Source organism: Periplaneta americana, chromosome 12 (genome assembly GCF_040183065.1).
Source record: "Periplaneta americana isolate PAMFEO1 chromosome 12, P.americana_PAMFEO1_priV1, whole genome shotgun sequence".
Classification (NCBI taxonomy): Eukaryota; Metazoa; Arthropoda; class Insecta; order Blattodea; family Blattidae; genus Periplaneta; species Periplaneta americana.
In genome coordinates, this window is record NC_091128.1 from 37,120,712 (window position 1) to 37,181,659 (window position 60,948).

Below are 60,948 nucleotides of genomic sequence, written 5' to 3' on the forward strand. Positions count from 1 at the left end.
CTTCTTCCTTCTGGTCTGTAAGGCATTAGTCTTTTAGGGACTCTACAGTAGCGTCAAATTAATCCGAACACGACATATTTTTACATTTTCTGTCATTTTTGGCCTCACAGCTGCTCATACTGCTTTAATTGACATCTGTAGTACGTGTAATTCCATTGTTGAAGGTCTGTCATTATTTTTTTTTATAATATGTGACATTTTGCCTGTCGTTTTGTACTTATAAGCATTTCAGTTGTATTGAAGACTTAATGCTGCAATCCTGTGTAAAATTCTGTCGTCTTCACAAATGGATAAAACTCAATGAAAACGGTCTAAAATTATAACATTAGCAGAGCATTCTTCTATGACACAGAGGCAAATTGCTGCAGAATGTCACATCGGTTTGGCTACTGTTAATTCGATCATAAAACGATACAGGGAGACTGGATCCATCACACCCCAGAAAAAAGGAAACTGTGGCCGGAAAAGGAAGACTTCACCTGCAGATGATCGTTTAATTGTCAGGAAAAGTAAATTAAATCCTAGACTAACTGCTGTCGACTTAACTCGCGAGTTAATGGTTACCACTGGGGCGAATATTCACGTCACAACAGTGCAGCGTAGGCTTTTGGAAGCTGGACAAACGGCTCGTAAGCCTATTAAGAAGCAACTGCTAACCCCTGTTATGTGGAAAAAAACGCTTAATGTGGGCAAAATTACAACAACACAGTGGATGACTGGAAGAATGTACTTTTTCCGATGAGTCTCATTTCGAGGTCCACGGCCACTGTGTTTCTTATGTACGGAAAGGATCTGAAAAAGTAACAGCAGCTCATCTCCAACAAGCACCCAAATACCCCCCTAAAGTAATGCTTTGAGGTTCTTTTACACATGAAGGGCCTGGAGCATTAATACCTATCAAGGGAATGATGAATTCTGACAAATATATTCACTTATTGGAAACCAGAATCATACCCCAGCTGCAAAAATCATTTCCGGATGGCAGAGGTGTGTTCCAACAAGACCTGGCACCATGCCATACGTCTCGAAAAACTACAGAATTCTTCAACAAGAAGAATATTCAGGTACTCCCCTGGCCAGGCAACTCACCCGACATCAACCCCATTGAGAACTTGTGCTCAATTTGCAAAAGAAGAATGCAAAAAATGGATTGTTCTACAAAGGAGAAGATGATTTCTGCCCTCATTGGTATATGGTTTCGCGTTGAAGAAATGAAGAATATTTGTGGGAAATTAGTGGAATCCATGCCAAATCGTCTCAGAGCTGTTATTAGGAACAAGGGAGGCCACATAGATTACTGAGGTATGTCTTAGATCCTCTTTTTTATCCCGTTTGAGTGTTTTTGCATAAGTAATTACGTTGTTTGGATTAATTTGCACGTTACTGTATTTTCATTCATTTGTTCCACATTCAGCTACCTGTATTCATCAGCTGTGTCATTTTTAGGCTGTTAATATTTAATTCTTTCCCATTGTCAGTGTTCCTTCTTCCATCTCATTATGTATAACCCCATCAGAATTAGGCTTTCGGGTATTGCACCTCGTCCTGGAACTTGACATTTTCAATGTTTCGAATCTACTTGCAGTCTCCACAACCAGGGCAGACAGATCAGACCAGAGGGTTTGTCTACTCATTTGGTCTCATTGCACCAGGTTAATCTGGACGACTGAGCAACGGTCTTAATTGGCTATTGCCGAAGTGGAATGAGACACTGGGGAAAAAACCTGAACATTTATTGCAATAGCCTACAGGTGTACATGACACGGAACTATACATAATTATTTCTGGAGTTATAAATCTCATATAATATATGTTAAAAATCTCACGTCTTCATGATAAATCTTTCTATTATTCTATCTGTATCCACTTCTGCATGATATCATAACGATGGAGTTACTCAGTTGATTTGTTCTTTATTATTATTTTAGATGTTATTGTTTCAACAACTCTGAAGAAGATTATTTACTTTTTGCAGTTGAAACAATATTAAAGTTAGTTTTAATCTGTTGCTTTCTCTCTGTTTTCTAATCAAGTCCGGACATGTACTTTAAAAATAAATTCCTGTAAATACAAGTGTAAATATATATTCCCAAATTACAGCAGTGGCAATAATACATTATGTTAAAGAATTGGTATCTACAGTTGAACTTTGTTATATAGATCGCATTTGAGCAACAGTTTAGCTACATCACTCACATAAGCCCGCGATCAGTCCCTATCCTGAGCAAGATTAATCCAGTCCATACTGTCATATCCCACCTCCCTCAAATCCATTTGAATATTATCCTTCTATATACGTCTCGGCCTCCAAGTAACACTCTATACTCATTCAACAACAGTATTCCACATAGTACATTAAAAATAACGTAATCTGTTCGTGAGAGTAATTCACAGGTGACCAGAAATGTCATTACTGTAGTGACCAATAGCATTTTTATTTACTGTGACAAATGCTTTTTTGGGCCAAGAATTACAGTTCTAAGAAAGCATGCTTCTCGTAGATTAAACAGAGACGGTCTTTGATTATTCTAAGCAAATAATGTCATTGTTCACCAATAGCGTTTTCAGTTACTGTGACAAAGACATTTTACGGGCCAAGAACTTCATATCTAAGGAAAGGGTGTGGAGTGGGCTAAACTTTTTCCTCTGTCATGCCAACAACCCTTCAGAAACAGTAGTATTGTAATTCACACATTCAGTTTGCAAATATGTTTTACAATGGAGCAAGTTACAAGAAAGGAATGTGTTTACTTGTCAAAGATGAAGTTAATGTTAAAAACAAATCGAGAGTGATAAAATGAATGCTCGTGTTTGCCTTGACTTTGGTTTGCTTAAGGAAGAAATTGAGAAAGATTTACAAATGCAGTGTTTTGCAAAATGGAAGCAGAAAAAATGTTACAGATTTCAACTCACATTCTTGATTGTAAGTATGTATATATTTCAATTACTGTAAAGTATGGTATTTTACTACATATTTCGCTGTTTTCTACAATCCAATATGTACAGTATTTTTATTTTAAAAAATAATGAAAATACAAAAATTTCGTAGTACTTTAGACGTATGTAAGATTAGAAATTAAATTGTACTGTGGTACAAAGTAATAATATTGTAAATATATTTCTTCTTTGAATTTATATAAGCTTAACACATTTATTTTACTTTTCTTTATTGTGATATCATCATTTCTTTAGTCCCTTCCAATGTGATATAATCAAGTTCAACTGTATATGTTTAGCAGCCTGCTTCTGTTCTTTAAATATTGCTGACAATAAGCATTACCATGTCTATGCCTTGTCATCTAAATGAAAGAGGAGGGATTAGATTTGCAGTACAAGAATAAAACACAACTATCCAAGGCTATTTCATGAGTCACAGCAGTGTTATGGTTTTTTTTTTTTTAATATATCCTTTCCTTGAAGGAGAGAGATCGTCAGTGGTTGTTTATGTCAGCCACTGTCATATTCTTCTGATATCCACGTTATTCTTCAAACAAATGCACAGCATACTAAGCATTAGGTTTATCGTCCTCGACATCAGCTTTTGGTAATACATCCAGCAGTTGAAATCTTCTATAGTATTGCTAGTGCATGGGTAACAAACTATATTCTTCTTCATAAATCTAGTACAAGGAATTACAGTGGCATGAGATCAAAAGATCTTGAAGTTCATTTTTAGGACTATTGTGTCTGATCCAATGCTACTGTAAACACTCGGCAAAGTAAGATCTCACGTCATTATAAAAATGCAAAATCCAGTCGTGTACTTCATTAATTTGCTTTTGAGCTAATGCTGACTACCAAAATAAAATATCAAAATTGCATGAGAAAACATTACAGTCACTCTATAGAAAATCTTTTATCTTATATATGTGTAATGTGAATAGGACTCTAATACAGATTTGGCTGTATTTTATTCACGCTCATAAGAGAAGTATTACATTTTCTCTGACGTATGCTGCTTTTACAAACCTGTTATCCATTTTTCCTTCAATTACTTTCATAATTTTTAGTCTGTACTGCAAGTAGTATTAAAGCCTGGCATGCAACCTGCAACACTTGTGTTTAGCTTCTGTCACATTGTAATGTATTAATAATTCATTATGCCTCTTTGTTTTGCAGAAAGGGATATTATTGGATATGGATGTGACTAGGATAAAGGAGGAATTCGTGGACGACAGCTACAATCACACATCAGAGATAAAATTTGAAGAAATTATATTGCCAAGTAATTTTCCATTGGTGAAGTTTGAAGCTGAGGTGAGTGGAACTCATTGGGTGTGCTCACTCTATTTTCCAATGTTGAACTTGTATTCTGTTCGTCACAGAAACCTTTCATGTACAGTTATGGTGAGAGCAAATTCTCTTTTTTCCATTGTTTGAATTGTATTCTGTTCATCACAGAAACGTTTTCTGTACAGTTACGAAGACAGCGAATTTTGGTTTGCAAAGGGGACAGTTACCTCTGATTACGATTCTCGCTGATACATACAGTTTCCCTGGAAAAGAATGAGACAATTGAATATTCCTAAGTCTCAGATGGTAAAACACTGCACATGATCCGAGACCAGAGCACTGATACACAAGATAACGAATATTCAGTTACTTAGATTCAGGCTATTTGGTTTGTTACTAGCATCGTTCCGAAATTCACTTCAAAAACTGCAAAAAAATATGATAATATTACGTAAATAAAGATAAATATATTCATAAATCGTGTAGTTAAATTGACAATGGCCCATCATGACTGGATCGACACTCCGCACAGAAAGGAAAGCTTTCGTGTCATTGCAATAGCTCAGATGCTAAGAGCTAAGACTTCTGTGTATTGTGTAGAAGAGAGCGAGTTCGATTCTTAGTCTACATCAACGATTTTTTTTTTTGTCTAAATAACATTGAAATAGCCAAGTAACGTTGAAATTGAGTTTTACAAAGTCCTCAGATTAAGTGTTAATGATTATGGACAATAAAAATTACAAGTTATAATATTATAAACGTTAATCTAATGAATGCATATATATCTATATATGTATACACACACACACACACACACACACACACACACACACACACATACAATGTAAATGCATATATATTAAAAACTAACAATTAAAATGAAATTAAAAAATATTCCTAAGCCACACAGACAAACTTTTACAAAGGTTTAGAGTCCTTAGGCTATGTCATTTGTTGAGTAAATATTACAATATTTTATTAGTAGCTTTTCCATATGTGTAATAAATACACTTGCACAAAACACTTTTTGTTAAAAGTGTGGCTTTGGATTATTTCATTCTCACCCCTTCAGTTGATTTTAACTATTTTATCTACGTGTTTGCAATAGTGTTTAATTTAATGTGCATTCAACTTTATTTATGTTATGATTGAATGAAAAAGCACTGTTGCAATTATTGACTAATATATTAATACTAATTATTAACTGCATCTGTTAAGTAGCTAATTGCAGTATCTTTTGCAAAATCTTGAATGTTTAAGTTGTCAATAATATTTCTATACTATATACTATAAGGTGTTAAAAGAATTTGCAATAGATTTCGGATTCTCTACTTTATAATCACTGGTTTTGATGAAAAAATATTTTCTTTCTTAGGATATCTACAAGTTTAACTTTACTAATATGTCGAATAGCTTTAATTGCATTATCTGAATTTTGTACTTTTCTATTCAGATGTATTCTATTTCCCCTCTTTCATAATTTTTTATAAATTACACTGTACTTCTTGTAGTATTTAAGAACATGAGGATCATTACATTGCAACTCCTTACATATAGATTCTTCTTTTTAAAACACGAGATTTTTAAGTCCCTGCATTATCTACATGTTTTAACTTTTGAATTTTTTTCACAACATTGAGTGAAGAACATCCACTGAAGTGATTCTGAAATTAAGTGAACAATACAATACATTTACTCTTAATATCAGTAGTAACAGTAACATATACGTTTTTCCAAGATTCATTTTGTACACATAAATGTAAATAATCGCTAGATACAGCTTTTACGACCATTTTTTAGTTTCTAAATTAATATTTTGAAATTGTTCAGTAACATTGGAAACAGGATTTGTTTATCATGTTCATACAAGCCATTGATTATAGGTTCTGTTGAATAGGAATTCAGCCTAATTCTGTGTACAAAACTTTTATCAATGGCTGTGCTACTTCAGCTTGTAATCTGGTGGGAAAATTACTCTACGACTAAGGTTTTCAGTTCCAAGGAGTGAATTTAAGTTACTTTTACGGAAAAGTTCCGAGAGATAATCTATGTTTATGTCACTACATATCACAAATTCCATATGAGATTTTTTAAAGTCTTTTTCCTTACAAATTCAATGTTGGTTATAAATATTAAGAAATATGAATGATTGTAGTTAGAAGTCTGATTTACATTATAAAAAGCAAGAAGTTACATTCCTCGGCAAGATTCGAACTTTCGATGTTTGGTTTTGTCGTCCAACGCATAAGCACGGACCTATTCAATGCTTATGTTAATAACCTACAATTTAACTGTAGCAATGGGGTGTCATAACTTGGGGTTTGTTTACTTAATGTAATTAGATTTAATTTGATTAGTTTCGCAACAATTGGACTTCCTGTTATATCCTGTTATTTAAATATTTAATTTAGGGTTGATTTATTAACTCTTACTGTGCAAGATGTCCTTATTTCAATAATTCTATATCACGTTAAATAGTCATTGTTTACACTAAAGTATTATCGTCATCCCTCATTTCTCATCGTAATGGCGAACCGACGTGACATGAGACAGCGAGTTATAGCTCTGGATATGAGGCTGGATATTGGGCTAGATCTGCTGGCTGTTTGGTCGGTGTTCCTGGAAGTACAGCCGCGAGGTGGGTTCATCGTTACCAAAATTCAGGGGAGGTCGAAAATCGCCCTATTACTGGGCGTCCGCGGATTTCTTCATCGGAAGAGGATGCTCTCTTATTCGAGACAGTTCGACAGGGCCCCATTCGGACTGCTAACGAAATAAGAGCAGCATCTAACTTTCCCATTCTTCACAGACTGTGATCAGCAGGTTGAAGAACCGCGGTATTAGGGGCTGGAGGGTTGCGCAAATGGAAATATTGGGGGAAGCACAAGCTGTCGACTGTCTTGCCTTCGCTACCAATTGAGTGGATTTCGATTGGAGAAATGTAATTTTCTCCGACGAAACAAACATCTCGAGTGATTACGAAGGTTCTATCCGTGTCTATCGTGAGGATGGTCTTTGACATGATCAGCGCTATGTGCACCGACATGAAAGATCGAGGTGCTTTAGCATATTGTGTTGGGGGTGGATGCCTTACGATGGACCTGGCGTTATAGAACTTATCGATGGCCGGTTTAATGCAGGAACTTACGAGCACATTCTGGGAAATATATTTCTTCCTTCCACCCGAGAACGTTTTCCTGAAGGAACATTGCTGTTCCAGCAGGATAACCATCCCATGCACTTTGCCGCAGGCATTCAAAGATGGTTTCAAAGGAGACCCGAGATCGAAATCGTTAATTGGCCTCCGAAGTCACCTGATTTGAATGTCATCGAAAATTTATGAGCGGAATTGAAAAAGAGAAGAATAGCCACCTATGCCCACCGACGCCCTTGAAATCGAGACGAATAGTGGAATCAAATTGTTGACACCTGGGAAGATCTCGCCAGGCGGTCTGTATCATTGACACAATTTTATTCTGGTGGGCATTAAGACAAAATATGTGCCTACTCAGTGGCGTAACTTTTTATAGCTGGGCCCCCGCCAGCAAAAAATCATATCTGGGTCCATTTCCTTATTGCAATTTTTTTATTGTTTTCATAATTTTATTCCTTACATCTAATTTGAATAAAACAATTTAGCATAGCAAAACACTGCATTTTTAAACAAAATTGAATGAACAGAACTGTAAAAAACTTAAATGATATAACTTCTATTTTATTAAGGCTATAATTACACAATAATAGGTCTACCCAAGATAAAAGAATGTCAAGCTTAGTTCAACAAGTGCTTTTCACTTCTGGCCTTTTGAGAAGCAAATGACTCGGTGAAATCATGTAGATCAAGTCTTAGGGTCATGGTATTGGAACACTGGCATTCGTTCCACCACAGGTAGTTTGTGTTTGACTACGAGATCGAAATACTGAGTCTATGTTAGTCAATTTCGAAACATATTTTTCAAGTTTTTTCCTTTTGCGATTTCCAGCACCATTCAAATGTTCATAATTATTTTCAAAAGGTTTCATTGTTACAAAACACGAAAAAAATGATGAATTAAATCTAGTAACAAGCAGACGTGTTACTATACAAAATTTCTTTATTTCAAAATGTGTTTACTGTTTATATGCTGCGACTATGGCTGGCAACCTGATGACATGAAAATACACCACGAAAAACAACGAATTAGAAATAAGAATATAGAGTGGTGATCGTGCCGCCGTCTTTGAAACTTTTGTACCTATGTCCGCCAAGTTTTAACTGGTCAACAAGTGGGCGTGGTTCCTATAGGACAATACGGAAAGTGACTGTATAGAACATGTTGCATCTTATGAATATTATTTTATATTGCAGTGACTCATATATCAAATATTTACCAGTGGGAAGGAAACCCACGCAACATTTTATTCCATACACCTTACATTGACATTGAAGCTTTAAGATGTGAAATAAATACAGAAGTGGGCCGGTCGAGGTGGGTTCCTCCAAGTGGTGACCGGGGGGTGCAATGGTGGCTCTCGTGCTCTTCTTTTCGGCCATTTTTCGTCCCATCACCAACCACTCCTCTTCGTTCTCTCTTCTTTTTCATCACTATTTCTCTCTGCCAGCCGCCATTGCATGCGGAACGCCCACCACATCATCATAGCCATTTTCACCTCTCCATCCCCGGTGTTTTTGTTCTTGCCACGTCCGCCACCATGACGGGATTTGTTAACAATGCCTGATGAGGCTTTATTCTTCTTCCCCTTCTAATTGTTATATCTATTATTAGGTTAAGTTTCTTAGGTTTATAACTCCCGTCTCACCAGCGGGGATCTTTCCTATCTCCGTGGTCCTGTCCCACGGTTTCGAGCGCGACTTCCAACTTGTGTGGCCCGACAGGGCGCCCAGCAACGAAGCAATAGTGGACCCTTCATACTGCCCCTATATGCAAGTCTAGGTGCGGAGCCCGGACCAGTAGTCATGTACACTCACGTGGAGCCCCAATGGGGGCCCGGAGCGACTTAAACGTCCCGGTGACCGATTCTGCTCGCCGGGGCGGATATATCGCTCCGACGTGTTACCGCTGACGTATGGGTGTCGCAGTGTAATCAACCACAAGTCCCCTGAAGCTGCGTGTGGTCTCGGATTGCTCCGGCTTTGGGAGGGTCGGTCGGAGTTAGCCGCAGTAGTCTGGCACTTGTATTCAGTGTAGAGTGGGGAGCCATGGGCGGTTATTCCCGTGGTAGGGGCATAAAACTGCGACACGCCTCTGGTGTAAGACTTGCCATTAGGTGTGTAATGACCAGTTTGAAGGGTAACTTGCGTGAAGTGGGTTGCTTGGGATCGGGCTGTGGGGGGGTCCCCACGGCCGGCACAGACCGAGAAGACTTTTTTGGTGTCTTTTTCTTCCGCCCCCCCGGTGGCAGGCTGACGCCGACGGTTCCGTAGGGGGGGCCAGTTTCAAAATGGCTTCTACGCGCTCTTCTTCTCCTTCTTCAGAAAAAAGTAATAAGAAACATAAGACAGGAGAAAGTACGACTGGTGGTCATATGACGAAAATTGCTATGGAATTGGACCCTGAGAAAGTTACTGTAAAAGTGCCGCCTCCAAAGTTTATCAGTATCACATTGGACGGAACGGAAAAAACTATGAAAGACATTAGTCCATTCTACGTTAGACGTGCGCTTGATGGACTCGTTGGAAAGGTCAGAAATGCAACTCGACTCCGCAGCAGTAGTCTTCTCGTTGAGACTGCATCTGCTAAACAGAGTGAGACGCTGTTGAAAGCAAAGTTGCTGGGGTCATACCCCATCAGAGTTGAACGACACTCTTCGCTTAACACCACGCGAGGAGTTGTGCATACAGATTCTCTAGATGGTCTATCAGATGAAGAGATCCAATTAGAGCTGGCGGAACAGTCCGTGTCCAAGGCTTACCGTTTAATACGGAAGCGGAACGGACGGACTGAACCCCTGAGCACAGTCTTTCTGACCTTTGAAACGTCTCTCTTGCCAGAATATATCTTTGTTGGGTATGAGCGTGTCCCTGTGCGTGCGTATGTGCCGAACCCAATGCGGTGCTTTAGGTGCCAACGGTTCGGACATACGCAAAATCGTTGCACAAACAATATCATCTGTGCAAAGTGCGGCAGTGCAGACCATGGGGATTCCCCATGTACTGGCGCCGAGCACTGTGTGAATTGTTCTGGGGACCATGCTTCAAATTCTAAACACTGCCCAAAGTATATGCTGGAAAAGACGATTCAAGAGCTTCGAGTCCGGGAAAATATTAGCTTCTTTGAGGCACGTAAGCGTATTTTAGATAAAGAAAAGAAGGCAACTGAAAAGTCCTATGCGTCTGTACTGCAGAGAGCAACAGAGGGAATCGATGCCACCACACAAACGCCACCTCTTACGAACATACCTGGGAAGCGAATTGAGATCGCAACCCAGACATATGTAGACGCCGCTACTCAGACTGCTGAGTCAGACGACACTTGTGGACTTGACATCAGGCCTTACGTCCCTAAGAAAATTATTGCTATGACAGCAGAGAAGGAATGTAGGCCTAGTAGAACACCAGAACGTCGCACTCCTAGTTCGGGTGGCAGGTCGAGATCACGTTCTCGATCACGTCCTCGATCAAGATCGCGATCAGGAGTGCGACGAACTGCAAGTGAGTCGCCGGAGTCGAAGACAAAGCAGACGCAGGCAAAAGCATCTTCCCATAGAAAGGAAAAGAAGAGAAGATCCCCTGTTAAGCCACCAACATGATATAGCTCCTCTTGATGACTGATATTGTACAGTGGAATGTGAACGGTGTACGCAGCAGATATACAGAACTACAGCAATTGATCTATCATGAAAACCCTGCTATTTTATGTCTCCAGGAGACACACCTTTGGCCCGAAAACTCCCTAAGTATCTCGGGATACTACGTTCACCGGTACGATCACCTTGCCGGTATTCGTGCCAACGGAGGTTGTGCTCTCCTATTCCGCCAAAGTATCTTTTCCTCTGTTATCAACATCAACAGCCCTCATCAATGCATAGCCGCTCGAGTCACTCTACCTTCCATCCAGTTCTCAATAGTCTCTGTATATATACCCCCAGACACACCTTTCACAGTGCATGACATTGAAGACATTTTCTCGCAGGTACCTGCTCCATATCTGGTAGTGGGGGATTTTAATGCATCCCACCACTCATGGGGCTCAAATTCCGATGATGACAGAGGAAATAAAATAGCAGAGGTATGTACCCGTCTAAATCTTGTTACCCTGAATTCAGGGGAAGCAACACATCTCTCCTTAGCTTACGGTACATACTCCATGATAGATATCTCCATTTGTAGCCCAGTTTTGTCCACGCATTTCGAGTGGTCTGTGATTCACGACCTACATGGTAGTGACCACTATCCCATTCGAATGCGTATGTCCGCTTTACGTCCGGCGGAATCTCGATCTGCAAACTGGGTTCTTAAAAAGGCGGACTGGGTCGGATTTTCGGAGTCCATATCATTCGATGATAACGGACATGAAAATGTTGACTCCGTAGTAGACCATTTCTCAAATGTGGTTATAAAGTCAGCGGAATTATCTACCCCCCCGTCGTCCTGCAGGCCAAAACGCTTCTCTGTCCCCTGGTGGACGGATGCCTGCAGAGATGCAATCCGTGACCGCAAACGTGCTTTACGCCAATTTGAGCGCCATCCGACCCAAGAATATTTTGTCCAGTTTAAACGTCTTCGAGCCAAAGCTCGTCGCATTGTGTGCGATGCTAAGAAGACGTCCTGGACAAATTACGTCAGTTCATTGAAACACAACGTCCCAGCTAACACCATATGGGACAAAGTCCGTCGAATAATGGGGAAACGTAGTTCTGTAATTCCGGGCCTTCTAAACAATGGAGTAACGACCACCAGTCCAATAGACATTGCTGAAATATTTGCTACCACATTTTCACAAATAAGCAGCTCAAATAATTACGACCCGGAATTTCTGAAAATCAAAGATACTGCAGAAAAACGAAACCTAAATTTTCAATCTGACAACACTGAAGACTACAATGCACCGTTCACATCCGAGGAGCTGGAGGCGGCACTAGACACATCCCCTGACACCTCCCCTGGCCCTGATAACATCCATAACCGCATGCTTCGTCATCTTCCACCAGCTGGAAAATCCTTTCTTCTGTCTATGTACAATAGAATCTGGACTGAGGGTGTATTTCCATCTGCTTGGCGTTCTGCCATTGTAATTCCAGTCCAGAAACCGGGAAAGGACCCTTCCTTACCTGGCAATTACAGGCCAATCTGTCTCACCAGCTGTGTGTGCAAGGTTATGGAAAAGATGATAAGCAAACGCCTGATGTGGGTACTCGAATCGGGAAACCGATTATCTAACATCCAATGTGGTTTTCGCAAGCGCAGATCCGCCGCAGACCATCTTGTTCGGCTGGAGACCGCTGCTTTCCTCAAGAAGGAACATCTTGTGGCGGTCTTCTTTGATCTAGAAAAGGCTTACGATACCACGTGGCGTTTTGGAATTCTGCAAACCCTGTATGACTGGGGACTTCGTGGCAGTCTGCCAACGTTTATTGCGAAGTTCATGGCAGAGCGGTATTTCCGAGTTCGAGTAGGCACCACACTTTCTAACGAACATCTCCAAGAAAATGGCGTTCCGCAGGGGTCTGTATTAAGTGTTCTTCTTTTCTGCATTGCGATCAATGGCATTGCCCACTGTGTAGGTAACCGAGTATCTTCTCTCTTGTACGTTGATGACTTCAGTCTATATTACAGTTCCCGATACCTCCCATCTATCGGTCGACAGTTGCAACTGGTCATCAATGTGTTATCAGAGTGGTCTCTTCGCAATGGCTTTAAATTCTCCACTCAAAAGATGCAGTGTGTCCACTTCTACAACCAACGTGGACTCCATCCACATCCTGAACTGCGTCTTAATGGAGTGGAGTTGCAATATACAGACACTGCGAGGTTTTTGGGCCTTATCTTTGATTATAAATTAACGTGGGAGGCGCATATCCGTGATTTGAGAAGGCGTTGTGAAAAATCTTTAAATATTTTACGCCTTTTGTCAGGGGTTCGCTGGGGTGCAGACCGCATAGTGCTTTTACGTCTATATCGTTCTCTTATCCGTTCAAAGCTGGATTATGGCTGTTTTATCTATGGCTCAGCAAATAAATCTAAGCTACGTTTCTTAGACACTATCCATCATCATGGGATACGACTCGCTACAGGTGCCTTCCGAACGAGTCGGATAGCGAGCCTGTATTGTGAAGCGGGGGAACCATCACTGTATCGGCGACGTAATGTCCTGTTGTGCTCATATGCGGTTAAACTCCGCTCGCAGCCTGAGCACAATTCTTTCGACTCTTTCCATCATTCGTCTCTTTACGGCCGATACAGTGAAAATCCACGGAGACCTCGTCCAGCAGGTGTGCGATTCCGTGAACTGCTCTCTGAGCTCGACGTCGATCTACCATCCGTTCGCACACTAGAATACACCACCACTCCACCGTGGATTATGCGACGCCCCATGTTTGATGTAAGTCTGAGCCAAAGTTTTAAGAATTTTACACCAGCTTTTGTTTATAGACTTCGTTTTAGTGAACTTTTATCCCGATATCCAAATTATTCTTTAGTTTATACTGACGGATCCCGAGTAAATGATTGTGTTGGTTGCTCCTTCGTTGCAAATGGACAGATATTTAAATATAAACTGAGCGAATATACCAGTGTTTTTACTGCAGAATTATATGCTTTTTACAGAGTTTTATTGTTTTTAATTCGAGAACCTCGGGGCAGATACCTAATCTGCTCCGACTCTTTAAGTGCCATTCAGTCTTTGCAGTGTCTCTATTCAGAGGATCCCCTTGTGTTAAGAACTCAGCAGCTGTTCCACACACTCCTAAGCTCTGATTGCGAGATTGGAGTAGTGTGGATCCCTGGCCATGTCGGAATTCGTGGGAACGAGGCCGCAGATGCTGCAGCCAAAGATGGTGCCACGAATGGCACTCTGGTATATTGGCGCGAGAGGTGGCAAGACTTACAAAATTATTTGAAATGTAGAATATGGTGGCAATGGGAAGGAGAATGGTCTGCACAAGAGGAAAACAAATTACGAAGAATAAAGAATACTGTTCGAGTTTGGGATTCGTCCACAAGAGCGTCACGACACGAAGAAGTTTTACTCACCCGGTTGAGGATTGGCCACTGTTATCTGACACATGGCCATCTGCTACGTAGCGAGCTTCAGCCGGAGTGTGATCTATGCCATGTTCCACTTACGGTGGAACATTTTTTATTACATTGTAGAAAATATGACCGTGTCCGTCGGCAATATGGAATTCGGCCGACTCTTCGTGACGCTCTTGGAAATGATTTTAATTGTACAAATGCAGTCCTGAGATTTTTATCGAGTACTGGACTTGACAGGGTGATTTAGTTTTTGACCCGTTTTAATTATCCTCCGGACCCTTTACATCCGGAGGTTGCACTTGTTATTTAGTATATAAGTTTTTTAACAAACTTGACATTCGGACCTTTTGCATCCGAGTATTTTAGAAATACGCCAGATAATTTATTTATGGTAGCATTTGTATTGTTATTTTACCTCTTTTTAAATATTAGTTAAGGTCAGATTTTTATAATGTTTTATGCATCACCCTGTTGAAAATGCATTTGTGTACCTCGTTTTAATCGTGACGTTTTTTTAGTTCTTTAAGCATTCTGATTATTGTATAGTTTCTGTTGTGTAAAGAATTTTAGATAAGGGCGCAAATAGCCATAGATGCTGACGCGCCCTTTTTAAACCCTACTACTACTACTACAGAAGTGGGCTTGGTTCCTATAGGATGAGACGGAAAGGGTAGTCTAGGATAGTGGTATCTTGTTAATCTTATTTCATATTGCAATAACTCGTATATCCCATTTTTACTAACACTTCCTTATTTTTAATAGTCGTCAGTAAACCCATGCAGCAACCTTTTATTCCATACATCTTAGCTAACTGGAGTTGACATGTTTTCTTTTTTTCGCCTGCAATGAATCGTCGATAGAGTGAAACGTAAGTAATGTGCATATTCAAATGTCTAAACATAATTCAAAATTTTCTTGGGCTTCCAGCCAGGTCATAAGTTGGTGATCCACCGACGTTTCGAGGATGTTCATCTTCAGGGTTGAATGAGTCAGCCGAGGAGCTGTGCGCCTCAGCTGACTCCCTCTGGTACTATAAATTAAGGAGCTAGGTACCCTCAGATATCATTCAACCCTGAAGATGAGGAAGATGAACATCCTCGAAACGTCGGTGGATCACCAACTTATGACCTGGCTGGAAGCCTGAGAAAATTTCGAATTATCACGTTGCCAGGAAAGCTTCAGTAGTTATGTCTAAATATACTTTTTTTTTTTTTTTTTTGTAAATTAGTAATGATGGCATTAATCGTGTAAGAAAAGAGTGAAATGCTTTAAAAATAGGCACAACAATTATTTATGATATATTATCTAACTATTATGTTCTCTGTTTTGCTGGAAAGAAATTTCTTAGATCTTCACGTGACTGAAATATAGACAGAATGTATAGGTCACAGCTGTGATCGAAATCAGAAAGTATATTTCATGAAACTCCTCTGCTAAGTAACTTTCCCGTCGTGAAGAATGAAGCTGCAGTTTGTTGGGTGTGTTGGTCGCTACTTCTTGCTTTGTTGTTTACTGACTCATGTGGCTGCTACTTGCAGGGAATACGATTGTTGTTCTCATGCTTTCAGTTTCTTCAGCCTATAGTCTTTCGTGAATCCTTTCCATCCCATATTTGTCGTAGAGACTGTAATGCTCAACATTAACTAAATCTTGTCCAGTTTGATGTCGTCTTCGCCATTGATAATTTTTACCTCGTCCACTTTTCATTAAATTCACAGTCCAGTATAGAGTGGAGATTATTATCAGTTACTCCAATGGTAGGTGAGTAGGAATCTAGCACTAACTGTTCGTCATGTGTTCGCGTCCAAACCTTTGGACTAAACTAACAGAGAAGATAGAGAACAATAAAATCAAACTAGACTCTGGAAATGTAAAAGTTAAAAGACTGTACGTGGAGTAATTGAATATAACGGTAGGTGAGAGAAAACCCCAAGTATTCATACGTACGGTAATTATTTCCATTGTTGTTTACACTAACCGAATTATTTATTTTCTCAGGAATTTTCAAATTATTTGATCAGTATAGTAATGTTGATTCGTTTAGTTACGTCATATGCATCCACAAATATCAGAAATAGGTCCAGACATCCTCACCAAAACTTTTCCATTTCCAGTTTTACCATAAATATGTGATAAATTCTAACCTGATATTCCTGAATCCTACTATACTTTCGACTGTCTTAGGATATGATTTGAGCTGAATTATCATTTACACTTTCAGTTATCTTACTGTTTATGGAAATCTTACATAAAGCAGGATATTTCGATGAAATTAGTGCACAGTTAGTTCTAGTGATTTCAGAAGTGAAAATCCCCATTACATGCTTGAAAATCCTGCACAGATTCGTATATGCAAGGCGTAACAAAAGCCTAAACGAACCTAACCTAACCTAACCTGTCACAGATTCCTACATGAAAGGTATAGCATGAGACTTTCCTAATGTCACCAAACTTATGTTGGCATGACTGATGAAAGAGCTCTAGACATTTGAAGGTGTATAAGCAGAGTATGTCAGTACGAAGGGATCTAACTCAACACTAGTTTAGTCGAAATTTCTTATAAAAGGCCATTTTATTTTGTTGTTGTATTCTATAAATTTATGTGCATTTCATATATTACATTACCAATGTTTGATTATGTTGTAGGAAGTAGGATTTAAAACCAAGTCTGCAGTATATAAACTACATTCTATTGACTACACAGGCCAAAAAAAAAAAGATAACTTTTTTTCTTGGTGCCTTGATTTTTAGACCTGTTCTTGGGGTTAATTGATGTGCTGATTCAGCAAATGACATTAGCTAGGCCGTATCAACTCTAGTTTCTTAGATGTTGTTGAATTTATATAATTATTATATAATATATATTATCTGTTTTATTACAAAATTATCTGTAATAATGTCTGGATGATTTTAATGGAAACAAAAAATCATTTTGATGACTTATTTTTTTTATTGCTAACATCACAGAAATCAATTAAAATAATCATATCCTGATCTACCTTTAGCTATGAGATCTGTCCTGTACCCGCATCTTTTACTATTCCACCATTCCATGAGTTACCACAGCTCTCAGAGTATGATCTTATATGTCTGATATAGCACAAGGTAAAAAAAAATGGCGACAGCGACAGTGATTTTCAAACAGTTTCACATATGAACACTTTGACCAGAACGAGTTGAGTGACCTGATTAGGGACTGAATCTTTCTAAGGAGTCTTCTGAATTGCTCACCTACAGACTAAAGGAAAAGAATGTACTTCAGCCTGGAAAGAAAATTGTATTTTATCAAAGGCGAGAAAGAGATTTTCTGCCATTTCTTTTTTACTGAAGACAAAGACATAGTATTCTACAGCGACTTCGGAGACCTTCTGAAGAAAATGAGTGTATCAAAATATACCCCAAGTGAATGGCTCCTTTTAATCGACAGTTCAAAACACAGTTTGAAGTGCGTTCTTTTAAACAATGGCAACAAACACGCCTCCAGTCCAATCGGTCACTCCATCATGATGAAAGAAGAGTGCAACATCTTCTCTTTAGTGTTGGAAAAGATAAAATACCACGAGCATCTGTGAAGACTAGAAGATGGTCCATTTTCTTCTTAATCAACAAAGTGTCTAGACAGAATATCCTTACTTTCTATGCCTTTGGGATAGCAGGCAAACATGTGCATTGAATAAGAAAGGATTGTGGTTGGAGAACACATTGTAATAATTGCACCTTTGATAGTGCGAGACAGAATCATTCTGTCACAATTACACATAAAATATAAATTAAAGGTTGTGAATAAAAATGGTTCGTGTTTTGAATACATAGCGCATAAATTGCCTGGACTTACCACGGAAAAACTGAAGCAGAAAGTTTCGATGGTCCACAATCAGGCAGCTCATAAATGATCAACATTTCATAGAATCAATTAATGAAATCTGATCTTTGCCTGAACTTCATTTGTTCTTGTTGTGAAAACTTCCTTGGGCACAAAAAGGCAGGCAACTGTACTAAATTAGTAGAGGAAATGCTCTTTCATTTCAACAGGCTTGGATGTAAAATGAGCATTAAAGTCCATTTTCTGCACATTCACTTAGATCGTTTGCAGAAAACCTTGGTGACTTAAGTGAAGAACAAGATGAAAGATTTCACCAATACATAAAAACAATAGAAAGCAGATACCAAGGAAGATGGGATGCATACTTGATGGCAGATTACTGTTGAAACATTATGCTGGATTGTCCTAGCAGATCCCACACTCGGAAGTGTTACTACAAAAGGAGCCTCTTCTGTGTCGAATGACTGGAGTATTTGTATCATAAACTCGTGCTCTTCGTTTCAAATGAGTAGATTTAGTGTACTTAACGTTTATTAATTAAAACAGTACCATAAACTATCTTGAATTTTGTCGACGACCAGAGTGAATAGAGGTATATGTCATTTATGCTGTATCTCAAGAACTAGAGCTGATAGGGAAAAGCTGGTGCTATTTTTGGAATCAGTGAGTCGAATATACTCAGGAACAGGTCTAACATTGGAGGCACCAAAATATGTGTTGGCCAGTGTTATTCAACTAGTGTTATTATCGTATATCTTGGTTCTACATACTTCTTTTCAGGAGTCATGTGAGTTGGATCAAGTGGAGGAAGAGGTGAAGCCGGAAGTAACGGGAGAAGAAGATGAAGTCTTAACCGAGAGGTGAGTGAAGTGTCTGAGGATTTCCTTCGTTGTTAGTTTCACTGCTTTATTTAAGTAATGACGATAAACAGAGATGTGTAATTAATTATTTTCGACGTGATTATTGAAATGAACGACTCATATACTTTAGGGACTTAATTGCCGGGAATTATCTGTCTGTCTCGCTACTTGTCTGTCTAATGTGTCTGTCTTTCTATATGTCTATATGTCTGTAGAAGCAGTAATGTGTTACATAAAACATTACTAATTACGAAATGAAATACTGAAAGCAATTGATGAGAAATGATAAAATGCATTGTAAACAATAAGTAAATAGAATTCAGGCATATGGAAAAGTAAGAAAGAAGGAAAATATTATATAGAACTTAAACAGTAATTCAAAATGAAAGAGACATACAATGTATAGACGTATGAAGCAATACTATTAAATGATAATAGCCTACTTAGGCCTAACGTAAAGTTCATACAGTAAACAAATTTTTATATACACAAGGATATAGAAAAATTAAGGCAATGAGAGGAGGAAAAAATAATTTAAATAACATAAAAAAATTACTAGAATTTCAAAATGTAGAGGATACAACGAAGCATACAATACAACACATGTCATAAAGTGAGTTACCTTGGCAACTTTTCTCACATGCACGTAAAAGATTTCAATATTTGGCAGCCCTTCATTTCAGGCAGCAGAGAGTTCCATTAACAAGAAGAGGCAGTGTGGAGGTTGAGGACTACTGAGATGATATGTGGACTAGAATTTCTACTATATTATCTTGGTGTGCCGGAATATAAAAGTCATGCTAGTGAGAAAGAATATGCATTTATTTATGCTATTTATTTCGTCCTAGTTCCACAATTCACATCACCATGTAAAGTAATTCTTTACCCTCCATTGTGTCCTAAATCCCAAAATTAGCTGAATAATTTTCAACTTTTTTTTTACTAAAATTGAAAATTAATATTCCTGTCATCTGGCATTTATCCACTGCTCCCTAGTTTAGAAAAACATATTTCATTTTACATGAGCTATAGAATAAAAGTGCTTTTAATTTACAGAGATCCCCTTCATACATTGTAACTGTGGAACGTACAGCATTTTGCTGCAGAAATCACATACATATTATATAAACGAATTATATACAGAGAAATACCTATTATTGGGGAAAAGTCCGTTCCGGCACTGGGAATCGAACCCAGGAACTCTCAGCCTTGCTTTGCGCACCGTGCTTCTTCCATCTGAGCTCTGCCGAGACTCGATTCATGGGGCCGGCTGAACTCTCATTTGTATCAATTGAGTTGGATTTCCTGGGGCCAGAACAAAGTTTTCTCCAATAATAGATATTTACATGTTGACTACATAGTCTTGATTATTCAATGAGGACGGTGAGGCCTCATATATCAATAAAATGTTAAATGTTACGTTTTATTTAACGATGCTCGCAACTGCATCTGCATATATATATATATAATGCTGGATGAACTGCGTTTTGAAAGGACACTCATTTATAATTGCATGCCACTTTTCATATTAGAGGCCCCAAACTTTTGTCTGTAACATTGCCATTAACTCACAAGGGTGTCTTGTAATTTTGTACGTACATACCGTCAACAATGTGAAACAGATCTGCTGATATCTGGAGCTGAAAATGGTCCCCTTCCACATCCAACCAGTGCTGAATACTTAAAGTGGCGTCAGTAATGGCTTCAATTTCCTGTGTATAGCTTCTTTCAGGGCTGCAATTGTTCCGAGTTCATTTCTGTACAATTTTTGCTTCAATAAACTTAAATTTGAGGGAGGTGGGATATGAGGGTAGAGACTGGATTAATGTTGTTCAGGATAGGCACTGTTGGTAGGCTTATGTGTGAGCGGCTATGAACCTCCAGGTTCTTTAAAAGCCAATATGTAAGTAAGTAGTCTTCACAGAGGTTGTTAATAATTCTGAGGAAAGTTGTGTAAGTTGTCTGGTGAGAATGAACATATGTGATTGTTTACCTTCCTTTCTACCATGAAGCATCTTTCCATTTATTATTTTGGATAATGTTGTTACTTCACTGTCTATTCCCAGCTTGCAGTATGCAGCCGTTAAATTATGCTACCCATCTATGTTATTGCTTATTTCTGAAAACATTACATATGTTACTGATGTTACATTTAATATAGGTATGCAAAATTAAAATTGTCGATACAATATGAATGTGATCTGTAACCTACTATTCAGCTATAGTGTTTACATGAAATTCCTTTTACATTTTATGTTTTAGTGAATGCTGATTTAAATTTGAATTTTATGGACTGATAGTATATTCTTGTGACAGTTTTGCAGACATACATTATAGCACGGTATCGTCGGATTGCCAAGGATTTGCAAAGGAACAGACTGCTAAGCATTCTGTTTCATTGGCAAATATTTTGCGGCCTCATGGAAGTAAGGAGCGATTTAAATGCGACGTCTGTGGAAAGTGCTTCGCCCAGTCCAGTAACCTGAAAATCCATGGACGACAGCATACTGGTGAGAAACCGTTCATGTGCGATGTTTGTGGAAAGTGTTTTTCCCAGTCGAGTGCACTAAAAATGCATGGACGCCTGCATACCGGTCAGAAACCATTCAAGTGCGATGTTTGTGGAAAATGTTTTACGCAGTCTGGTGACCTAAAAAAGCATGGACGTCAGCATACTGGCGAGAAACCATTCAAATGTGATGTCTGTGGAAAGTGTTTTTTTCAGTCTACTTCCCTAAAGAGCCATCAGCGCTTGCATACAGGCGACAAACCATTCAAGTGTGATTTCTGTGGAAAGTTATTTGTGATTGCGAGTAGCTTGAAGAAACATGAACGCACCCATGCCAGCGAGGGCTCATTCACATGCGACGTCTGTGGGAAGTGTTTCCCCCATTCGACTTTCCTAACAAGACACCAACGCCGGCATACGGGTACACCAGTCAAATGCAATGACTGCGGAAAATGTTTCTCGGATTTGGCTTCACTAATAAGACACCAACGACGGAAAACTGGCGACAAACCTTTTAAATGCGGTGTTTGTAGCAAGCGTTTCTTGGATCCGAGTGAATTAAAAATTCATGAATGCAAGCACACTGGTAAAAGACCATTCAAATGTAATGTCTGTGGAAAGTGTTTTTCTTATTCCAGTAACCTAACAAGTCATCAACGCTTGCATACGGGCGAGAAACCATTCCAATGCGGTGTCTGTGGAAAGTGTTTCTCGGATCAAAGGAATTTAAAGAGTCATGCGAGGATTCACACTGGTGAGAGACCGTTTACATGCAATGTTTGTGGGAAATGTTTCTCGCAGCCGAGTAGCCGAACAAGACATGAACGCCAACATACAGGTGAGAAATTGTTCAAGTGCGACGTTTGTGACAAGCGCTTTTCGCATAAGTCGAGTCTAAAAACTCATGCTTTAAACCATGTCGGCTAGAAACCATTGAAATACAATGCTTTTGGATGGTGTTTCTCGCAACTCGGGAACATGGAAAGCCAGAAAACTGTCGAGACACTTGTGCTGCGATGTGTGTGGGAAGAATTTTTCATTTCCGAATAACTTGAAAAAATATTAACGTATGCATTCAAGTGTGGAACCAAATGTTATATTTGTAGAAACTTGTCGCTTTATGTTGCATACAGGTGAGGACCTGTCACTTGAAGAAAGTTATGGAAGCCAACATGTTACTGAGAAGCCATTGAAGTTCGCTCTTTTTAATTTTCTTCTGAATGTAGAGCCGCACAAAATTCATATTCAGATTTATTTATTTAATACACAAGGTTCACACTACATTAGGCATTGCAGCCTGAAAGATCAGAAGCTCGTGCTCGGGCGCAGATCAGTTTAATTGTACAAAATTGAATTGTTCATTCAGTACAATAATATTGAAATATCAAATGCGCACAAACTGTACAATAGTGTGTGAGTGGATTTCACTTTAATTCGTGCTGTATCCGAATACATTTATATAATATGAAATGCGCACAAACTGTGCAAAAGTGTGTTAGATCCACTTCAATTCTTGCTATATTCGATTATTGGTTTGTCAAGCTTCTTGCATTGTGTAATGTGATATCAATCGCAGGTTAAGTATGATAATATTAATATATATTACAATACAGACCATGTAATAACATATACGAATATAGAAAATACAAAGTACACGAGTATTAGATTACAATTTTAAACTCAATTAGCTTAAGAAAAGACAAAACAAATAATTAATCTATGTGTGTTCATTCTACTTGGTTAAGCGTAAGCTGTAATTAATGCATTATATATTTTGGGTCCAAAATGTCTGCTGTTTTTTAATCCAACAGTTGTGTGGCATTTGGGGGTGTTTAGAAAGAAACTGTAGTTTTGTCTCTTATGGTAGTCATGAGGATCAAATTTAAATTAATTTTGATTTTTATGAAATTCAATCAGGAATGTTTGTTTATAAATTTGTTCTAGATTTGATACACCAAATTCCTGTAAAATTAATTTCGTTGGGTAATTAGAAGGTTTATATAGATAAATTTTGATAATTCAAAAGTCCAGAAAAAAATGTCTATGAATGATTCAGCAAGATATCTGTGACAAATCTTAGTTCCTTAACCTTAATTTGAAATTTTCTATAGTCAAGCATATAAACTCAATTTATCGGAATGACATGCTATTGAAATGTTTCTCTGATTCAGAGTACCTTAAAATTATGTACTATGCACGCTTACAAGTAAATTATTCTCACGCGACTTACTTCATATGTTGCGCCATCTTGTTGGCTACAGTATTTTGTCTGGGTGCATGAAATACTTAAATTACCACCATTAATAGGGATTGTTTTAATATCACTACCCAGTGTTGCTTAGACAGGCATGGTTCGTGTTCTAGGCGACTAAAAATCCGAGCCTTCTGTAAAATAAATCTCTAATGACAAACTTTATGGGCCGTCATTGAATTTGTGGGATGCCTTTACCGTCGCAGATAGATGGGTCACCTCCGGACATCATTCGGCAGATCAGTCTTACTCGCTAAAGGAAAGGAGGAAGGAGCAGCACCACCTCAAAATTTTTCTTTAAGGTAAGCTTACTTTTATTTGACATATTTTAAAATCTACTTTTCTTTTAAAATGGCAGTGTTTTCATTACATGTATTTAAAAACCATATGTACTTGTAACTTCCCAAACCATTGTACGTAACATAACGGTAAAAATTCTTTTCCCCCCCACCAACTTTTAACGATTTCGCATGCTGCGTCACTGTCAGATTCTGCCAATGCACCAGGAACAGGTAAGACATTACGGACATCAGACGATAATGATAAATTTGCGTGGAAGTCATGATAATTTCTTGGAATAAGCAAATCTTTGCATAATTTTATCTGATCCCTTTCTTCGCAGCAGAGATGTTGAATCTGGTGGAGTATGGATGTACAGATTGTGATAATTGCGGATGACCCCTTCTCTTCAAAAGTGCCAATTCTTGAAACTACTGAACTGTGCAGTCAGGTTTTATGAAGTCTGTATCTTTTTTCTCCTTTCGATATTGTAGTCAAACTGCTTCACGGAAATTTACATTTTCTCTTGTATTTGAGGAATTACGCCACTGAAAATATTCCTTGGTGCTATTGAAGTCTTCAGAGTCGTCATGCAGAAGGGTTGACTCTTCGTAAGGTCGTGGATTTGCGCGAGCTGTTTTCATCACTTGCACCCATCCATCTGGGGTATAAATTGGGATAGCTTTTGACCTCTGTTCAATTTTTTGAATGAGTGGAGTCACATTCCATTTGACTGGGGCCAGGTTCAAAAAATGCATGGTCAATCAGCTGTATGGTTGAATAATTTGTTATATGATTGTCTCTCGTGACCAGAATATTGTACGAAATGGATATATAAAAATTGTAAATTTATCCTTCGAAGATGTGGAAAAATTTCAATATCTTGGAGCAACAGTAACAAATATAAATGGCAGTCAGGAGAAATTAAATGCAGAATAAATATGGGAAATGCTTGTTATTATTTGGTCGAGAAACTTTTGTCATCTAGTCTGCTGTCAAAAAAATCTGAAAGTTAGAATTTATAAAACAGTTATATTATCGGTTGTTCAGTATGGTTGTGAAACATGATTCTTACTTTGAGAGAGGAACAGAGATTAAGGGTGTTTGAGAATAAAGTTATTAGGGAATATATAACCTATATTTAACCCTTGTGGTGAATTTCGGTGAAGTCCAGAGGGCTTAATTATACAAATCCACTCTCCTCTCCTCCATATTGGGACCCCCTGGGATCTTTTTAAGATGCGAAAGAGAGAGTGGTGTGTGGAAAACAACGGGAAGCTACAGCATTTATCTTTCCCAAGAAAAACTGCAAACATGGCATGATGAGTCTTTCCATGGTAAGATTCCGGACATAAACTATTGCCCCAATCGGATGTCTGGAAGGGGGATGCTGGGGAAGGACGCATTATGATGAGACCCATCAGAGAGAAGAAAAGAAGATTGAGGATTGGAACGTGGAATATAAGGACTCCTCTGCAAGCAGGTAAGTTGGAAAACTTGAAGGAAGAAATGAGAAGAAACATAGTGGATGTGATGGGAATATCAGAAGTGAGGTGGGAAAATAGTGGTGAGTTGGTGAGTGATGAATTTAGGTTGGTTTATTCAAACGGTAAGTGCAAAAGAAGTCATGGTGTTGATGTATTACTGGGACCACGTGTGAAAGATAAAGTGATATCATTGCGTTATGTAGATGACAGGATGATAATGGTGAGACTACAAGGGAAGAAAATGGACTTAGTGCTAGTGCAAGTTTATATGCCACATAGTGGATTAGCAGACGAGGAAGTGGAAGAAAGCTATGACAAGATAGAAGAGGTAGTTGAGAAGGAGAAGAAGGGAGCATGTATAATCCTAATGGGCGACTGGAACGCAGTTGTAGGAGAATGACAAAATGGAAGAACTGTTGGAAAATATGGACTGGGAAAAAGAAATGACAGAGGAGAGTCTTTGGTAAATTTCTGTAAAAGAAATGAAATGATTGTTGGAAATACATTATTCCAACAACATAAATGAAGAAGATACACATGGACATGCCCAAGAGACGAAAGGAGATATCAAATACTGGTACAGGAAAGGTTCCGAAATTGCTTGAAAAATGCAAAGGCTCTACCAGGAGCGGATATTAACTCAGATCATGTTCTGCTGATAGGCGAAGTAGATATTCCTCTGAAGAAGATAAGAGGAAAACAGGTGACGACGAAATTGAACATGGAAAAACTGAAGAACGGAGAGGACAGAAGAAAATTTGAAGCAAATTATCAAGAGAAAGCCGCTACATTAGAATCCACACCTGAGAATAGTAATGAATACTGGACTCATTTAAAAGGCTATATAGAGAAAACAGCAGAAGAAACAATGGGATGCAAACAAGATGTGAGAATTAAGAAACCTTGGGGTTCAGGGAAAATGTTGGAGAAGATGAAGGAGGGGAGAAAATGGAGAAACATCAACAAAGAAGGAAGAAGCTTCAGGAAACTAATCGAACTAAGAAGAGAAACTGACAAAGCAAAAGAGGACTGAATGAAAGAGAGATGAGAAGAAATAGAGGATCTAGAGAGAAAAGGAAGGTATGATTTAACGTGCCACGAAGTAAAATGTTTGGACTTCAAAATAAGAACAGAAAATCCATGTGGTTGATAGAGGTCGACATCAGAAATTAAATAACAGACAAACATTGAATACTAAACAGATGAACGATATATGTAGAAGAGTTATATGAAACATGGAATTGTCCAGATGAGATAGCTATACAAAATGAAGCTGTATCAAAAGACGAAAAAATATTTTCAATCTTAAGTGAAGAAGTTGAACTAATGCTTAAGGATATGAAGAATGGGAAAGGAACAGGAGTTGATGGGATCCCCATTAAATTATTGAAATGCTTGGGTGAAGGCAAGAATAAATTCTGTCATTATTCAACGAAATATGTGAGAAAGACGAATGGCCTGAAGATTTTACGCAGAGAGTGTTGATTCCAATACCGAAGAAATAATGTCAAGAATTCTAAGAAGTTCAGGACTATCAGTCTAATATCGCACTCGGCGATGATTTTCTTGCGAGCACTCAATCGACGTTTATGTTCTAAGATGGAAGAAGAGCACTTTGGCTTCAGGAAGGGCAAAGGTACGAGAGTTGCAATTGGACTGCTGCGGACAATCGACGAAAGATACTTAGAGAAGAAGTATTTTCTATTCCTGTTTTATACCTGGATTTCACAGTGTTACTTTTCGATTCAGGGTTGCCAGATGATTCCAGACCAATGTCGCGAACTATATACCATCAAGGCGCCAGAAAGTAGTCAGTAAATTATCTCTGAAGTTGATAGTGAAAGGAGTAAGAAACTTGAAAAGAAATCCTACAGTGTAATTATGAACATAACCATTTATACTCATTAATAAATTTGGAACACTTTTATTGTTAATATTATTTAATACAAAGATCTGGATCATTAAATGGCATTATTCAGCTATGATGGGTATGTTTGATACTTTCATTTTACTGTTTGTTCAACCTGTATTCTGTTTAAATTTAAATTTTAAGAAGCCATGTAATGTGTCGATGAGTTGACTTGAGCATCTGACTCCTCTCCACCTTCAACATCATGTCTTAATCAAATCACCTCATCAACCCGAGTGACAAAATATTCCATAGAACTTCAGCTTTCAACTACCGTCAAAATATGACATCATTAAATTTTAACTTTCAACATACACATATCTTACATTAATATTCTTGCAATAATTAAAATCCAAAAGATATATATATATATATATATATATCGTCTTTAAATGCATGTTATCATTGAATTTTATAGGTTGCTTTAATATCTTGACATGATAATGTTCCTATACTGTTTTATTCATTATGTATGCATTTTATATTTTATATTTCACTAGTGTTCAATTTGTCTAATTTATTGCTTTTCCACCTGATGATGATTTTCTGTAAAATCGAAAATATTCGTGGATACAACCAAGAATTATAGTGTGATCATTGTAACAAAACTTGTTTTTGTACCAATGTGATAAGATGTTCACCGAAATTGTAATATAATTTTCCTTAATATCTGTATTCTATTGTTTGCAAATATTAATCCTACTAAGCTACATAACATATTACATAAAACATCTGTTCTTAATGAGGATCATGAACATGCTGTTGTTACAGAAAGTAATTTAGCAAAGTTTGTACATGTTTACCAGTGGCGAAGTAGCTGAGTGCCACCTTCACCCCATTTTTCGTGCTTTAATAAAATAATTATATTTTATTAATAAATCAAAATAAAATGCATTCCTCACTAATTCATACTTTGCTCTACCTTCTAATCTGTCTTGTATGGCTTAATCCACTCAGTTAATCTCCTTGTGGAGTACGTCAGAAGACCCCCCCCCCCCCAGTCAGGCCACGTGGCTAGCAGACGAAGTAGCGAGGGATGTGGATACTGAAGGTCCCAAGAAGACTTTCCTTTTCACCTTCAGTAAACAAACCCGGTTGCCATGACAACGACTTGCTTACTGTGAATTGCTGGTCCTTTCTGAGAGGCTATTGTGAATGTCTGTTAAAGAGCCGTTCATCTGGTTTCTCTCTTCTCGGTAAACAGAATCTCTCTCTCGTAGGAACATTCGACCAGGGTGGCAAACTGTAATATTTTGCAACTAAATAAGAGAACATAAAATATTATGTAAAGAAATTAAATATTGCTTAAATTAAGATATAACATATATATTTCGTAGCCACCGGCGTGGCTCAGTCGGTTAAGGCGCTTGCCTGCCGGTCTGAAGTTGCGTTCGGGCGCGGGTTCGATCCCCGCTTGGGCTGATTACCTGGTTGGGTTTTTTCCGAGGTTTTCCCCAACCGTAATGTGAATGCAAGGTAATCTATGGCGAATCCTCGGTCTCATCCCGCCAAATATCATCTCGCTATCACCAATCTCATCGACGCTAAATAACCTAGTAGTTGATACAGCGTCGTTAAATAACCAAATAAAATAAATAAATATATATTTCGTTTTTTTTTAACATTAGCATCTCTTGAATATTATATTTGTGTATATTTTAGAATATTTGGAGTACTTTGCAATAAAGTTGGCATAAAATTTGAAAGTACATTGTAGTCTATACATGTTCTTTGTCGTGACAAATGCAGTGAAATGTTAAGGTGTTAGCAAGTGTATTAATACGTTAAAAAGATGAATCCGTTAAACGATTTAGTGTGTAATCTTATGGAGACATCGTTCTCTCGTTGTTCTCCACAAGATAAACGGAAAACCGAAACCTCGCATTAATATAACTGTGAGCGAAGTGTAAAGTAAAAGATTTGAAAGTGATCTGAGAAACGTCGCTTTTTTCTGTTGATCTAAAATACGCTTACCCGCCTCGAAAAACGTAATATTTTCCCGGACTCGGAGCTCTTGAATATCCTTCTCTACAATATACTTCAGGCAATTTTTAGAGTTAGCGGCGTGGTCCCCAGAAAATTTCACAGAGTGCTCGGCGACGGAACACGGGGAATCTCCATGTTCAGCACCGCCGCACTTTGCAAATAACCTGTTGTTAGTGCAACGTTTTTGCGCATGTCCGAACCGTTGGCACCTAAAGCACCGCATTGGGATCGGCACATACGCACGAACTAGGACAAGCTTATAGCCGACAAGGATGTATTCGGGTAGGACAGGCTTTTCGACGGTCAAAAAAAACAGTGCTCAGGGGAACAGTCTGTCCGTTCCGTTTACGTAATAAACGGTAAGCCTTGCACACGAACTGCTCCGCCAGTTCTAGTTGGAGCTCTTCATCAGAGAGATATCGTCCACAGAATCCGTATGCACTACTCCCAGCGTGGTGTTCAGCGAGGAGTGCCGTTCGACTTTAATAGGGTTAGACCATAGCAACTTGGCTTTCAACAGCGTCTCACTCTGTTTGAAGATATGGTCTCGATGAGGGAACTACCGTTGCATAGTCGAGTTCCATTTTTGACCTACCCAATGAGTCCGTCGAGTGCGCGTCTCACGTAAAATGGACTGATGTTCTCCATTGCTTTTTTTTTCCATCCAATGTGATACTAATAAGTTTTGGAGGCGGCACTTTAACTGTTACTTTCTCAGAGTCCAAGTCCATTGCAATGTTCGTCATATTACCACCCGCCATGTCTACTGCTAACTTCTGTTTCATGTGATGTTTTTCTGAGGGAGGGGGAGAAGAGGGCGAGGACATATTGAACTGGCCCCCACTACGGAACCGTCGGCGTCAGCCTGCCACTGAGAAGAGGGCGTAAGAAATGACACCTAAAATTTCTTCATGGTCTGTTCCGGCTATGAGCCCCCCCACAGCCCGATCCCAAGCTACCCACCTCACGCAAGTTACCCTTCAAATTGGGCATTATACACCAAATGGCAAGTCTTACACCAGAGGCACGTCGCAGTTCTATGCCCCTACCACGGGAATAACTGCCCGTGGCTCCCCACTCTACACTGAACACAACTGCCGGACTACTCTGCTATCTCCGACCCACCCACCAAAGCCAGAGTAATCCGAGACAGCACAGCTTCAGGGCACTTGTGGTTGATTACACTGCGACACCCATTAGTCAGCGGTAACACGTCGGAGCGATATATCCGCCCCGGCAAGCAGAGTCGTTCACTGGTGCGTCTAAATCGCCCTGGGCCCCATTGGGCCTCTACGTGAATGTACGTGACCTCTGGTCCGGGCTCGGCACCTAAACTTGCATATAGGGACAGTATGAACGGTCCACTATTGCTTCCTTGCTGGGTGCCGTGTCGGGCCACACAAGTCGTAAGTCGCGCTCGAAACCGTGGGAAAGGACCACGGAGATAGGAAAGATCCCCGCTGATGAGATGGGAGTTACAAGCCAACGAAACTTAACCTACTAATGAATACAAGTAGCTAGAAGGGGAATAAGTACGAGGCCTAATCAAGCATTCTCAGCAAATCCCGTCATGTAAGCGGACGTGGCCAGACTATACAGCGGGGATGGAAAGGTGAATATGGCTGTGAAGATGTGGTGGGTGGTGCTGGGAAAGATTGAAGAGAAAGACGAGAGAGCAAAAAGGGCTTGACGGTGATAATACAATAAATGTGCAGAAAGGAATGCACGAGAGCCACCATTGCACCCCGCGGTCAAAAACTTGGAGGAACCGATCTGGATTGGTCAAATCCCATGATGATGGAGAGTATCTAAAAGGCGTAATTTAGATGTATTTGCTGAGCCATAAATAAAACAGCCATAATCTAACTTTTATCTGATAAGGGCACGACACACACTTAACAGCATTATGTGGTCTGCACCTAAGCAAACCCCTGACAAAAGGCGTAAAATATTTAGGCACTTTTCACATAGCCTTCTTTAATCACGCATAGGTGCCTCCCACGTTAATTTATTATCAAAGATAGGGCTCAAAAATCTCGCAGTGTCTGTATATTGCAACTTCACTCCATTAAGACGCAGTTCAGGATGTAGATGAAGTCCACCATGATTGTAGAAGTGAACGCACTGCGTTTTGAGAGTCGAGAATTTAAAGCCATTGTGAACAGCCTGTTCTGATAGCACGTTGATGGCGAGTTGCAACAGTCGAACGATAGATGGGAGATATCGGTAGCTATAATATAAAGCGAAGTCACCAATGTACAACAGAGAAGATACTCGTCCACCTACACAGTGGGCAATTCCAGTGATCGCAATGCAGAAAAACAGAAGGCTTAATACAGACCCTTGCGGAACGCCATTTTCTTGGAGATGTTCTTTAGAAAGTGTGGTGCCTACTCGAAGTCGGAAATACCGCTCTGCCACGAAGTCAACAATCATGCAGAGTTTGCAGAATTCCATAACGCCATGTGGTATCATAAGCTTCTTCTAGATCAAAGAAGACTGCCGCAAGATGTTCCTTCTTGAACACATTTCTAATGGTGGTCTCCAGGCGAACAAGATGATCTGGGTCTGATCTGTACCTACGAAAACCACATTGGATATTAGATAATCGGTTTTCCGACTCGATTACCCACAACAGGTGTTTGCTTATCTTTTCCATAACATTACATACACAGCTGTTGAGATAAATTCGCTTATAGTTCCCAGGTAAATAAGGATCCTTTCCTGGTTCCTGGACAGGGATTATAATGGCGTACCGCCAAGCAAATGGAAATACTATCTCATTCCATATTCTGTTATATATTGACAGAAAAAAGGATTTTCCAGCTGGCGGAAAATAGCGAAGCATGCGGTTGTGGATGTTGTAAGGGCCAGAGGAGGTGTCAGAGGATGTGTCTAGTGCCGCCTCCTCCTCCTCCTCGGATGTGAACAGTGCATTATAGTTTTCAGTGTTATCACATCTAGAAGCTAGGATTCGTTTTTCTGCAGCGTCTTTGATTTTTAGAAATTCCGGGACATAATTCCTTGAGCTGCTTATTTGTGCATAAGAGGTAGCAAATATTTCAGCAATTTCTATGGGACTGGTGGTCGTTACGCCATTATTCAGAAGGCTCGGAATTACATAAGTTACTGGGGTTTAAAAGGGGTGCGTGAACTACTTTGGCTCTTTGCGTCCTTATCTAAAATCCTTCACAAAAAATACAATACAATAACCAGAATGCTTAAAAGAACTAAAAAATGTTGTCACGGTTAAAACAAGGTATACAAATGCAGTTTCAAAAAGATGCATGAAAATAATAATAGTGAGCAGTTCACAGACCTTAGCTGGTATTTAAAAAGAAACAATAAAATAATATAATAAATGGCATCTGGAATAAATTATCTGGTGCATTTCTAAAATGCTCGGAGGTAAAAGGTCCAAATGTCAAAAACACATATTAAACAAAATATAGAACCTCCGGATGTAAAGGGTAAGGAGGACAAGTAAAACAGGTCAGTAAAAAACTAAATCGTCCTGACAAGTCCTGTATTCGATAAAAAAAATCTCAGAACTGCATTTCTACAATTGAAGTCATTTCCAAGAGCGTCACGTAGAGTCGGTCGAAGTCCATATTGTTGACGGACACGGTCACATATTCTACAATGCAATAAAAATTTTTGCACCGTATGCAGAACATGGCATATCTCACACTCCGGCTGAGGCTCGCCACATAGGAGATGGGCATGTGGAATTACAGAACTAAGTTTCCTCATTATTCGACGGATTTTGTCCCATACGATGTTAGCTGGGACTTTCTTTTTCAATGAATTGACGTAATTTGTCCAGGACGTCTTCTTAGCATCGCACACATTGCAAAGAGCTTTGGCTCAAAGACGTTTAAACTGCACAACATTTTCTTGGGTCGGGTGGCGCTCAAATTGGCGTAAGGCACGTTTGCGGTCTCTGATTGCATCTCTGCAGACATCCATCAACCAGGGAACAGGGAAGCGTTTTGGCCTGCAAGACGACTGGGGGATAGATAATTCTGTTTACTTTACATCCACATTTGAGAAATGTTCCACTACGGAGTCCACACTTTCATGTCCGTTATCATCGAATGATATGGACCTCTGAAAATCCAATCCAGTCCGCCTTTTTAATAACCCAGTTTGGAGAGCGAGATTCCGCAGGACGTAAAGCAGACATACGCATTCGGATGGGGTAGTGGTCACTACCATGTAGGCCGTGAATCACAGACCAATCGAAATGCGTGGACAAAACTGGACTATAAATGGAGATATCTGTCATAGAGAAAGTACCATAAGCCAACGATAGATGTGTTGCTTCCCCTGAATTCAGAGTAATGAAATTTAAATGGGTACATACCTGTGTTTTCCGGGGTTTTCCCTCAACCCAATATGAGCAAATGCTGGGTAACTCGTTGCTGGACCCCATACTCACTTCACTGACATTCTCTCCTTCATCTCATTCAGACGCTAAATAACCTAAGATATTGATACAGCGTCGTAAAATAATCTACTAGATAAATCATCGGAATCCCAAGAGTGGTGGGATGCATTGAAATCCCCCACTTATTAATAAGGAGCACGTACTTGTGACAGGATATGCTCAATGTCAGTCACAGTGAAAGGTGTATCTGAAGGCATATACATACAGACAATTAAAAACGGAATGCTGGGAAATTATTGTTGCGGCTACACAATGATGAGAAGGGGTAGTTTTGATGATAGAGGAAAATATACATTGGCTGAGTAGGAGAGCACAAGCTCCGTTGGCACGAATACCAGCAAGGTGTTTGTACCAATGAACGTACTGTCCCGAGATACACAGGGACTTTTCGGGCAGGAGGTGTGTCTCCTGAAGACATAAAATAGCAGGGTTCTCATGATAGATCAATTGTTGTAGTTCTGTAAGTCTGCTGCGTACACCATTCACATTCCACTGTACAATATCAGTCATCTTAAGGAGCTAAATCATGGTAGTGGCTTCACAGGATATCTTCTCTTCTTATCTTTTCGATGATTTCGTGCCTTTGACTGTGACTGTTTAGCCCTTGCAGTTCGTCGCACACCTGATCGTGATCTTGATCGAGAACGGGATCGAGAGCGTGGTCTCGACTTGGCACCCGAACAAGTAGTGCGACGTCGTGGCAATCAATCAGGCCTTGAATCTTTCTGTGTTGCCACGGCAGAGATCTTTCTTGGAACGGAAGGCCAGACATCAAGCCCATACATATCGTCGCACTCCGCGTATATCTGGGTAGCGATCTCAGTGGGCTTCCCTGGTATATTTCCAAGAGGTGGAGTCTGTGCGCAAACATCAATTTCCTCCGTTGCTTTTTGCAATTCTGAGTCATAGGCCTTTTCCGTGGCTTTTTTTTTTTTTGATCAAAATTACGCTTACACGCCTCTAAAACAGCAATATTTTCTCGGACTCGGAGCTCTTGAATATCCTTCTCTACCATATACTTCGGGCAATTTTTTAGAATTACACGTGTGCTCCCCAGAACAATTCACTTAGTGATCGGCGCCGGCACGTGGGGAATCCCCATGGTCAGCACCGCCGCGCTTTGCACATATGATATTGTTAGTGCAACGTTTTTGCCTATGTCCGAACCGATGGCCCGTGAAGCACCGCATTGGGCACATACGCACGAACTGGGATACACTTATACCCGACAAGGGTGTATTCCGGTAGGCCAGGCTTTTCGAATGTCAAAAAGACTGTGCTCAGTGGTACAGCTCGTCCGTCCCGCTTACGTAATAAACGTTGAGTCTTGGACACAGACTGCTCCGCCAGTTCTAGTTGGATCTCTTCGTCAGACATACTGTCCAGAGAATCCGTATGCCTTGGTCCCTGTGTGGTGTTCAGCGAGGAGTGTCGTTCGACTTTAATAGGGTAAGACCCTAGCAACTTCGCTTTCAACAGAGTTTCACTCTGTTTTAGAGGTATAGTCTCGATGCAGAGACACCGTTTCATAGTCGAGTTGCATTTTTGACCTTCCCAACGAGTCCGTCGAGTGCGCGTCTTACGTAGAATGGAGTGATGTTCTTCAGAGTCTTTTCTGTTCCATTCAAGGTGATACTAATGAACTTTGGAGTGGCACTTTAACTGTTACTTTCTCAGGGTCCAGATCCATAGCAATATTTGTCATATGACCACCAGTCTTGTGATTTTTCAATTTTTCTTTCTTTTTAACCTTTTCTAAAGGTGGAGGGGAAGAGCGCGAAGAAGCCATTTTGAAACTGGCCCCCCCTACGGAACTGTGGGCATCATGTAGTGAGGTGGATCATTTACGGGCCGAGGGCGCACTACGTATTAGAAGCAGCAAGTCAAGGCCATATGCTGGTAATTTCGGAATGGTGTGTCAATATGTAGCCTTATATTCCTGTATTAGTAGGTGCTTTCATTCTATAAATTCTGTGCTATTTTTTTTTTTCCTGTTCTCTGAAAGAAAATGTTAGGCAAATTACTGAAAATCGCACCTCAGCGGCTGACGAGCTTTACCAGCAAATTACTTATGCATATGTAAGGAGTATGTAGCCGCTAATATCACTATCAATTTATATTACAGAGTATCAGTTTACCCTTGCAGCAAATATACGAATAGAACATAACAGTACTAAGTTTACGCGCGTCAACACAATCTCCAATTTTTGCGGTTATGGCTGCTGCGCGTACCCAATAAGCATCCGTGATCAGGCGGACCAAAACTCAAAATCCTTACCGTACTTGAGTATGGAAACTCATAATGTAATTTCCCAGCATAGAAAATAAATATATATTCACGTTGGACTACGTGTAAGCACATACTTTCTTAGATTTAATTCTTATATGTGAAAGATTCTGCGGAGATCACATTTGAAAGGCATTTCGCCTGTGTGAAAGAATATAATGTCTTTCTTTACTCGTCCTAGAACAGAATTCTTCCCCTTTACATCGCATTGATACGGTCTCTCCCCTCAATGTAACCAGGAGAGATTTTTCAACAGACGAGGTTTTGAAATGCACTTCCACAGCCATCGCATTCGGTGGTATCGCGCATGTATATAGGCGAGCGTGACAGACAGACAGATAGATAGATAATGCTTTATTTTTTCTGGCAGAGGATAAAAAGGAAATACATGATAATATAATGTTAGTACAACAGAAAATTAAATGTACACCTAAGACAAGATCTAAACAGAAAAATATGCATAAGTCAGAGAATTATCGAACTTAAATACTTACTTACACTAAATGACAAATTACATTACGTGATTGCTTTATAAACTAGTTACATATGTGAATTCTAATATATACTGTGGGACACTGTACGTTCCAAAATAAGATGTTTCAGGTTTGGACTTGAAAGCGTTTAAGATCAGGTAGCCCTTAACATCTGTTAGTAATGAATTCCAAGAACGGATAGTGTCTATTATAAAAGACGAAAAATACGCGGAAGTTCTCTGGAGAGGAACTGACAATAGAGTTTCGTGTTGTGGCCGAGTATGCAGATTATGATGTGTGATTAGATTATGAAATCGTGATGCTAGGTATTTAGGGGTTGATATGTGCAAGATCTGATACAGAAGAGACAGGCAATGCAAACTGCGTCTGTCAGCCAGCCTTGACAAGGCAGTTCACTGAAAGACGGCCAGACATGATCATAGAGACGGATATTACATATAAACTGAACACAGGCATTATGGACACGCTGTAATTTTGAGTCAGATCATGGCTGAGATCACTTAATAGAACGTCGTAGTAGTCGAACAAAGGCATGACAAGTATGTGGACTAAGATTTGTTTTAATTTAAAAGAAAGAAAATGTTTATTCGTTGACGTGAGTGGAGTATAGAAAATACTTTTTTACGTACATGTTTAATCTGTGTCGCCCAGTTTGTGTTCATCGATATGAAAACCCAGATTTTTCACAGTTCCACTAAACGGGATTTCAGGGTTATTCACAACTATGGTGGGAAGAACTGAATTTTTTACATTTCGACAGAAGTCTCTGATTTCCTAATAAGACAGCCTGTGATTTTTCAGGGATCATAATCAATCCAAATTTCGACGATCTGTTTGGGAAAAAGTTGGCTCAGACTCCAAACTTGAATGCCTTTAGATTTGGAGAATGCAAACGTGCCATGTTGAAGATGCCGATTCTGAGGAACATTTTCAACACGCTTCTGAACCACATGGCTTTTTGCTTCCGTGTATACGTCCGTGCCTAATTAAACCTTGCGAAACCGAGAAACATTTTCCACACATCTCGCATTTGAACGGCCTTTCGCGTGTGTGTATGCGTGTATGTTTTTTTAGATTTGCCGAATTTGAGAAACACTTGTCACACATTTCGCATTTGAATGGCCTTTCGCCTGTGTGAATGTGTACATGTTGCTTTAAGTTTTCTGCTCTTGAAAAACACCTTCCACATACATGGCACTTGAATGGCCTTTCGCCTGTATGTATGCGATTATGAGTTTTTAAATGTGCAGGTCCAGGGAAACACTTTCCACACACCTCGCATTTGAATGGACTTTCGCCTGAGTGAATGTGTGCATGTTGCTTTAACTGTCCTGATCGTGAGAAACTCCTGCCACAGACGTGGCATTTGAATGGCTTTTCGCCTGTGTGTATGCGTGCATGTATGGTTAGATGTGGAGCTACAGAGAAACACTTTCCACACACTTCACATTTGAATGGCATTTCACCTGTGTGAATGCGACAATGTTTGTTGAAATTTGCCAAATCTGAGAAACACTTTCCACACTCGTTACAACAGAATGGCCTTTCTCCTGTGTGTATGCGTGCATGCACGCTTAAAACTCGTGATTCTGAGAAACTCTTACCACACACGTTGCATTTGAATGGCCTTTCACCTTTGTGTATCTGAGCATGCCTCCGTAAATTTGAAGGTACCGAAAAACACTTTCCACACACTTGGCATTTGAATGGCGTCTCGCCTGTGTGTATGCGTGCATGTGTGTTTAAATTTGTAAGTACAGAAAAACCCTTTCCACATACCTCGCATTTGAATGGTCTTTCGCCTGTGTGAATGCGTACATGTTGCTTCAAGTCACCTAAACGCGAGAAACATTTTCCACATACGTGACATTGGAATGGCCTTTCGCCTGTGTGAATGTGAGCATGTCTGCTTAAATAAGTCGATTCTGAGAAACATTTTCCACACAGCTCGCATTTGAATGTAATTTTTATTGAATTATGACTTGTGTCATCAACGTTTGAACTGTTGCTACCACAGTGTGTCAATTTGTCTTCTTTGAGCTCAAAGTCGGCGCGTTCTTCTGACACATTCTTCTCAACATTATTCACAATTCTGAAATGAAAATAAAAATGTAACAGTCTCTACAGTAGACAATGTGGTGAAATGACAACATAAATGTTAACTCGCACCTCATTTCTTTATAATATTTCAAAGGATCCACATCCTAAATTACACAATAAGAACACAGGCCAATGAGAAAAAATAAAAAAAAGATTGCCTTGATTAAACATGTCCTTGAAGTTACTTGTCGCACCGATTCAAAATATGCCATTGGATAGACCATACCAGCTCTATTTCTTAAGATACTGTTGGGTTTATAGATGTATATAATGATTATATAATACAATATATTATAAATCTGAGTTGTTACATTATCTGTAATATCTTCTAGATGGTTATTACCAGGGAACGGATTTATATGGACTAAAAATATATGAAATATGTAAATATATATGTAGTTATTTTTACCAAAATATGGAATTAAATATGGATTTTTACCAAAATATGGAATTAAATATGGACTTAAAATTATAAAAAAATGACTATGTACGTTAAATATTGGTACATTTTAATCAAACTAAACAAAAAATATAATGGACGTACCTTATCTTCCAATGTAGTTTCAACAAAACACAATTTTTATTGTCTGTTACCATAACAATAGGTTACAAACATTTCTTTCAAGTGCTGAAAAGTGAATCTTCTTCTATTGTCTCTGAGGATAGATTTATACTGACTAAAAGAGCGTTCGACGTCACAAGAAGTAACTGGTACATAATTCAATTTCACAATGTCTGCTGGGGATAAGTCCAAGTTAATCTTCACTGTTGATTCACCACTCATCACAGCAACAACCTTTTGTAGTTCTTCATATCCAGGGTTTTTTGAAAGTACAGTGTCCACCTTAGCTCTTACTGCATCTGCAACTTTACCTCTACCACGATTCAGTTGTTCCACAGTACTATTTATAATTTCAAAACTTTCAGATAGTGAAAGGTGCCTATTTTGGAGACTTTTGAGCGTTTTTATGATGCATGAAAATGTATGCTGAATGTGAGCTAAGTCATTCTTCACACTTATGTCACAGGTAACTGTTTTCGCAGTATCAATCGAGACTGCATCTTCAGAGTCCAATGCAAGGAGAACATTGTTAATAGAGTCTATATGTTCGGCATAATATTCAACTGCTTCTAGCCATGTACCCCATCTAGTTAAAATTGGCTTTGGTGGCAATGGAATTTCAGGGTACATTTCTTTCAACACGTTAACTCTACTGGGAGCTTTGAGAAATACTTTTTTCACTGATGAAATCAACAAATCTACTTTAGGGAAATTGTCTCTGACCACTTCTGCCACACGATGAAATGCATGCGCCACACAAGTAAAATGAGTCAATTTAGGATATACAACAGATAATGCTTGTCCAGCTTTGACCATATAAGGGGCAGCATCGCTAATAAAGAATAACACATTATCGTACATAATACCCTTTGGCCACAGGATACCCATAGCTTCGTTGAACAGTTTAACTATAGTTTTGTTATTGCACTTTTCTAGAACATCACAATGTAAAAGAATTCGTTCAGAATATTGTTCACTTAACAAACCGATAACTACATTACCAACAAGTCTACCTTCTTTGTCGGGAGTCTCATCAATGGAAACCCAAATTGAACTATCTTTAATTTCATCTCTTATCTTCTGTATTGTCTCATCGTAGATGGATGGAGCATACGTCTTCCTAAGTGTTGACTCATCCGGGATTGTATGTTGAGTATATTTTTCAAGGAATTCCCTGAAGACCTTATTCTTTAGTTTGTAGAGAGGAATATCAGCAGAGATGAGAGAACGGCACAGGTCGATGTTAAACTCAGATCTTACATTCGATGTTGTTGGTTGTGTTAAAAACAATTGTCTCTGCTTGGAATTTAGTTGTTTGTTGGCCTGATGTTTACTAGTTGTAATGTGTTGTTGCACCAGGAACTTTTGTGTAGATGATACTGCACACTGACACAAATTACAAAATAATATTTTATTGTCAGTTGATAAACCATCTTCTTTAAATTCTGAAATGTAACTTGTTAGTTTTGATTTTAAATTGACTGAAAATCGTACTTTTGGCATATTTACCGTCTTTATAGTATGATTTACAAAACTGAACCTATGTGTACTCTGACTGGCATTTAACTGTTGAGCTGCACAACTGAAGTCTGTTAAAAATTTTAAATTAAATTAATACAGTTTTGTAACTTACTTTCCCATTGTTGATAGGACTGCTAATTTTCAAATAACTCTGATGTTAAAGGGATTACTGAACATGTGTTTAAATCTCTATTGTTGAAATGTATTTTTAAAAGTTAATGGAATTTTGTTTTGTTTTATTGTTAAACCTAATATAATATGGACTGTTTTATATGAAATATGGAAAATATATGGAAATTAACGAAAATATGTACTAAACTCTAAAATATGGAAAAATATGGAAAATAAAAGTAGGATTTTTCAACCCTACACATTGTGAAACATAAAGATAATGCAAAATATAAATTATATTAGCTTTATAAGTAAATATGTATTTACATATAAATCCTTTCCCTGGTTATTACAATCTTGGTGGACTACAGATAAATTTGGATTTCATCTCTATACGCACTTGCCCATCGGCGATTGTTCTTCTCTAACCCAGTTTGTGTTTTGCATGCGTACAAGTTAATAAGTATTGTGTGTTACATGCTTCCATATGTAAGTTTACATCCCAACATTGTATTCTGAATTGTAATTTCTTACTTATATTGTTGTTCTCTATTGGAAGACTACTGCATTCTGGGCCATCGTCTTCAGGCTTTCCAATATATCTCGGTCAAATTTTCTTTAAGCTTCAAGGACAGAAGTTTCGTGATTGCAGTACACAACTATTTCCTCTTGAGCACCTATGGTGTAGATGGCGGAATTATAAATGCCTGGTTTGTGTTAAGTGGACTGCTAAACAATCATGACTAGTATCAAGGCGAAAATTGGCTGGTTGATTTAATTCCCTTCCCATATTGTCTGTTATTCCAGATCTTGGTTTTTCGGTGCAGAAGTAATTGTTTAAAGAATCTTTCCTTTGTTTTGCATCTCATTTGTTTCTTGGTGGAATCAATATTCAGAAGTGTTTTCTTTTGAATCATTTTGGTTCCTTTTTTTTGTCAAGTAATTAATTATATTGTGGTCACAGGTGTGCATAATTATATTCTCAATCATATTGTTCCATTTGTACACATCGAGCATCGCAAAGGGATGGGTATTTCACAGGAGTTCTACCTGAATAATCGCGATGTATCATGCTATATTTGTGGAGAAACACATTTAAAGCAAGTAACAAACCTATTTCCAAGTTTGTGAATGCACCATATCTATGCTATTTTGTTGTCAAGCTTGCAAATCAAGATAGGCCATGAAGTCCTCAATAAGCAGCTCAAGGAATTATGACCCGGAATTTATGAAAATCAAAGATGTTGCAGAAAAATGGAACCTAAATTTTAAATCTGATAACACTGAAGAATGCAATGCACAGATCACATCCGAGGAGCTAGAGGCATCACTAGACACATCCCCTGACACCTCCCCTGGCCCTGACAAAATTCATAACTGCATGCAACTCCATTTTCCGCCAGCTGGAAAATCCTTTCTTCTGTCAATATATAACAGAATCTGGACTGGGGCTGTATTTCCATCTGCATGGCGTTCCGCCATTGTAATCCCAGTCGAGAAACCGGGAAATGATCCTTCTTTACCTCGCAATTATAGGCCAATTTGTCTCACCAGCTGCGTATGCAAGGTTATGGAAAAGATGATAAGCAAACGCCTCACGTGGGTACTCGGATCGGAAAACCGATTATGTAATATCCAATGTGGTTTTCGTAAGCACAGACCCGCCGCAGACCATCTTGTTTGACTGGAGACAGCCATTAGAGATGCCTTCCTGAAGAAGGAATATCTTGTGGCGGTCTTCTTTGATCTAGAAAAGGCTTACGATGCCACATGGCGGTATGGCATTCTGCAAACTCTGCATGATTGGGGACTTCGTGGCAGTCTACCAACATTTATTGCTAAATTCATTGCAGAGCACCGCACTTTGTAATGAACATCTCCAAGAAAACTGCGTTCCGCAGGGGTCTGTATTAAGCATTCTTCTTTTCCGCATTGTGATCAATGGCCTTGCCCACTGTGTGGGTGACCGAGTATCTTCTCTGTTGTACGCTGATGTTTCATTTTATATTAGAGCTCCCGATTTTTACCATCCATCAGTCGACAGTTGCAACTGGTCATCAACGTGTTATCAGAACGGGCTCTTCGCAATAGTTTTAAATTCTCCACTATAAAAACGCAGTGTGTCCACTTCTATAACAATCGTGGACTGCATCCACATCCTGAACTGCGTCTTAATGAAGTAGAGTTGCAATATACAGACAATGCGAGATTTTTTATTATTTTTGAATATAAATTAACGTGGGAGGAGCATATACGTGATTTGAGAAGGTGTTGCGGAAAAAATGTTAAATATTTTACGCCTTTTGTCAGGGGTTCACAGGGGTACAGACCACATAGTGCTTTTACGTCTTTATCGTGCTCTTATCCGGTCGAAGCTGGATTATGGCTGTTTTATTTATGGCTCAGCAAATAAATCCAAGTTACCTCTCTTGGACATTATCCATCATCATGGGTTTCGACTACCTATAGGGGCCATCCGAACTAGTCGGATAGAGAGCCTGTATTCGAAGCAGGGAAGCCATCACTGTATCGGCGACGTAATGTCTTGTTGTGCTCATATGCTGTAAAGCTCCGCTCACAGCCCGCGCACAATTCTTACGACTCCTTTTACCATCTGTCTCTTTACGGCCGATACAGTAAAAATCCATGAAGACTTCATCCAGCAGGTGTGCGGTTTCGTGAACTGCTTTGCGAGCTCGACATCTGCCTGTCAACAGTTCGCACAATGGAATATACGACCACTCTACCATGGATTATGTAAGTCTGAGCCGAAGTTTTAAGAATTTTACACCAGCTTTTGTTTATAGACTTCGTTTTATCGAACTTTTACCACAGTTTCCAAATTATTCATTAGTAATTACTGACGGATCCCAAGTAAATGATTGTGTTGGTTGTTGCTTTGTTGCAAATAGACACATATTTAAATATAAATTGAGCAGTACCCTAGTGTTTTTACCGCAGAACTATATACTTTTTATAGAGCTTTATTGTTTTTAATTAGACAACCCCGGAGCAGATTCCTTATCTGCTCCGACTCTTAAAGCGCCATTCAGTCCCTGCAGCGTTTGAATTTTAATGATCCACTTGTGTTGAGAACCCAGGAATTTTTCCATACTCTCCTAACCTCTGATTATGAGATTGGAGTAGTGTGGAGTCCGGGTCATGATGGCATTCCTGGAAACGAGGCAGCGGATGCTGCAGCACGGGATGGTGCTATGAATGGGTCTGAGGTGTATTGGCGTGCGAGGTGGCAAGATATTCAGGTAATTACCTGAAACATATGTTATGGTGGCAATGGGAAGGAGAATGGTCTGCACAATAGGGAAATAAATTACGAAGAATAAAGAATACTGTTCGCATTTGGGATTCGTCCACAAGAGCGACACAACATGAAGAAATATTACTCACCCAGTTGTGGATTGGACACTGACATCTGACGCATGGCCATCTCCTATGCAGCGAGCCATGTGATATATGCCATGTTCTACTTACAGTGGAACATTTTTATCGCAGTGTAGAAAATATGACCGTGTCCGTTGGCAGTATGGAATTTGGCCGACTCTACGTAACACCCTTGGAAATGATTTTAATTGTACAAATGCAGTTTTGAGATTTTTATCGAATACAGGACTTGACAGGATGATATATTGTTTTATTGATCCGTTTTACTTATCTTCCGGACCCTTTACATCCGGAGGTCACATTCGTTGTTTTATATATGTTTTTAACACACTTGACATTTGGACCTTTTACATGCGAGCATTTTAGAAATGAGCCAGATAATTTATTTCTGGTGGCATATGATTTATTATTTTATTACTTCCTTTTAAATACCAGCTAAAGTATGTGAGCTGCTCACTGTTATGTTTTTTATGCATCACCCTGTTGAAACTGCATTTGTTTGCCTTGGTTTAACCGTGACAACGCTTTTTAGTTCTTTTAAGCATTCAAATTATTGTATTTTGTTTCTGTTTTTGGAGAATTTTAGATTAGGGTGCAAATAATCATAGTAGCTATTATGACATGTTCCATATCATGTATATGATCAGTGGATGCAATAAATGATTGCGATTATTATGATTATAGCTGACGCGTCCTTTTAAACCCCACTAACTAACTATGAAGTCCTCTTATTGTATTCAAAACGTGTATTTAGCATTTGCACTAGTGGACAAATGGAAAGAGACGTACCAGTGGTTAATATCATAGGCGTCGATCGAAATAATCGTGGTAAGAGGTCACATACTGATCTACCTTCAGCTATGAGACCTGTGCCGCACATATTCCATGAGCTACCATAGCTGTGAGTAGATGAATCTTGTATGTCTGTGTGATATAGCACAAGATAAAGAACAGCAACAGTGAATTTCTAACAACTTCACATAGTGAATGCTTTGACGAGAAGTTGAGTGACCTGATTAGGGACCTAAATCTCTCCAAGGAGTCCTCTGAATTGTTCATCTCCAGAATAATTCAGCCTGGAACAAAAGTTACATTTCACTGAAGGTAGCAAAGGATTTGCTGCCAATTTTTACTTAAGACAAGTACCAAGTAGTCTGGAAAGACATCGGAGGCCTTCTGACGAAAATGAGTGTCTCAGAATATACTCCAAGTGCTGCCTTTCCATCAATAGCAGTTCAAGGTGTGGTTTGAAATGTGTTCTTTTAAGCAATGCCAACAAATATGCCTCCATTCCATTTGGTCACATGAAAGAAGAGTACAATTTCATCCCTTTAGTCCTGGAAGAGATAAAATGCCAGAAACATCAATGAATCATCTGTGTAGACTTGAAAATGATTTTCTTCTTGGACAAAACAAAGTGGCTACATAAATATTCTTACTTTCTATAGATTTTGGATAGTATGGCCAAAGATAAACTTTGGGTCAGAAAGGATTGGCATCCAGGGCAAGATGTGCTAGCGGGTCCATAATCAATTCCGGTTGGGACAAGTTGCCTAGTTATGGTTTTGCCTGTACTCATTAAGAGCAAATGCTGGAAAATATTCGGCTCTGGAGCCTGAACTCATTTAACTCATTTCGCCGTCATTACCACCTTCATCTCATTCAGACACTAGAGAAACATAGATGTTGATAAAGCATCGTAAAATAAACAATTAAAAAATAATCTGTTGTTCGTGGATCTGTATACGATTACCTGAAACATTAAAGTGTTTCTCCAATAAATACAGTTCAACAAGATTGAAGCTTCATCCAAGGCACTACATACGAAATAAGCGAGTGCCACTACATTTCAACTACAACTATTATAAATACTTCCACAGTGTCTACCGAAGATATGGAAGAAAAGTTAGTTACATTTTAATTACCACAACTTAATTATTACACATATGCATCATGGAAAAATATTAATCATATTTCATATCTTACGCTCTCATCAAACTTGTTGTTTAAGTTCTCTAGTCTTCATTTGAACGGACATGCAGCCAACTTAAATCTGGGGACATTATGGACCAAAGTTTTTCCAGGGACAGACAGCAAAATTCGGTGACTGTCCTCGGGAAACGGGGACATCTGGTAGCCATATCCTAGACTGTTAGACTGGCATTTGTAATCTCTGACTTACGAGCACAGCTGCTCAGGCAGTGGCACCAAGAAGAAATAAGTAAAGAGGAACAATATGCGTAATTTCGTTATCCACGATCATTCGATAGTTTACAATCATTACATTTCGTTACCAATTCTCTAAATTAGTTACTATCGTTGCCAGTACACACATTAAACTTCACATCACTCTTCTTTTATTTAAGTTTACTTTGGAAAATTCGTGTACTGGATGGTTTTAGCCTTGACATCATACAAAGCTACGAACCCCGCCCAGTGTATAAAGAGTGTTTTCTGTATCTATAAATATTAGTGGGAAACGCTTGACAAATGAGTTCCAGTAAGCATGGTGTTTATAACCACCTTCACCTGCACTACCTACTACCATTTAAAGTTATATATCCATCCATAGCACGCCAGGATATAGTGCAACTCCCAACAGACTGTTATTTCACACAAATTTCTCACCTCTGGTTGTGAACTGTCTACTCATTAACAGCAATGGAAACATTCCAATCTAATCTTCAGTCCATTCAAGATACAAACATGTAGGCTAAACAAACGCATGTGTCTGAAGTCCTTCCCATCTGGTGAAGGACAAAGAATTTCCATATGGCACCTAGAACGCGACAGCAATTAGGTCCAGCCTGGAAACACATCTGTTCTATATTTTCAAAGCCTTTATGGTAAACTCATTTTTTCTAAAAGCGACAAGGAAATAATATATTTCAAGCTGTTATAAGACTAATTACGAGAGACAAGAAAGAACTTGAAATGTAGGTGGGGTCGATAACAAACTTTTCACAGTGAACCAGGATAACATAACAAGACGGTCGTGTAATGGTGCATTAACCCAAACAAAGAGATGGATTTCTGTTCCTTGTAATGTATTAGAGTAGATTATCCTGATAGCGGAATCAGATGGCAGATAGACAAAAGTAAGATTCCCAACACAACAACAAAATGTGGAAACACTATCATAATTGAAGATGGATTAAAACAGAAACTTTTTGCCATAATAAATTAAAAACCAAGAAGTGTACACAAAAAACACTGCATACATTCCCAGTTTCGACACATTCAAAATCAGTTATGTATTCTTTTATTGCAAATAAAGTTCTCAGATCCATTTTTATATACAAAACTTCAACCATTTTCAAATAATCTACAATTTCTTTACACATACAAGTAGATTTTATAACATTTTCTTCCAACAAAGTAATCTATATGTGGTTCGAAATTACAAGATTACCAGGTAAATGTTTGATACGTTTTAATTGTTATAAAAGACTTCTACCTCAGAGCAGACTATATTTCTGTTTCCTGCACCATGATTTTATGAAAATATTACACACTAGTCCTGTGTGGTAGGACATGGGGTTGAGCCATGCTCGCACACAGGATGTCAGGTCAAGGACAAAATGATGGAAATACTACTGATCCTAACAATACACGATTCAGATGCGAAAAGAAAAGTGTATTGATGCCGGCAGTGGTAAACTGTATGGTACACTCACCTCTCAGGAAACACTTCATCCTCCTCTGAAGACACTTGCACTTTCTGTTCCTGCTGAACTTTGCCCCAATCGAAAAAATCTTCCTGGAAAAGTGAGCAAATAATGAAGACATGACCATCTAGGTCATCCATCGGTTTTCTGTCAGAGATCTAACTTTGCAAACGTAATGAATCCAATCTCATTGTTCAGTAAGGTTTTAATGACTTCTATACAAAATCGAATTCGATCCCCCAAACTGCATTGAAATATATCCTTCATGTATTAGTTAAATTTAGGCTATTTGCCCATATTGAAATGCACTGGAATCAAGTTTCAACCTTGAAAACACGTGCACGAGATGTATAATTATCCCGCAAAATATGTAACCAGAATTGGCCACAATATTTGATAGAACTGCATAGTAAAAATATATTTACCGACATATGAATACGTTTAGTTGATGTATCATTGTTGAAAGTCTTATTTCCTCAAAATGTAAATTCTCTAATACGACTTGCTCTTTTCAGATAAGATAGCAGAAAAGATAGGTTTTAGCTCCACACACGCAAATTGGCCTTATTCAGTATAACTATAAAATAGTACATAATACAAATAGTTTCAGTGGACTGAAAAGATTCACATCTCGAAATGGATTGAGGAATGGAATCTGAAATTTATCGTCATTATGAACGCTTGTAAAATATTAAACCATGTATGAATGGGGGTTTTTCCGGCGTTTGATATAGAATAACTCTTCTCGGGTTCTCAGCCAGGTGAGTTGGGGATTAGCTTTCGACGGCCAGCTCTGCCATCTTCTTCATTCCCTGAAGAAGATGGCAGAGCTAGCCGTCGAAAGCTTGGAAGCTAATCTCCAACTCACCTGGCTGAGAACCTGAGAAGAGTTATTCTATTATTAAACCAGTTTTGCAAGAGATAAAGAAAGTTATGGTAGATGAAAGTTCGTACTAAACGATGTTAATGCTGATATATATAATAATATTCTGAATGTGGAATATGTACTATGAATCAACTTGCGAAGGGACAACAGATGTGCTGCTCAGGAAAGTGGTGTAGTTTCACAGATTTGTTTGTGACAAAAGAAACTCAACTCTTTTATAAACAAATCTGTATTATTAATATTATTTTTCTATAAACTTCTTAACACATTTACAAAACTTTTCAATCTCTTGTGAGTTTTCACTAAACCTATATATTTGTTCGAATGTATCTATGAATGTCTACCATAGTAATTGCTAGACTATTACAGTAAAGGAAAAAATTTGTGTTTGTGAAAATGAAATCCTGTCCCAAGACACAAGACCTTTCTCCATAAAATCAACATAATTCTCTGTTAACTACCAGAAATATACATTTGAGACTTATTATTAGCTACTTGAAATCTAAAAATGAAAGCCATTCAAGTTTAGAAACTATTGGAAACAAGAAAACAGTTAATATTGCACAATGTTAATTGTTTGGACATACCTTCATTTCACATAACCATGATCCAAGCGCCCAACTATGATCCAAAACTCATTATGTATTACTTAGTCCCCAAGAGTTCGGTGTTTGCCATTTGAGGCGCCACTGTAATGGAATTATGATACCCATATTGTGCTTCCATCTACCATTACACGTGGCAATGATATGGATGCTTACCAAAATCAGTGAGCATCGTTGTATTGAATGCGTGAAGACGCGAAATCATTCAGTTTGTGTTTGCTGTTTTATTAAGCTCTCCTCTGTAGAACTGGTAAGTTACAGATAGATGATTGTTTGTAAAATTAAACCTGCCTATATAGTGTTTACTTTCACGTAATAATTAGACTGGCAGAGGTTATGAACTCTACGTGAAAAATATTTAACCTCATGGCTAGAAAACAGTCCTTAACTATGTACCACAATTGTTCGTAGACCATAGTTACATTTAATTTTGAGATATTTGTTTTAATTAAATGTAATCAATGTGATTATTTACTTCTGCAAATACGGTATCTCAGTACATTCTAAAACACCATTTAACATTAATGGTCCAGTAAATAAAGAAGCAGGCTGTTCCAGCATCAATGGCACTAGCACAAATGATGGTCCAGTAAAACGAAAATGCCAGGTTAGAAGGAAAATAACCGTCCCTGTAAGTGACTATGAGAGTGATGAAATTGAATTGGATACAGATTATGATGTTTCCAGTGTTCTCTCCATATTTACAGACAGTGAGTCAGATGTGGAAAAGAATACGAAATCTGTTAAATTACTGATAAAGGCACATAGTTATGTGGTAGTTACTTAAGAGGAGGAATTGTGGCCAGGGAAAGTTTTGGAAGTGAAGAACAATGGAGCTGTTGTTTCATGTATGACAAGAAGCAGCAATTACTGAGGTGGCGAGAAGTGGAAGACATTTTATTTTATAGAAAGGAGAACATAATAAAACAAATTGAAGACCCCAAATGCGTCTCGAAAAAGAGAGATCTATTTTCAATTTCAGAATTACAAGAGAAGTGGAGATTCAAAGGATTGGTATAGGTCTTACTGATTGTAGTTCTCAGTATGGTAAATAAACATTATTAGTGAATTTGTGTACATAATTATTTTGATAAGAATGTGTTAGTTTATTTTTATGCCGTACTTTTCTTTAATATACACTCACCGGCAAAAAAACTGGGTCACCTGTGCTGAGGTTCATTTAGTCATTCATTTTTTAATACGTAATAGCCAACAAAGATCTAAAAAGAAGATTCGTTCTTCTTGCAATATTGTGTCTAAATTCCTCAGACTAATTTGAAGCTAAACTGCAGAAGTCTACAGACTAGTAAGCTCTTTTGAGGCAGTATTGGAGTACTTCATTGTATATAAATGTTGCTAAGTCCTACTGATTCAGCAAAAGTGATTGCAGTGATAGAAGATAAGAATAGTCATCATTATGTGGCTGCAGTTCTTGGGATTCCTCAATCGACCATATAACGGGTGTACCACCATTATAGAGAGACAGGAGGTTCTTCCAGGAGACCCGGTTCAGGGAGAAAACGAGTAACATGGACTCGTGATGATCATTTTATTATCCTAAACACATTAAGAGATCGTCATTCCACAGCTGTTGAGACCAGAAGAGCCCTCCAGGAAATAAGACAAGTTAACGTGAGTGAGAGAACTCTAAGAAGACGTCTGGATGAATGTGACCTGAAATCCAGAAGACCAGCTAAAGGACCAGAATTGCTCCAGCAACATCATGTTGAATGATTACATTTTGCTCACAATCATGCTAATTGGAGAGTGGGGGGAGTGGCGACGAGTGCTCTTCACAGATGAATCGAGATTTAGTTTACAGATGGACGTGAAAGAGTGTGGAGAGGAGAAGGAGAACGTTTTTCTCCGTGTACCTTCAGTTCACGTGTCAGTTTCCAAGGTGGATCAGTAATGGTATGGGGTGGTATTTGGTATGAAGCTCACACAGAACTTGTTTTCATTAATGAAGGTGCTCTGACTGCTCCAAGATACATCTAAGAGGTTCTAATTTAACATGTGGTACCATATGCCCCACTTGTTGGTGAAAAATCCCTGTTAATGCATGACAATGCTCGCCCACATGCTACAAGAATTGTGGATGAGTTCCTTCACGATGTTGGATTGAATAGGATGACATGGCCAGCAAGAAGTCCTGATATAAAGCCTATTGAATATGTGTGGCGGAATGCTAGGGAAACGAGTTAGAAGTCGTCTATCTCCTCACAGCAACTTACAGCAGCTCCCAAATATTCTAAGTAAAGACTGGAATAGAATCGACCAGACTGTCATTCAGAATTTGATTGAAGGGTTGAATCGGCGAATGGTAGCAGTCATACAGTCACGGGGAGGCAATACCCGCTATTAGAAACATCTGGGTGGCCACAAAATCAGTTGAACATTTGGAAGGAAATTGATACAATTTGTAAGTTTTCACACCTTTTAAATATGTCCATTGTTTGGTGTTGAATATACTAACACAAGTCATAATAAAAAAGAGTTTGTTTTTGGAAAGCAATATTTTCATTTCATAATGGGGTTTCTGATTCTCACCTCATAAAACAAACAAACAAACAAACAAAATTGAGAAACTTTTTTTTTTTTTTGCCAGTGAGTGTACTTATTCATTATTGCTGGAAAATGACTTTCAGATTTCATTTGTTTATGTGAGTTTATGCAGTTTGTACTAATAAAAATATATCCATGTACTTTTTATTTATTTTTAATATTTCTGTGCTAGATTATGTTTCTACCCTTAAATTAGAAACTCAATGTATTGATTTACGAATAATTACAGCTCCAGCTATAATCCATTTATGCTTTCAAGCATGAATATATGAGTGGACCATAGTTGGGCAACTCAGAATACAACTATGTACCAATGCTTATTATTTCTTTAATACTTGCAATTAAATAATTTCAAACACATATGTCAATATTTATTTAATACACACTTACAAGGATCCGAAGCCAAAAATTTCACTTAATCTGGATGAATAGTACTCACTATACAAAGAAATTGTGAAAAATGTGGACCATAGTTAGGGGAAACTACGGTAATTAAAAATGCACTAATTGTATATCTGTGTACTGACAATGAACTTACATCAACTTTACACTTCACGAATGCAAAGCTCGTAGGCACTGGAGTGTGTTCAACTTTTATCTCTGATTTGATTTCGTAACTGTGGTCCACACATTCTGTCTTCATGCCCGTCACTTCCAGATGCGATAAATTCTCTTCCTAAGTAACAAAATTACAACATAAATAATTTTATTTCCCTGTTTTAAATTTGACTTAATTTGTAATAGCAGTTAGTATGGTTCTGCATGGTCATTATTAGATAACACTCTCAATATAGGCAACAAATGAGATAAAATTGAAGGCAAAAAGGGAACAAGATCGTATGGAAACAGGCAATAACTGATAATGGTCCAGGTGTTTCTTGTGAAAATAATTCACAAAATGCGACGTGTAAAAGAAACTGACTTATATTCTGCAAAAGTCTTTTGGAGTATGACATGTTATTAATCATTACTCAGAACTATAACAAATATATCCTCCTCTGGCACTTTTAGACAAACAAATAAAAAAACAGGGAAACATTTCACTTTACCTCTGATGAAGCCTTATTCTCTTCTCTTTCGTTTATGTTATCATTTGCTTGGAAGTCCAACGGATCATCCTCAAGTTTCATCTTGATTAAATCCATCACAACTGAAAAAAGAGGTTATGTAACTGACAGTGAATTATAGAAACTGAGTTGAGAAACTTTCATAAAAGTTGCTACGATCTAATTCACATTATATTTTCGTGTAAACATCTATTTTCACAACAGACCTGTCAAAACCCTGCAAATCGCTAAATTCAAAAGCAAATTTACTAGCTACTTGGTCAGTATTTGAGACTCGTTCAGACTTGACTTCTTATAAATACTTTCTTACTCTAGCATAAAATACTTGAACCACAAGTAACTCCATCCATATTTATATATTTATTTGTATTGTCATCAACATTTATACCAGTTATGGTGTACCACCACATTTCTGTACACGGGTTTCACCACAACTTTCTATTACATTTACCTAAAATTAGTATGCAATCTCATCAGTCTCTTTAACTAATAAATCCTCTACTTCCGCTATTAACTTAACTCCAAACAGTCCATTGCTGATTATTGGTGTTAAATATCTACCATCTGTTAGTTTCACACTTTACCTACGTTCCTTCAACATTATATTCTTACTAACATAAATTTATACATATGGTCTTTCCACATGTATATCTACATATGTATTTATTCACACTGCAAATGGGTAAATACCCGGTGGCAGTGATAAGTAATTACACCCATTAATGACAATTAATAATAAATTAATAATAATAATAATAATAATAATAATAATAATAATAATAATCACTAATAATTAATAGTAAATAAGAGTAAAGGGTAAAGGTATCCCTGTAATATGCCATGAATGTACTTGGGGGGCATGGGGGTAGAGCCTCATGCTTTCCATGACCTCGGCACTAGAATGAGGTCCGTTATCATTGAACGATATGGACTCCGAAAACCGACACAGTCCGCCTTTTTAATAACCCAGTTTGGAGAGCGAGATTCCGCAGGACGTAAAACGGATATACGCATTCCGATGTAGATCGTAAGACACAGACCATTCGAGATTCGTGGACAAAACTGGGCTACAAATTGAGATATCTATCATGGAGTATGTACCGTAAGCCAAGAAGAGGTGTGTTGCTTCCCGTGAATTCAGGGTAACAAGATTTAGATGGGTACAAACCTCTGCTATGTTATTTCCTTTGCCATCATCGGAATTTGAGGCCCAAGAGTGGTGGGATGCATTGAAATCCCCCACTAGCAGATATGGAGCAGGTCCCTGCAACATAATATGTTCACTTTCATTTACAGTAAAAGGAGTTTATGGGGGCATATAGACACAAGACTATTGAAAAATGAATGGTAGGTAAAGTTATTCTGGCACCTACGCATTGATGTGGAGTGTTAATGTTGATAACAGAGGAAAAGATACTTTGGCGGAGTAGGATGGCACAACCTCCATTGGCCCGAATACCAGTAAGATGATCGTACCGATGAACACTGTATCCTGATATATTCAGCGAGTGTTCAGGTCAGAAGTATGTCTCCTGTAGACATAAAATAGCAGGGTTCTCACGATAGATAAATTGTTGTAGTTCTGTATATCTGCTGCGTACACCATTCATATTCCACTGTAAATTATCAGTCATTATGTGGATCTAAATCATCATGGTGGCTTTACAGGTGATTTTCTCTTCTTATCTTTACTGTGATTTCGTTCCGTTGACTGAGACTGCTTAGCCATCAACTGTGGGGACTCACTCGCAGATCGCCGCACACCTGATCGTGATCGAGATCGTGATCTCGACCCGTCACCCGAACAGGGAGTGCGCCGTCGCGGCGAACTACCACGCCTTGAATCTTTCTCTGTCGCCACGGTAGGGATCTTTTTTGGAATGTAAGGCCTTATTTCAAGGCCACACGAGTCGTCTGACTCAGCAGTCTGAGTGGCAGCGTCCACATACGTCTGGGTTGCGCTCTCAACATGCTTCCCAGGTATACTAGCAAGAGGTGGCGTTTGCGTTGATGCATCAATTGCCTTTGTTGCCTTCTGCAATACTGCTGCATAAGACTTTTCCGTCGCCTTTTTCTATTGATCTAAAATATGCTTACGTGCCTCGAAAAACGTTATACTTTCTGGGACTCTCAGTTCTTGAATATCCTTCTCTACCATATACTTCGGGCAATTTTTAGAATTAGCAGCGTGGTCCCCAGAACAATTCACACAGTTCTCGGCGCCGGCATATGAGGAATCCCCATGGTCAGCAACGCCGCACTTTGCACATATGATGTAATTAGTGCAACGTTTTTGCGCATGTCCGAACCTTTGGCACCTAAAGCACCGCATTGGGTTCGGTACATACGCACTAACTGGGACACGCTCGTACCCGTCTAGGATGTATTATGGTAGGACAGGCTTTCCGAAGGTCAAAAAGACAGTGCTCAGGGGAACAGTCTGTCCGTCCCGCTTACGTAATAAACGGTAAGCCTTGGACACGGACTGGTCCGCCAGTTGTAGTTGGATCTCTCCATCAGACATATCGTCCAGAGAATCCGTATGCTCATCTCCCCGCGTGGTGTTCAGCGAGGAGTGCCGTTCGACTTTAATAGGGTAAGCCCTAGCAACTTCGCTTTCAACAGCGTCTCACTCTGTTTTGGAGATATGATCTCGATGACGAGAGTACCATTGCGTAGTCGAGTTGCATTTTTGACTCGCCAAGGAGTCGGTCGAGTATGTGCCTCAGGTAAAATGGACTGATATTTGTCATAGTTTTTCGGTTCCGTCCAAGGTGATACTAATAAAATTCGGAGGCGGCACTTTAACTTGTACATTCTCAGGGTCCAAATCCATTGCAGTGTTCGTCATATGACCACCAGTCGCATTGTCTTTTCGTAACTTGTGTTTTTTGTGGTATTTTTCTAATGGAGGGTAAGAGGAGCGCGAGGTTATTTTTAACTGCCCCCCCCCTACGGAACCGTCGGCGTCAGCCTGCCACCGGGGGTGAGGGGCGGAAGAAAAAGACACCTAAAAGTTCTTCGCGGTCTGTGCCGGCTATGAGGACCTCCCACAGTGCGATCCCAAGCAACCCACTTCACGATAGTTACCATTCAAACTGGTCATTACACACCTATTGGCAAGTCTTACACCAGAGGCGTGTCGCAGTTTCATGCCCCTACCACGGGAATAACCGCCCGTGGCTCCCCACTCTACACTGAACACAACAGCCAGACTACTCGGCTAACTCCGACTCACCCACCAAAGCCGGAGCAATCCGAGACCGCTCAGCTTCAGGGGACTTGGGGTTGATTACACGGCGACACCCATTAGTGAGCGGTAACACGTCGGAGCGATATATCCACCCCTGCGAGCAGAGTCGGTCACCGGGGCGTCTAAATCGCCCCGGGTCCCCATTGGGGCTCTACGTGAGTGTACTTGACCTCTGGTCCGGGCTCGGCACCTAAACTTGCATATAGCGGCAGTATAAAGGGTCGACTATTTTTTTGTTGCTGGGCGCCATGTCGGGCCACACAATTCGGAAGTCGCGCTCGAAACCATGGGACAGGACCATAGAGATAGGAAAGATACCCGCTGGTGAGACGGGAATTATAAACCTAAGAACCTTAACCTAACAATGGATATAATAATTAGAAGGGGAAGGAGAATGAAGCCTCATCAGGCATCCTTAACAAATCCCGTCATATGGTGGACGTGGCAAGAACAAAACAGCGGGGATGGAGAGGTGAAAATGACTGTGATGATGTGGTGGGCATTCCGCATGCAATGGTGGCTGGCGGAGAGGAATAGAGCGATGAGAAAGACGAGAGAAGGAAAAGGGTTGGGTGATGATAAGTCGATTAATGTTCGAAAAGAAAAGCACCAGAGCCACCATTGCATCCCCCGGTCACCAACTTGGTGGAACCCACCTCGACCAGAACAAGAAGATAGTTTCTTAGCTTATAATACCGCTTTTAAGATCAAGAATAACAGCCATTTATTTTAATATAGTTGAGACGTCAAAGTTTTGAAATTACGTCTATTGACCATAAAATATTGTACGAAGGATTTAATAAGCAACGGTGATTCCTTTAAATGTCCCTAATGTCAATGTCACTTAAGTATACTGCTACGAATGTCTAGAACCGAACAGCGCTCCGAGCGGCGGAATAGGCGTTACGTGGGAACTACTTTAGTCCCGTATTTGAAGTGCTATGCACCAACCTGAATAGTCTCGTGAGCAACAGTTTTTATACATAAACATCGTAGTATATATTACCAAAACCTTAGAAATAGCATTTACTGTTGATGACTCCAATCTTGGAACTTCCGGTGTGAGGTAGTGCAGTGAAGAGGGGAACCAAAAACAACAGATAACGTACTGAGGCTTGAGTATTATCATTGCACGTGTTCAATATTACAAGACGTTCTGAAAATAATTTCACCCATCGTACACACTAGAGATCGATATATCTGGTGCAAATAAATGAATTCCGGAGCAAGAGACAATCAGTTTTCTATAGACGAGACCTGAGTGAATGGAAGTATGATATTTCGAAAATGTTGCAAAATGAGAGTATAAGTGTCCACACGAACTGAGAAGAATTCTGTTGACACATTGAAAATATAGAAAAACAATAGGGTACTGTGAAAAACATCGACTCCAATCACACAGTATATGATTAATAAAATTATTAGGCTTGTAATGTTTGGGACCGATTATAGAAGTTGACTGCAGTATGGTACATAGGCCGGGGACGTAAGCTAGTACGAAGACATTAACTTGGTTCTGCGGTCGATTACACGAATAACAAGGTGCACATAAACAAATCTGGACAGGTTTAAAAGTAAACATACGTTACATAGATATATTTTTACGTACCTTTCATTATGTGAATAAGATTTATCATAGAATTATTCGTGGGTTTGAGTTTCCTCCTTTATTTTCTTGTGCTACAATGTCTCGTATAATTATATTGCATTATTTACATTATAATATTCCCGTCATTCTCTTCAAAACTCTCACCAAATTCCACTGCAAAAATATGCGTCTGAGAATCTTCAACCTTCGGCATTATTATTCAGCAGGTACACTGTTTACGCATGCTACAGTAGTGACTGGCGAACGGAGTATTCAGCAGGTACACTGTTTATGCATCGTAGTACTGACTGGTAAACGAATAGTCAACTTGAAACCACTGTAACGCACCCTATCGGTTCCCAACATTACAAGGCTAATTATTATAAATTTAAGAGGACTCACGTCAGGATAGTGATAGTGATAACATTAGTAATACTGATGACGGTGATGGCAGTAGTGGTAGTGAAAACAGTGACACCTCACCTGGATGCGATGGTGACATAGGACGTGCTCAACAGCTTCCCCTGTGAGGTAGGAAGAGAACACAAGTTTTTAGACATCTGGAGCAGGCTAGCATCACTAATGCGGTCCCTATCGCTAACTGTAGGGTCGCGTCGCATTCCTGTCAGGTTCCAAGATTATATATAGTCTTCAACATTACTTTAACTTTATACATACCAGCCAAGTTTAGTCGGTTTACTTGAAGGGATTATGAGGCGAGGAATTGTATGACATATCATTCCATCGTATCTTTAACCCAAAAATTGCAACGTACCTTTTCAACAATTCAAGATTTCCAGCATACGAATATATTAACACGTTATCAATCGAACTTTATTGGAGCAACAGACGACCTCCAGGATCTTAAGGGCCGTAAAAAAGACGAGAAGCTCGGTGCAGCATCATCGACCGTGTGAATGGCCAAGAGCAGGTTGTGAGTGTGTTAACTGCGCATGCGTGGACATGTCATGCACTGCCAGTGGGATCCTTACCGGTATTTACTTAATGCGAGTAAACGGAAGTTTGTTATTCGAATATTTACATGTGAATATATAAATATGTCACGTAAATATTGCGTAACTGCTTCTAAAGGCAATTATTTAACTGGTTCGAAAGTCAGTGTATTTATATTGGTACTTCATGTTTGAGGTTAGTTCAATATGCCTAGCTACTAGTGTGAATAGGCCTACTAATTGAGATTTTCTGATATTTTTAATAGTTGCAGTGAAACTTATGAGCCGTTGGACACTTATTCGTAGACATCTATGTTAACCAAATGTTTACAGCAAAAGAGGAATTGGAAAAGATTGAATGTATTTGCACAACCACCGATATTTGGTCCGGATGCAAGAAGAGTTTTTTGGGGCTTACTATTCACTGGATAAAAAATGATTTACAGAGAAAGTCATTCCCTTTATCCTGTATTCGATTTCAAGGAACCCATAGTTATGAACATATCACAGCATTAGTTACTGAAATTCATGAGTTTGGTCTTACAGCTAACAAAATTGCACCTACTGTTGCCAGATGGTGGAAGCAATTTCATAAAAGCATTCCGTAAATTTGGGATAAATACAAAATGTATAAGGTTGACGCATGACGAAGAATGTTATGTTACTGAATATTACGAAACTTCTGAAGAAGTGATATTCATCCAGTGCTTGATGTGGCTTACGCAGATATTAATAATCCAAATATTCATCTACTGTACCTTCTCTTTTAAGATGCAGTGCGCATAAACTGAATTTGTGTGCTACTACTGATATCAATAAGGCGTTGAAAAATCCGAATAATGCAAAGTTGTCAGAAATGCATAATACTGTTATAAATAAGTGCAATGTTTTATGGAAATTGGGAAATTATCCCAAATTGGCCGAGAAAATATATGTGGTCTTTGAACAGGAGCTACAAGATGGAATAGCATTTTTGATTCTTTGAAACAAATATCAGGAATCAAAGAACGTAGTCCTATCTTATAAAAAAATCTGGGTTTAAAAATGTGATGGTTCGGACATGTAGCCAGAATGAATAATAAGAGGTATACTAAAATGTTCTGGCAAGCAAGAATAGAAGGAAAGAAACCCAAAGGAAGACCCCAACAAACTTGGGAAGAAGGAATAGAAGTCCTCATGAGAGGACGGAAAATTGAATGTAGCAAAGACAAATGTTGTGGATGGAATAAGATGAAGGTCTCTCGGTAAACCTCTGCACCAGGGTTGCTCAAAGTGTGCTCTCCAGGCTACAGTAGGGAATAATGGAGGAAGAAAGCAATTGGGCGCGCTTCGGAACAGGGGCAGCTGTATTTCCCCTAAGGTTAGAGCTCAGTTTAGGTGTGTGTGTATTCATCGAAAATTAGGGGCTAGAAAATATTTAAAATAGGACGCATGTTTATATGACACACACACCTAAACTGAGCTCTAACCTTAGGGGAAATGCCGCTGCCCCTGTTCGGAAGCGCGCCCTCTTTGTTTTATTTAATTTAACTTTCATATGTAGTTAACTGTAAAATCAATTTTATTAAGTTTTATAATTATTTTGTAGTAACATAGATATTAACATACTTTTAAGTATGATATAATCCTAAATCTGTACTGTAAATATTTTGTAATAAAATAGATATTCACGTAATTTAAAGTACAATGTAGGCCTAAGTCTAAATCTAAATAGCCACTGGCGTAGCTCAATCGCTAAGACGCGGGTTCGATCCCCGCTTGGATTGATTACCTGGTTGGATCTTTTCCGAGGTTTTTTCCAACAGTAAGCCAAATGTGACGTAATCTATAACGAATCCTGAGCCTCATCTCGCTATCACCAATCTCATCTATGCTAAATAACCCAATAGTTGATACAGCGTCGT

At 38.9% G+C, this 60,948-nt stretch overlaps 2 protein-coding genes across 10 annotated transcripts in view; one reads left to right on the plus strand and one right to left on the minus strand.

The window, feature by feature from the left end:
• LOC138710298 (zinc finger protein 235-like) overlaps positions 1 to 23,996 on the plus strand; it is a 39,872-nt gene extending 15,876 nt beyond the window's left edge. The window contains exons 3-5 of one of the 2 annotated variants that reach the window (XM_069841085.1): positions 4,120 to 4,257; positions 19,032 to 19,111; positions 21,428 to 23,996. In XM_069841085.1, coding sequence (XP_069697186.1) covers positions 4,120 to 4,257; positions 19,032 to 19,111; positions 21,428 to 22,547 — 1,338 coding nt within the window. In that variant the 3' untranslated portion in view covers positions 22,548 to 23,996. The remainder of the gene's footprint in view (positions 1 to 4,119; positions 4,258 to 19,031; positions 19,112 to 21,427) is intronic. The other variant, XM_069841084.1, reaches the window with a different exon arrangement.
• A 2,679-nt stretch (positions 23,997 to 26,675) lies between these two features.
• Positions 26,676 to 59,018, minus strand: LOC138710297 (zinc finger protein ZFP2-like). 8 transcript variants are annotated; one of them, XM_069841080.1, is made up of 7 exons: positions 58,867 to 59,010; positions 58,575 to 58,615; positions 54,419 to 54,514; positions 53,233 to 53,333; positions 52,722 to 52,859; positions 48,137 to 48,219; positions 36,594 to 38,855 (listed from the first exon to the last, which is right to left on the minus strand). In XM_069841080.1, exons 4-7 carry the CDS (start codon positions 53,326 to 53,328, stop codon positions 37,694 to 37,696), a joined length of 1,479 nt encoding a protein of 492 aa, XP_069697181.1. In that variant the 5' UTR covers positions 53,329 to 53,333; positions 54,419 to 54,514; positions 58,575 to 58,615; positions 58,867 to 59,010; the 3' UTR covers positions 36,594 to 37,693. The 8 variants fall into 8 exon arrangements, 7 of the variants coding, with proteins under 7 accessions (XP_069697183.1, XP_069697182.1, XP_069697181.1 ...); XR_011335202.1 differs by lacking the exon at positions 54,419 to 54,514 and adding an exon at positions 47,088 to 47,266 and having other exon boundaries at positions 38,725 to 38,855; positions 58,867 to 59,006; XM_069841082.1 differs by lacking the exons at positions 36,594 to 38,855; positions 54,419 to 54,514 and adding an exon at positions 26,676 to 28,789 and having other exon boundaries at positions 58,867 to 59,009.
• Positions 59,019 to 60,948: the final 1,930 nt, after the last annotated feature.

What these genes read in the sequence shown, in the direction of transcription:
- LOC138710297 (XM_069841077.1), bottom strand. An exon ending in TCGTGAAGTGTAAAGTTGAT is followed by an intron (nt 48,220 to 52,721) that starts GTAAGTTCATTG and finishes TCACTTTTCCAG; the next exon opens with GAAGATTTTTTCGATTGGGG. An exon ending in GATGAAGTGTTTCCTGAGAG is followed by an intron (nt 38,856 to 48,136) that starts GTGAGTGTACCA and finishes TTTTCATTTCAG; the next exon opens with AATTGTGAATAATGTTGAGA.